The sequence below is a fragment of the Trichosurus vulpecula genome, chromosome 5, assembly GCF_011100635.1.
Source record: "Trichosurus vulpecula isolate mTriVul1 chromosome 5, mTriVul1.pri, whole genome shotgun sequence".
Lineage (NCBI taxonomy): Eukaryota > Metazoa > Chordata > Mammalia > Diprotodontia > Phalangeridae > Trichosurus > Trichosurus vulpecula.
This window is the reverse complement of record NC_050577.1, coordinates 197,122,825-197,194,913: the sequence shown is the minus strand read 5'-3', so window position 1 is coordinate 197,194,913 and position 72,089 is coordinate 197,122,825. Positions and strand designations below refer to the sequence as shown.

The 72,089-nt window shown below is 39.9% G+C and overlaps 2 protein-coding genes across 2 annotated transcripts; both read left to right on the top strand.

Moving 5' to 3' along the window:
• Positions 1–15,333: 15,333 nt before the first annotated feature.
• APOLD1 (apolipoprotein L domain containing 1) lies at positions 15,334–20,568 on the top strand. Its single transcript, XM_036761791.1, has 2 exons — positions 15,334–15,366; positions 17,095–20,568. The coding sequence occupies exon 2, from the start codon at positions 17,099–17,101 to the stop codon at positions 17,846–17,848; it is 750 nt and encodes a 249-aa protein (XP_036617686.1). The 5' UTR covers positions 15,334–15,366; positions 17,095–17,098; the 3' UTR covers positions 17,849–20,568.
• Positions 20,569–38,648: 18,080 nt separating this feature from the next.
• Positions 38,649–59,056, top strand: DDX47 (DEAD-box helicase 47). Its single transcript, XM_036761456.1, has 12 exons — positions 38,649–38,831; positions 40,402–40,495; positions 48,990–49,178; positions 49,416–49,487; positions 49,695–49,813; positions 53,559–53,630; positions 53,725–53,841; positions 54,586–54,732; positions 55,284–55,421; positions 57,325–57,395; positions 57,700–57,829; positions 58,272–59,056. Exons 1-12 carry the CDS (start codon positions 38,742–38,744, stop codon positions 58,410–58,412), a joined length of 1,380 nt encoding a protein of 459 aa, XP_036617351.1. The 5' UTR covers positions 38,649–38,741; the 3' UTR covers positions 58,413–59,056.
• The last annotated feature ends 13,033 nt before the right edge of the window (positions 59,057–72,089 follow it).

The following is a 72,089-nucleotide window of genomic DNA, read 5'->3' as shown; positions in this document are numbered from 1 at the left end:
ACATAACTAGGTAACTAGGACAAATTATACTCCTAAGGGGCATCCCAGAGGATCCCCTTTCTTTCTCTGAAGCTGTCTCCATTGGTGTTATCTGCTGGGATGGTTCTTCCACCAAGTTGCAACTTATACTGTCTGTGACCTAAGAGCTACTGCTCAGGAATGCGAAGTTGCCCCCTTGTGGTTGTGAAGGTAATAAGCATCCAAGAGGGTTTGAGTTCAGGTCCTCTGCCTCCAGAACTCATACTCTTTTCACATACCGGGTCAGGGCTGAAGGTCAAGATTTGGAAGAGTTGAGAGGTAGAAGAGTTAATGAGAAGGCAGAGAAACTGTGTTTTTTTTTCTCTTGTTGAGTGGAAGCAGCACAGGGAATGCAGAGAGATGGAACTCAGGAGGCCTAGGAGATGGAGGTCACATTTTTGCTGCTGCTTTGTAAAGGAGAGCCATAGTTGATGTGATCTGCTATTTGAGGAGTATTGATATCAGAATACTTTCTTTTTAAAGTAAATCATTCTTGTTTTCACTGCAATTTGAACCTGTGTGATAAATCCTGACTGATCTAAAAAGGGGGAAATTTAGTGGGTAAAGACCCATTATCATGAGTAGTTTTGAACACAAAGCTGGGTAGCTTCTCAGGGTAGCAATTTAGAACATTGTTACAGTACTAGAATAATTGTCTTAATAATGATAATGATAGCAGGCATTTATATAGTGCTTGAAGGTTTGCAAAGCATGGTACAAATATCTCATTAGATCCCCACAGCAACCCTGAAAGGTCCCATCATCATGTCTATTTTACAGTTGAAGAAACTGAGACAGACAGAGGTTAAGTGACTTGCCCAGCGTCACACAGCTAATAAGTGTCTGAGACTGGGTTTGAACTTAGGTCTTCCTGACTCAAGGTCCAGCATTCTGTCAATGGAACCACCAGCTGCCTAATGATGAGCATGCTCAAACCCTAAAAAGGATTGTTTTGTTGCACACACACACACACACACATACATACATACATATATGAAAGGCCAGAAATGGGGTGAAGTGGGAGATAGACAATGTACCTTGCCACTTATACTTAGTATTTGAGGGTTTTTTTAGAGTTATTTACATAACAGGCACAAAGCATTTTGGGTTCTCAAAAATACTATGTGTCAGACCCACATACCTCTGTGGGGAAAATTAAATAGGAATCTTCAGAGATTTCCTGTCTTTAAACTAGAGACTGGTATCTAGCAGAGACTCAACTCTCAGTGAATGAGAACCACAATTCGAAAATTGGTAGTAAGCATCAGGGTACTAGCTAGGTAGGAATGGCCTGTTCTGCAGTGGAAGTCCCTGCTCAGGACTCTGGGAGAGGTAGACTCCATCTAGCCAAATTTCTAAGAAATAGAGTGATCATTGCTTGAACAAGAAGGATTTTTTTTCTGGCCTGATGACAAAGTATATTGAGTTTTCTGTCTTTTCCTAAGCCATCCCTGGACTTTTCTCTAAAAGAGTGATGGCAGAAAGCATCCCAGTTAAAGATTCTAGTGGATACCAGAACAAGGAGGCAGAGAGAAGCTCTACAACTCTGCAGAGTAGAACTTCAGCTGGCAGTTCAGTACCAATAAGGATCATGGGACCAGTAGAGACACATTGAGCAGCTGCCAAGTAAGACCAGTAGGGAGCAGTGTCTGGCAGAGACTAACAGGCTGGGCTGGACCAACATAACAGTGCCAGAAGGCATCAGGAGCCCTGCAGCATTGTAGGAATGTATTGACTCCTTACATGTGTGTCTTGGCTTCATGTGTTCTTTGTATGAATGCCATTCCACAGATGATGCCCTTATCACATATATTTCCCATGTATGGGCATCTCTACCCATGTTCCATATGTGTTCTATTCTTACAAATGCTGTGTATATTTGTGGGAAATTGTGCTTCAGGGCTGGTGAGACAATGTTTTATTTACATGATGTAATTTCATGTTGCCTTTGCTTTATTTCTGGCTGACTAGTAAAGGTAAACATGTTGGTAGGGGCTCATGAGCTATGGTTTTACATGAAGATCCATAGAGAATCTTGAATCTGGGGTATCCTTGTCAGGTGAATCCACTTTATAAGAGATATGATGGGCTTTTGGGTCATATGTTTGTGAAATGAACATTCATATAATATTCTCTACCAAGGCTGGTCCCTTAGATCAAACAGATCCCTGCTAGCTGTGTATTGATTTAGAAAACCACAAATTAACATTATCTGTGTTTTATTATATTTTTATTTATTTTGTAAACATTACCTAGTTACATTGTAATTTTTTTCAGACTGAAACCTGGAGTTTTATGCCTCACTGCAAGTTTGACATCCTTGGTTAGATAACGGCACAAAACTTGTTCGGTGTCTTGATTTTCTTAATTAAAGCAGCTGCTTCCTGTTTCTGAAGTTTTCTCACTTTCTTTAGAACTACTATTCTCTTAGGTGACATGATAAATAAAAATAATGTGGGTAGTGGTGAGTCTTAAAGCAGAGTGAACGTGACATAATTAGAACCCAGGTTCTAGGTTAAGTGGAAGAAATGGAGCTAATTCTTTTAATCCAATCGGTATTTTTTGAACATCTTTTAAATGCTCAACCCTGTACTGAGTTATATAGAAGAAATATAATACTTGGCATTTATCCTCTTAAATCTAACAGTTGAGCTGAGAAGAGAAGATTCACACACATGAAACACTTGAATAACAATCCTGGCTACACCACATAGAATTGTGCTAAAATTGCATTTACTGAATTATATAGATAATCAATACTATAGGAGTTCAAAGTAAGTATCTGTGATGATAGAGGATCTTGTCGGTGTAACAATGGGTGAGCTGTGACTCTGCTCTCTAAGGGCCAGCTATATTACATTTTACCTCTCCCCCAGGGTTTTCCAGTACCCTTGGGAGGTCAAGAGGGTCTCTTATCTTTTCCATTGGCTCAGTCCCTCCTTGAATTATATTCCCCCAAATTTTAGGGGTCCAAGCATCCCAGTTTTATTTAACTACTTAACAGAATAGCTTTTGAAAAGGAATATTTCTTTCAAAGATAAAGCAAGAACAAACATACATTTTCTTTTATACCTTGGGGGGCATAATCCCCTGTACCATCTTGGTCTCTGGAGAGGGGAGGAGGATTGGGTTTGCAGTTTAGCTTAGATCTTAATTGCATTAATCCTGGCATGTTCCAAGTCTTACAACCCCAACCCCCTTCTCTTACATCCCAAGACCCTGGCTTCTCAGGACTTTGCTGCTGGGCTGGTTGCAACATCTGGCCTGGAACTGAGCTCCATTGAGACTCTATGGCTCAAGCTCCTGGGTCAGTGACTTCGTTCCCTAAAACTAGACCTGAAAAAGAAAAAAAACTAGACTTAAACCTCAAGCCCATTTCTCAGACATATGGCTTAGGAAATGGGGAAGATGTCCCTTGGACTCTTCCCCAGATTACCACATGGTCTGTTCCTGCAGTGAGTATCCTTTACCCCTGGATGAAGTTAGAAAAGAGAGAGAGACTCTCTCCTGTCAGGTAGTTTTAAAAATGAATCCAGTTCTGGCTACACAGCCAGTGGAAAGGGGGTGCTCCTAACTACATGGTAGGCCAATGCAGAATGTCCATGGATGTGTCAGGTCTCGTGTGTAACAGAGGCAGGTTTCTGGTGCCTCCCACACAAATACCTCCATTTCAGGTAGTCTGAGCATGCATCAAATCTTGTTACATAAGGGTAGGTTGAAGGAAGCTAGATGGCTCAGTGGATAGAGTAGGCTTGCAGTCAGGTGTACCTGAATTCAAATCTGGTCTCCAACATTTACTAGCAGTGTGACCTCGGGCAAGTAATTTTAACCTCTGTTTGCCTTAATCCACTGAAGATGGGCATGACTAACCACTCCAATATCTTTTGCCGAGAATATCTCATGAACCTGCGTGCTATGTTCTACAGGGTCATGAAGAGTTGGACAGACTGAACACACGTTGAAGGAACTAAGAATGTTTATGTAACACTAGGTATCACTGTGTGGTCTCAGGGTACGTGCTGGCCTCTGTTTCTTTAGCCTCCTGCCCTGAGCTCACTTCCTCAGTGGCATCATGCTTCAATGGCTCCTTCTTTCAGGGGAAATCCAATTGAACCTCACATTCAAATTTTAAGGTTCTGCTTTAGGAGAGTTTATAGTATCATTCATAAAATGAAACTTTGACCCCATGGTGGTCTTCACCTAGAATTCTAGCATCAAGGCATAAATAGTTTAATAAATAATATTAAATAGTTTTGTGAAATCCAAAACCTCTAAGGGACATCTCTTCTTGTCCGTTCTGATCTCATGACACTAGACAATGAGAATAACCTAATTTATAAAAAGAGTATTAGGTGTGCAAAAAACAACCAGCAGTAGTTTTAGCACTGCTGTGGTAGATAGCAAAATAGGACATACTTGTGTTTTTTTTAGCACGCTGTGAAGACACATAAGGAAGGAAAAGGCAAGGAGAAAATAACCACTGTGCTATGCTGTTGAGGCTGGGGGTGGGGGAGAAGAGGTGGGATTTATTACCAACCTGGCCTTTCCTCCAGTTGGGTTATTGCAGTCCCATGATGATGCTGGCCATTTGAGGGGGATTCCAAATGGTTTTCCACTCCATTAAACAGTCTCTGCTCTGTTTCTCAATCCTCCCAACTGCTCTCCTCTTCTGCTTTTCTTGTTTGTGTCCCAAACTTTGTGTGGCTGCCAGGTCTCATTCCCCCCTGGACCCAAACTCAGAACAGCTGGGACAAAATGACCTTCTCCCCAAGGGAGCCATTGAATTCTTCCCTGGAAGCTTGTGGGCAGGGCTACATTCACCAGAGTAGAGGGGACATGATAGCTGTCTTCATGTATTTCACATGGCTGCTTTCCAAATATATGAAAATAGCTTATTAGCATGTTCTGTTTGGCCTCAGCTGGGAGAAGATGCAGATGGAGATTTTGATTTGCTAAAAGGAAAAACTTCCTAATAATTAGAGCTTTCCAATAAGGGAGTGGGCTGCCTTGGAATGGGGTAGGTTCGCTATCCCTGGAAGTCTCTGAAAAAAGGATCTTGTCAGTGTAACAATGGGTGAGCTGTGACTCTGCTCTCTAAGGGCCAGGTATATTACATTTTACCTCTCCCCCAGGGTTTTCCAGTATGCTTAGGGGGTCAAGAGGGTCTCTCATCTCTTCCATTGGCTCAGTGACTTGGTGACATTGTCAGAGATGCTGAATTTGTAGTGTACAAAGATATAGAAAGAAGCAAAGGGTTAGGAGATCAGTACAGTGACTTTATTTTCCATGCTCAGTTGTTACTTTCAAATATTGTTCATCTTTATGCTGCTGGGAACAGCATATCCCTCAGAGAAAGTTTTCATTTGTAAGTGTAGTGTGGTATGCTAGAAAGGACATTGTTCTAGGAGCCAGGAGATTTGTCAATTGGCTGTGTAATGTTGGGGAAGTCACCTTACATATCTGAATCTCAGTTTCCCCATCTATAAAATGAATGGTTTGCTTAGATGAATCTTATGATTCTTTTTTTAAGTTTTACTGCCATATTTTATTTTTATATTATAAACATTTCCAGATTACTCCTTCTCTGTGAGAGATATTTTTAAATGAAGTAATACAATAAAACAAACCTGACCATACAGTGACTTCATGTCAAAGTGTATGAAACATTCCATGTATGTATTGTGCCCCTCCAGTCTCTGTTTAAAAAAAATTAGTTAATAGAAATCTCTTTTTTCCCTCCTACCCCACTTACCCCCATTGAAAAAAAAGAAGAGAAAAACAAATTTCTTGTAACAAATATGCATAATCTAGCAAAACAAATTCTCTCAATGGCTACATACAAAGCTATATCTCATTTTGTACCTTAAATCCACCACTTCTCTGTCAGGGGATATAATAGCATACTTCATCATCAGATCTCTGTAATTATGGATAATGATTGTATGATCATAGTTTTTACAACTTTCAAAGTTGTCTTAAGAGTGTTATGTAAATTGTTCTGGATTTTTGCTATTTTTGTTTTTTTTATCAGTTTATAAAAGTCTTCATTGTGGTTCATTTTTATAATATTGATGTGGTAGTCTAAATGATTCTTCTAGTTCTGCTTATTTCACTCTGTATCAGTCTGTAGAAGTCTTTCAGGGTTTCCAGGGAATCATCTATTTCCTCTTTTCTTACACTACAATAACATTTTATCACATTTTTGTGCCACAGTTTATGCAACCACTCCTCAGTTAATGAACCTCTTTTTATTTTGTTTTTTTTTTTCACTACGGAAAGAGCAGCCATACATATTTTTGTACATATAAGACCTTTCCAGTTTGTTTGACCTTTGACACAACAGACTAATCTATTTAGGGTTGTCTGCATTCAGGACATAAGAGAAGTATGAGACACTGGCCAGGCTGTGGAGGAATTTATAATCTTGCTGAGCAGATGAAACTAATGCATGTGAAACAATTAGACAACAGTATAAGCTAGTATATGAGTAAATGATAAATTATTTGGCAAAGTATATCAGTGCTTGTACAATCAGTACAAGAAGGTACAGAGCAATGAGGGATGAACTAGCCAGTGTAGATTTCATTTGGGATTTGGAAATTGAACTGATCCTTGAAGAAATGATAGGATTTGGATAGACAAAGAGATGGGGGGGAGGGGGGGACTGGGGAGGGGAAGATGGAAGGACCATAGTAGAGGACAGACTGAGGAAAGGCACTGAGGGAGATTGAATATGTGATGTGTGAAGGAAAGGATAAAATTAAGAGAAAGGAAAACTAGATTATGGTTGAATTTGGACTAGTTCTTTATATTGGTTTTAAAGACTATTTAGTATCTAAGTAAATATCTTTAAGTACTTAAATCCAAAATTTTTTCCTGTCCTGGTTCCTCAAGTCATCATAAATTTTTGAAAATTGGAGCCTCATGTGAAGTTTAATATTAGTTTGGAACAATAGAAGAACTTTCCAAAGAATTTAGTAGGAGGAAAATAAAAGACTTAAGGACCACCTAGAGATAAAATTGTGAAGACCACAAGTTATCTCAGATGCCTTCCCTCCTTTTTGTTCCTTCCTTTCTCCTTTGGTGATTTATTTCACTTTGGCCACTCAGTATTTCTGTGTTGTCTCCTGGATACCCCAAGGAGTACACTATGTAAATCCAAACACGAAATGTCCTGCGCCCTGCTTCCTTCCCCTCATGCCCTCAAAACTATCACTACTAACACACTATTACCTCTAACTTAGCAGACCTGTGTTCCATCTTGAGAGCCTGTCTCTTTCCTAAAAGACAGCTAGCTAATCTGAAAAGCTAGGATATATCTGTAGGTAGTAAATAGTAGTAATCTGAGTGTTTGTTCAGAAGCTTTTCAATTTCGTGTAACTAAAGTGACCACTTAATCTTTGTATTTGCCTCCGTCTCTGGTTTGGTTAAGAATCTATCTCCCACCTGTGTTTTTTTAATGTGATTTTAATAGTAAGGTGTTGGCCCAAGCCTGATTCCTGCCAGATTTCTTTTTGATTTTCTAAGTAATTAAAAAAAAAGGTTTTTTGTAAATAGTTTATGTTTTTTGCTTGATCAGGTTCCTTTATTCCTGATTCTCCTTTTCTAGTCTGTTCCATTGATCTACCTCTCAGGTTTTTTTTTAACCAGTATCAGATGGTTTTGATGACTGATTCATTCTAGCATAGTTTGAGGTCTAGAAATGATATTCACCCTTCATTCCTACCCTTTTTTCATTATTTCCCTGATATTTTAGATCTTTTTTCCCTCTTCCAAATGTAGCACTGACTGCCCTTACTCTCATTCCCTGGAAAGCCATGCAGGTTAAATTTTACCCCACCCCTAGGGTTTTCTGGTACCCTTAAGGGGATTTGAGACCCTGCAAATGGATCTATCCTCTACTGATAATGATTCATTTCAAGTGTACAGGGGTCCTCTGCACCCCAGTTCCATTTAGCCACTAACAGTTGATTTGGCATTTTACAAAGCTAATAACTTACTCCAAAAAGTATAATCACATATATAAACTTACTTCCCCAATATATAAGAGACACAGTTTCCCTTCCTTATTCTACCTCAACCTCTGGGGAGAGTGAGAGAGTTAGGTTCCATTGCTTAGCTCAGCCCTTGTTCCAAAACCAAAACCCACCTCGGGGACAAGTCCCAGGCACTCTGACTCCACTGGGCATCCCTGCCAGATTAGTTGGCTGTCCCATCCTGCTGGGAATCTTGGTTTCAGGGTCGCTGTAGCTCAAACTTAAGGGTCTAGTGGGGAACACTGCATATACTTGAAATAAGACAAACCAAACAAAACAGAATTAAACACCCCTAGACTTTTTTTTTTGGAGCCACATAAAAGAGAGGGGGAGCACAGGAATGAAGTCCTTCTCCTCTTACTGGATCAGTTATTGGCTCCAGCACTGTGTTGCCACCTTCTGGAAGCAGCAGGAAGATGCCTGCAAGAAAGAGCAAGAGGTAGAAAAAGCAGGAGCAGCAACCTTCTCAGTTTTAACGACGACCTTTCTGGCTATGTAGCCCATCAAAGAGGGTACATCTACCCATATGATAGGGGACAAAGAGTACCTCTTTCTTAGAAGATTTGGGCTTGCCCAGGCAAGCTCTCCTAGAGCTCTCCATGTTGGGTGATCTGGGCATGCTCCAGAGTTCCCACTAACACAAATGAGTTTTGTCACTATTTTACCAATTTCTGAAAAGTATCCCTTTGACAATTTGATTGGTATAGTATTGAGAATATGAATTAACTTTGGTAGTATTAACATTTTTATTATAATGACACAGCCCAGCCATGAGCATTAACTATTCTTCTAACTATTCAAGTTCTGTATTTCTTTAAGGAATACTTTGTAACTGAATCTGCACAAATATTTTGTGTGCTTTAGTAGATTGGTTGCCAGATATTTTATGCATTATTTAGTTATTTGGAATGGGATTTCCTTTTCTATTATTGCTTCTTGAAATTTGTTATCATCATATGCTGTTGCTTTTTGAGGGTTTATTTTGTAGTCTGTAACTCTGCCCTAGCTATTGTCTAAATTATTCCTAAGTAAATTGATTTCTTTACTTTTTCTAAGTAAACCATTGTGTCATAAACAGATAGGAACAGTTTTATCTCTTTACCTGTTTTTATGCTTTTAATTTCTTTTTCTATTCTTATTGCTATTGCTAGCATTTCCAGAAGTATATAAAATAATAATGGAAAGAATGGGTACCCTTGCTTTATCCCTTTGTTTACTGGGAAAGTTTCTAGTATATCACCCTTGTCTATATGATGATTGCTTTTGGTTTTAGATAGATACTTTTTTATATTAAAGTCTCTCAGTTTATACTTTGTGGAATTTTTTAAACCATTATTGTGTAATGTACTTTTCAAAAGACTTTTCCTACATTTATTCAGATATATATATAGTTTTGGATATTTTTGCTTTTAATATGATTAATTACGTTATTGTTTCCCTACTATTGAACTATTCTTTCATCATTGATATAAATCCAACTTGGTTATGATGAATGCTTTCTTGGATGAATCTTTTTCTATGCTTTATCCTTCCCAGGTTTAAGTATTAGGACTCTATTGGTCAACTCAAAAGAGTCTGGTAATGTACTCTTTTTCTTCAATTTTTGAGAATAATTTTTGTGGCATTGGTACTAATTTTCTTCAAAACTTGGATAAAATTTTCCTGTGGATCTATCAGGACCAAGAGTTTTTTCTTTTGGCGTTTCTTTTACATTTATTTCTTTTCCTCTTTCTGAGATTGGATTGTTTTAGATCTGTATTTGGTATTTTACTAGTTGAGATTTTTTATATTTTTGAAGACATTACTCTATTTCTTTTGTGTTCTCAGTTTTGGTACCATATAACTCTATATAGTAGGTACCAACAATTATTTTTAGTTCTGGCTTTATTGTGATTTCATCTTGTTTGTTATTTTATTTATTTGATTTTTCCTTTATTCACTTTAATCATATTAGTTAAAGGCATAAATTTTATTAGTATTTTCAAAGAACCAGCTTTTAGTACTATTTATCATTACTATTTTTGATTGTTATTTATATTTTCTTCTTTAATTTTTAATATATCCTTCTTGTGTTTATCTTAACTTTTTTTGTTTTCCAATTTAAAATTGCATATTTAACTCATTAGTCCCCTCCTTTTCTATTTTGTTAATGAATGATTATATGGGCCTACTTTTCCTCCTAAGAATTACATTAGCTGAATCACAGGAATTTTTTAATGTTGTTTCATCATTATAATTTTATTTCACATTAATTATTATTGTTTACATGGTTTAGTTTATTCTTTGAACCATTTACTATTTAGGATTTCATTATTAAGTTTCCATTTGGGTCTGTATTATTTATGCTCCCTGAACTAATTACTGTTTTATTGCATTATGGTTGGCAATGGATGTTTTTTTTAAAAAAATAATTAATTAATTTTTAGTTTTCAGCAATCACTTTTATAAGATTTTGAGTTCTAAATTTTTCTCCTCCCTCCTCTTTACCCTCCCCAAGATGGGCATGCAATCTGATATAGGCTATACATGTACAATCATATTAAACATATTTCCATATTAGTCACATTGTGAAAGAAGAATCGGAACAAAAGGGGAAAACCATGAGAAAGAAAAAAAGAGAGAAAAAATAGTATGCTTCAATCTGCATTCAGACTCCATAGTACTTTTCTGTATGTCGATAGCATTTTCCATTATGAGTCTTTTGGAATTGTTTTAGGTCCTTGCATTGCTGAGAATAGCTGACTCTATCAAAATCAGTCATTGCACAATGTGGCTGTAACTGTTTACAATGTTCTCTTGGTTCTGCTCCCCTCACTCAGCAGCAGTTCATATAAGTCTTTCCAGATTTTTCTGAAGTCTGCCTGCTCACTATTTCTTATGGAACAATGGTATTCCATTACGTTCATATACCACAAGTTGTTCAGCCATCCCCCAATTGATGGGCATCCCCTCAATTTCCAATTCTTGGCCACCACAAAAAGAGCTGCTATGAATATTTTTGTACATGTGAGTTCTTTTCTTTTTTTTTTTTAGGATCTCTTTGGGATACAGACCTCGTAGTAGTATTGCTGGATCAAAGGGTATGCACAGTGTAGAGCCCCTTGGGCAGAGTTCCAAATTGTTCTCTAGAATGGTTGAATCAATTCACAATTCCACCAACAATGAATTAGTGTTCCAGGTTTCCCACATCCTCTCTAACACTTATCATTTTCTTTTTTTTTTTTTGTCATGTTGGTGAATCTGATAGGTGTGTGGTGGAAGTTCAAAGTTGTTTTAATTTGCATTTTTCTAATCAGTAGTAATTTAGAGCATTTTTTCAAATGACTATAGATAGCTATAATTTCTTCCTCCAAAAATTGCTTATTCATATCCTTTGACAATTTCTCAATTGGGGAATGACTTGTATTCTTATAAATTTGACTCAGTTCTCTATATATTTTACAAAGGAGGCCTTTATCACAGACACTGGCTGTAAAAATTGTTTCCCAGCTTTTTGCTTCCCTTCTAATCTGGGTTGGATTGGCTTTGTTTGTGCAAAACCTTTTTAATTTAATGTAATCAAAATTACCCATTTCGAATTTCATAATGTTCTCTATCTCTCATTTGGTCATAAATCCTTCCCTTCTCCATAGATCTAACAAGGTCAACTCTTCCTTGATCTCCTAATTTGCTTATAGTTTCATCCTTTATGTCTGTGTCATGTACCCAATTTGACCTTACCTTGGTATGCAGTGATGATGTTGGTCTACACCTAGTTTCTGCCATACTGTTTTCTAGTTTTCCCAGCAGTTTTTGTCAAATAGTGAATTCTTATCACAGAACCTGGAGTCTTTGGGTTTATCAAACAGATTACTGTAGTCATTGCCTATTGTGTCTTGTGTACCTAACCTATTCCACTGATATACCACTCTATTTCTTAGCTAGTACCAAGTATTTTTGATGATTGCTGCTTTATAACACAGTTTAATATCTGGTATGGCTAGGCCAAGTTCCCTTGTGTTCCTTTTCATTAATTCCTTTGATATTCTGGACTTTTGTTCATCCAAATGAATTTTGTTATTCTAGCTCTATAAAATAATTTTTGGTGGTTTGATTGGTATGGTACTGAATAAGTAAATTAATTTAGGTAGAATTGTCATTTTTAATATATTATATTAGCTTGGCCTACCCATGAGCAACTAATATTTTTCCATTTATTTAGATCTGACTTTATTTGTGTGAAAAGTGTTTTGTAATTGTGTTCATATAGTTTCTGGGTTTGTCTTGGTGGGTAGACTTCCAAATAGTTTATATTATCTACGATTACTTTAAATGGAATTTCTCTCTCTCTCTTGTTGTGGGGCTTTGCTAGTAATGTATAGAAATGCCGATGATTTGTGTGGGTTATTCTATAACTTTGCTAAAGTTGTTAATTACTTCAAGTAGTTTTTCAGTCGATTCAAAGATTTAAAAAAACCTATTTCTTACTTTTTACATTTGTTTTAAATATTTCTGTGCCATAATATATGGACAATGTTTGCCAGAGTTTCCTGAAACACTGAGAAATATCAGTATTTTTATTTCATTAGACCTCATTGCTAAATTTTCAATGTGAGCATTTACATCTCATCATTTTTTACACCTAGACCTGGGTAGTAAGCAACAGAGCTGCCAATTGGCATCTCTTTCTGCATCCTGTTCGAGCTTGGGACACTCTGCTTTTTTTAGAAGGGGAGGGGATGGAACAAGTATTTATTAAGCACCTACCATGTACTGAGCACTGTAATAAGTGCTTTACAGATATTATCTCATATGATCCTCACAAAAACCATGTAAGGTAGTTGCTGTTATGATCTTCTTCTTGATGTGGAGTCTGTAGCCTCTCCCTGGGCTGGAATGCTCCATGCTACTGTTCCTGATTAGACCCTTTCCCCCTGTCTGCAGATCTCTCTGTCTGTCTTCTTATGCCAATATGGGTGGGAAAAATGACTCACTGTGATTTTTTTTTTGGGAGGGGGGGTGTAATTTCCCAATCAGAATGTGGTCTGATGAATTTTCTAGATATGTTTGGAGGTAGGAGGAGGAGCTTTATTGTACTTCTTTTGGTAATCTGCCATTTTGGCTCTGCCCTAATCCCAAGGTTTTATTATTTCCCTAATTCTGCACACCTTGACTCTCTTATTTTATCCTAAGACTTCATTGGCTTTATTGGCTGCCATCTGACACTAGTGACTCACACTGAGCTTGAATTCCACTAAACTCCCCCCAGATCTTTTTCAAATGAATCACATTATAAAAAATATTCCTTTTTGAATTGTATAGCTTTAGCTCTTTTGGTTTTGATATCTATACATATTGTCATAGTTTGTCATGAAGATGCCTATTCTCCAGCAATAGGAGATTAAACTCAATCATGAAATATTTATTGCTGAATCTACAACACATATCATTACTACTCAGATCTAATCTTGGATGTATTCTTTGTCCTTGTTGCCAAGACATTATACAATCCAGCCTTGAACCAAATAGATCTTTAGGAAACAAATGAATTCCATACCAACTTTCTTTTTAATACTTTTTTTTCACTTAATAAGATGTATTGGCAATCAAGATGGGCTCTTAGCACTTATTCAACCAAGTGCCCTTGAAGAGTTGGCCTTTGTTTCCTTGATTGCCTCAAGGAAAAACCTAGTTTACATGGGTTTGAGTGACATGTTTGTGACATCAGAGGCTTTTAGACCACGTGGGTTTAAGTTGCATTTTTGTGATGATTTTAGGTCATGTGGGTAAGTCGCATGTGTGACTCACCTTTGACCCTGAACAAGATATATAAACCCAGAGGTTGGCTTTCTCTTTTGGAGCTCTGAGCCACAGCAGGAGTGGTGTGTGACTCTGGGCCAGCCGTTGTTGAGCTCCCAGCTGAACTCAGATGTTGATGGTTCCTTGGTAACTCTGAATTGTATTTGGTTTGTTTATAAATGTATGTTTGTAATGTGTATTTGCTCTGAAGTTCAGGGTGCTGGCTTTTCCCCCTGAGCTGAGTGAATGATATTTGTGTGCTGGATTAAAGTAAGATTGTTAACCCCTTAACGTTGCTTTCCTTAGTAAAGCAGATCAAAAGAACCTGTGTTGGCAGCTTTCTGTGTGCTGGTTGTTGGTGGGTCTTATACCCCTTCAGCAGCTGCTAGCAGATTGTTGCAACACAAGAATTTACTTCCTCTTTTTTTTTCTTCCCCATCACACCAGCCTCTTACCCTCTCTAAAGAAACCACACATGACAATAACAAAGACAGGAGGGAAAAGCCTCGGACCACCACAGCTAAGAAGCTAAACTTATTGAAATCTTTCTTGCCAATTACTTCCCCACCTTAGGGCAGTCTGATCCAGATACCCCAGCACTGAAGATAATGCAAAGCTGGCTAATATAATTTGACATTACTCAAGTTAATAAAACCTCAATTGACTTAGCCTATGTCAAATTCCACTCCCAATATGCTTTCCACACAATTGTTTCAAGTGTCTTATGTAGTAGATTACCCCAGCACTTCCCCTTCACTTTGCGTGAGTAGATAAAACCCATTTGTTTGATTCTCCTTTGGGCTACAATTCTAAGTTATAGTTAAAATATGAAGCCAAACCCTTGCTGTTAAAGTCTATAATTAGCTCCTTATGTGACATGACCCAGTTGATTTTTCTGACGCATTTGCTCTGTTGTTTGCCCTTTCTGAGCCCAGCTGGTGGTACCCTCACCCCTTCCTGTGGACGTAGCTTTCACTTCTTATCCTGTCTTATGGGCTGCATGTATGTTTAAACACTCACAGTTTGATTTTTTAAAATATTGTCACTCTACATGGGAGATGAATATCTAATGCAAGAAATTTTTTTTCCTTTGTTAAGAGTGTTTAGGAGATGTTTCTTCAGAAGCTCTGTAATTGGTCAGCCAACACTTTTGATGTCCTCTTCGATGATGTCACCAGCTATTCTCAGGATAGGAAAGGCAGGGTCTCCCCCTGAAATGATGACAACACTTGTTTCAAGTTAGAGAAGAACCTGTGGTTCTTTTTCCTGCACTCTTGGGAAAGCAAATACACAATGTTCATTTCCTCAACACGGGATGTGCTGTGCTGGGCTGCACAGCTACCAGGTCATTTTCCCGTATGTCACATCCTTCGGGACTAAGGCAGCATGGGGCCAGAGGCAGGAAATGGCATATTCCTGGAATGAGGCAACGTTTTCCCAGGGTAGCTATTGGTCCTTCCTAACTATAAAATATACTCATCCAGAAACAGCCCAAGATTTTTCCTTTTTGGAGGCACCCAGAAGTGAAGAAAGGGTAAGTTGGAAGCCCAATGTGATATTTTTAGAGGAAAAAAATAGCCTTTGGGACTCTGTTAATATTGAGATTATGTCACTGAACGTTGTATATTTGAGTTTTTCTTTCTTTTGATGGTCTTATTAAGGCATTTCCCTGGGAATAGAAGACCAATTTGTGGTACAATGGATAGGGAATATGGCCAGCAACGAGAATCCCAGTCCCAGCTCTATTAATTATTAGCTGGGTGCCTTTGGGTTGGTCGCATAACTGCTCTATATAATTTGCTTATACTATCTGCCTTACAGGGTTATTGTAAGAATTAACAGAAGAAACTATAAGCAAAAAGGCTTTGGTAAGTTAAAAGTAGGGGTGCTATTTTAAAAGCTTTAATTATATTATAATTAAAATGTCCTGCCTCACCTACTTATTCTTCACCTTTAAGAAGTTCTTCTTAAGGCATTTAAAAATGCTTATTGACTCTTAACTGACTAAGAAATCAGGCCTACATATACTGAGGTGAGAATCATTGATTACAGGAGGAAGTAAGCTTTCCTTGCTGAAAGCATCTGCAATTTGCTCTGCCTTGTCCATGTTAATGATTATTTTATTTTGTTATTTTTGTTTCTATTTCGTATTATTTTATTTTTATCTTGTATTTCTGCTGTTGCCATCCTGTTGATTTTTATAGCTCTCCATGAAGCTTTGGTTTTTAATTAAAAGAAAAAAAGAGACGACTCAGTAAACATTTCAGATCTCTCATCACAGAGTTGAAATGACCAGGAAAGAGATGCTGTTGAGGGAGAACTGAGGAATCTTGACTCATTATAAGAGCAAGTGAAACAACAACACAAAAATACTATATTTTTAGGTTGGATTCTGAGATAAAAGTACCATTATGAAACCTCCCAAAAAACCTTTTAGTTATCCCAAAATGATACTGCAGATCTGGGAGTGGAAGGAGAGTCTAAAGGGAATAAAAAAGGAGAGGACTACTTTTCGTTCCTCCTATACTATCTCCCCCCAGTCAAGCTCTTTAAACTTATAATACAATTTATTTTCATTTTTTCCCCATAGGGTGAGTGGGAGATAGTGTTATTCCTGTTTACTTCTGAAGAAAATAAGATCCTGACTCCCTTTAAGTGACTTGCCCAAAGTTAAAGTATTTGCGTGGTTAGTAAATGAACTTAGAATAGAATCCATGTTTGAAAGTAATGCTGATGAGATCATAGCTACAGGCAGTGTGGTGCAGTGGGTAGAGAGCACCACTCTCAGAGGCAATAAAACCGGTTTCAAAGTCCTACTGCTGACTGTGAGAGCCACCTATGTTTAAATCCTCTAACTTTTTAGTGTTCCCCAGGCAACTTTCTAAGATCATAAATTATAGGGCACTTGTTGATCTGCCTTGGCTGAGGGTGTTTTCTCACCTGAAAGCTTTCTACAATTTTCAGGGGTCATGGCCTGTATTATTGACACTTTTATAGCATCTTAAAGTTCCCGAAGTGCTTTTTTACATACATTTTCCTCTCTTAAGCCTCATAACTATCCTGTGATAATACATTATTACTTCCATTTTACAAGGGGAAAACTCAGGCTCATAGAGGTTAAGATAGAGGAAGTCCTGGAGCTGGAACTGGAACTCAGGTCTTCCCACCACTAAGGGACCGTTTTTTGCTGATAGTGATCACAGACACAATTCCTATCATTGCATAAAGCCTTTTCATTGACCCTTTGTCTGTTTCTTAATAGTGTCATGGAAAGGCTCATCGTCCCCCAGCCCCAAGCTGTGGATTCTCTTCGCCGTTTCCAGGTGTTGTTGCTAGATAGAAGGGGCAGACTTCATGGCCAGATCCGGAGCCTCCGGGACATAATCCGCAAGATTGAAAAGCTTCGCCAACGGTCTCTGCTGGCTAACATCGCAGGAAGTTCTCTGAGTGCAGCTGGAGCCATCACGGCCATTGTGGGACTGTCCTTGAGTCCCGTCACTCTAGGGACCTCTCTCCTGGCGTCAGCAGTGGGACTGGGTGTGGCCACTGCGGGAGGGGCAGTTACCTTCAGTTCAGACTTGTCCCTGGTGTTTTGCAACTCCCGACAGCTGAGAAGAGTACAGGACATTGCAACCATTTGCCAGGACCAGATGAGGGAAATTCTAGGGTGCTTGGATTTCTTTTGCCGGGGGCAGGGCTGTCTGGACTTCCAACTTCTCCAGTCTGGGAAAAAGGCTTCCATTGCTCTATATAATTCAGTCTATTTTATCGTGTTCTTCGGCTCACGTGGCTTCCTCATCCCCAGGCATGCAGAGGGGGCCACGAAGGTTAGCCAGGCCGTACTGAAGGCCAAGATTCAGAAGCTGGCCGAAAGCCTGGAGTCCTGCACCACTGCCCTGGATGAACTTAGTCAGCAGCTGGAATCTAGAGTGCAGCTCTATGCAAAAACCAAACATGGAAACCCCTGTTTGGACTCAAAGGATTCTCTGGACAAATATGGAGGGATGATTTTTTGAGAGCAAAGATTTCCCCCAGAGATTAAGACCTTGGAGCTGAACTGGGATGGGTAGTTGTACACAAAGAATGGAAAGAAAAAACAAACCCAACTTCTTATTGTAAGAGGGTTGCATGGTGTGGGTATGAATTGGATTTCTGAGATTTTATAACTATGTGACTTGAAACAGGTGGGTCCTCATAGCCCTTATTTTCTCACCACTGTGATATCCAGTGACTGAAAGGACTGGGATTTAGTGCTGGAGACTTTTCCCATGTATAACAGTAGTACATGTCAAAGGCAATACTAATATGTTCTGTGCTAGCAAAGTGTTTTCCTGTCAACATCAAAAGTTTCCCAGTCACCAATGCCAGCCAAAAGCTAGTTAAATGTTCTTCTCTAAGTACCCAGTGGTTGAATGCATATCCAGCAGAATTACCTGATTTTCAAGATGGCTCCAGTTCTGCCTTGGGGGTGCAGATTGAGACCAAAGAGGGTTTAGGAGACTTCCTTGGAGTCAAGGCAGTTCAAGGGATTCACTTCAAGCCCACGGTAATTGAAAGGCCCCAAAGATGTCTTAGGGAGCAAGGCAGATCTAATACCTCCCCCCCTTTTGATTCTAAGGAACCTCAGAGGATCCAGAACAAAAACCCAATTGCAGAGGCCAAAGAGGACTTCTACCTTCTCTTTATGACCATTCTCTCTACACCCTAAATAAACAAAAATCTCTGGTTCAGAATTCAAGGAAGGAACTAACCTGATCCTTTGTTTTCCCCAGCTTTGTCTATTTAAGGATTCACCTTGGAGTGGCTGTAGACTGAATTTACACATCCTGACCTAATGATTTCAAGGATCCCTGAGGCTGTCACTCCAATATTCAGTGTGCAGTCCAAGGGGGCCCCTTTCCTGCTACCTGTCAGTGTTGGGTGGCAAGCTCAAAGGCAGTCAGCATCCCTTGGGATAGTGGAAAAGATGAGATAACTGGGAAAGTGGCAGGGTCAGTGTAAGGGGAAGGGATAAACTGAACTAAAATTCCCCATTTTAGTAACTAAAGAATATGACACATTCTACCCTTTAGAGGGCAGTATTGCCTATATGTTGTAGAAACTGGTACACCAATGAATGTAACTTTATTGAGAAACTAGCTTTTCTACCATTCATTTCAACACCACGTAAGGTATTTTATTTATTTATTTAAATTTTATCATTTTATTGCTTTTTATTATATAACTGAATTTTATACAATGATATATTTTAATAATCGCAGGAATAGCAAATTTGGAAAATGTTGGCCACCATCACTAGGTTCATTTCCAACGGGTAAAGTGTAGCCAAATGGTTTCTGTAAAGTGGATAGGAGACAGGTAAATAGTTGCCAAAGGTGGCATCACTCCCTTTTTGATCTGTGCGGAGGAGTTCCTTTTTCAATGTTCCTGTTACGTAGGTAAGGTAAATTAAAGAGGGACCAAATAAAGGGATAGTTTAAAAAAAACAGTCTTTAGGAAAAGTAAGGTAATATATTTCTGATTATTTAAATGATTAAAATACATGTTTACCTTTAAGGTACACATGATAACAGGAAAGATTTGACTTGGAAAGAGAATGTGTTCAGTGTAGAAAAGAGTAACTTGAAAGGAGTTGTATGAAACAAGCATCTACACTCAGAAAGCCTAGTGTCCTATGAAGTTGTGTCTCATGGTTGATGGACAGTGTGGTTGGCGAGGTTGTAGTGATTTGTCTTGGTTTCATTTGTTACAGGTACAGGAGATCCAGGGTTTTTTGTTTTTGTTTTTTGGTAGTTAGTTATCCTTGAGAAAACACTTAAAGTCCAATGAATTACCCTTCCAATAATGGTAACCAAGTAACAAAATATGGTTCCAAAATATGGGGTCCTACAAAAAAAAATCACTTGCCAATGATGGCAGTGAGCCTGAGGAAGTGAAATTTCAAAGCTTTGGGGTATGTTTCCAATTTTTCTGAAAACTTTGACTCATATCTTGTTGCTTTTTTTTCTCTTGCATCCTAGGCCAGTGAAAGGGCCTGTATTTCCTTAGCTTATTTATACAAGTGCTGGCAAAATCTGACCCTAACTTCATTCTTACCAGTACTTAATACTGAATTGGATTCTATCAGCGACAAAACTCTATATTGAGCACCGTTGGAAGCAGTATTACTAGGTACTTTAAGTGCATCAAAATTTTAACTTTGAGTTACACCTTGCATGGATCAATTTATAAAGGAACAATGTCTATTCTGCAATAACGTTATGTACACAGTAGGGATTCCATAAATATTATAGAATGAATAAGTAGCTTAATAGCTTAGGCAATAAGAACATCTAGCTTATATGCCAATGGGGACTTGGTAGGAAAAGAAGATCCCCAGCTTTTCCTAGGTAATTATTATTTTGAAATTTGGAAGCTCTTTAGGGCATTAGGTAATTTATCTTTGGTAAAATATGGCTAAATATTAATTTCTAAGGGACAATAATATTTTTGTGGGAAAATACAGAATGTTGTTTTGATAAGTCTTAATTCTATCAGAAATAAGGTATGAAATGAAATGTTGTGGAGGGAAGAATGGAAAGAAATATTTAGATAAAAGGTGCATATCAGGGAAAAAATATATCTTTCAAAAATAAACTTGTTAAAAACAAACATGCTGAATGTTTAGGTGATTTTCTGGTTATTTTTCTAGTATTCTATCCTGAAAGCATTTGAATTTGTTGTCTTTCATAATGCTGAGATTCAGGCTTTGATTCTATATCGTAGTGTTTCAACAAAATTGTATCTTGTTCTGTTTTCTAAAAATGCAAACTGTACTGTGTGTGAATCAAACTATGTAGGTGCATTAGAACAGGGATAGTAGTACATATAATAAATGTTCACTTGTGTGGGAGTCAGACTGGAGGAACTTCACCCCTTTAGAACACTGTGAAGAACTGGGGAATATGGGAAAAAGGCCTCTGAGGATGCAAAATTGATATCTAAAAGTTCACTAAAGTTGAGAATTTGGGGATATTGTCCAGGCTTCCCTCAAATAGAATTTATTATATTTTAAATAAACATTTGGCATTCTAGTCCAAAGTACATAGGAAGCAGCAAATTTAAAAGTGATAACAGCTAAAGGCAAGAAGAAGCAGGTGTCACTCCTCACTGACAGCAGGAATGGTGAGAGCTGACAGTCTGACCTCAAAGAAACAGACAGAAGCTAGAAAACTAGAGATAAAAATTAAGAGCACTGCAATTTGGATCCAGTTAGTAAAAGGGTAAATAGCTTGACACTTCAGAAGCCTCTGAGGTTATTCATAATTGGTGTTCGAAATAATGACCTTATGTTATAAAAAAGGTCAAGTTATGTAAAGTGCACTTTCATAAGGCAGAGAAAAGTATAATACATTTCAGAAAGATTTTCACTCAGTGTTTAAAAGAAAAGTAATTTTTATGCTTAAATAGACAAATGTCAATTATCTGCAAAACTCACTTCTATTAAGCATTACCTCCGTAGGGCTATAGATCTAGAGCCAAAAGGGATTTCAGAAATCATCTAGTCTAGGCCCCATATTTTAGAGATGAAGAAAGCAAGGCCCAGGGAGGTTGAGGGACTTGTCTAAATACAAACAGGAAGAAAGCAGCAAAGATGTGATTTGAGTACAAGTACTCTGAGTCAGCTAGTGCAGCTATAGGTGGCACTGTGGATAAAGTGCCAGACCTGGAGTCAAGAAGATTCATCTTCCTGAGTTCAAATCTGGCCTCAGACACTTACTAGCTGTGTGACTCTGGGCGAATCACTTGACCCTGTTTGCCTCAGTTTCCTTATCTGTAAAATGGGCTGGAGGAGGAAATAACAAACCATTTCAGTACCTTTGCCAAGAAAACCCCAAATGAATGGGGCCACAGAGAGTCGGACACTGCTAGAAAATGACTAAATGTCACTTTGAGTCCAGAGGCTATGCAGCCTTTTCATTCTTTTAGAGCATTCCTCCTATAGATAAGGTATTGCAGCATTCATACCAACATATTCAAACACCAATGAGTTAAATGAGCTTTAATGCAGTTTTTATATAGTATGGCATTAGACTTTTATCATTCTCACTGTATGAATCTGGTCTAATACCATACTATATAAAGATTTGTGTGATTCACCTTGAGCAAGTCACAACCTCTCTGAGACTCAGTCTCTTCATTTTTGAAGTGGGGAAGTTGGACCAGATTATCTCTATATTAGTCTTTTCTTGGTCCAAAGATCTATGATCCTGTGAGCATCTGAGATGTATTCTGCAAAACTTCAGTTTTTCAATTTTGAGGACTGTTCAGTGGAATCATTTAGGAAACTGAAGTAGAAAATACAGTAACGACTTATGCTGTAGAACGAAATTAACACCAGCAGAGATATTGATGCCCAATGGGGTACAAAAAATACTTGATAAATTTCATGCGCTGATTTGAATGATGAGTTTGGAAGGAAAGGAAAAAAAGCAGAGATATAGAAATATTAGGATCTGGCATTTGGCGTACTCAAATGTGTCAAATATATAACCTAGGTGAGGAACCTTAATAAAAGAATTTGTTCTGTGAAGTTTGGATTCAGTCAAAGCACTTGAGTATTTAGAGGGCCACATGTGGTTCCCTGCCCCCATCTAGGATATAATGTAAGAGAAAGTGCTCGGAAAAGTGCTGGCATTAGCTAATGGGATGTTCATCATGAATAAATTTTTCAGCTAACCAATACTCTCAAGGGTCTACTGAGTTCTGAAAGATGGTTTGCTTTGGATTCATAGACTCACAAAATGTTGGATCTTAACTCTATGAATTTAGAAGTCATCAAATCCAGTCGACTTCATTTGATGGATGAGGAACCTGGACCAGAGAGGTCAAGTTACTAGTATAAACTCACACAGCTGAGTTAGGATTAGAACTTAGCTTTCTGATTTCAAATTCAGTACTCTTTGCTGAACGACATTAAGCAACCTTTGTTTTTAACGATGTGGGGGAAGGTAGGTGGTGCAGTGAGTAGAGCACCGGCCCTGGATTTAGGAGGACCTGAATTCAAATCTGGCCTCAGACACTAGACACACTTATTAGCTGTGTGACCTTTGGCAAGTCACTTAACCCCCCCAAGCATAAAGATGTGAGAGGTAGCTTGGCATAGGGGATGAGAGAACTGGCCTTAGTGCCAGGAAGATCTATGTTTAAGTCCTCCCTCTGACAAAAACTGTATGACCCTGGGTAAGTCATTTAACTATTCAGTGCTTTAGGCAACTCTCTTAAGAGGCTAGGTTTCAGAGAAAGTCCATTGAACAAGGAAGTTTCCTTACCTGAGAGTCCCCCATTTCAATGAAACCAAAGATAAAATCTCTATCCTATGTTGTAAGATATTTCATATCAACTTTTTAAAGGTCTTTGGCAGAATTCCACTAGCCCTTTTTCATTTATTAACTCACCTTGAATCTTGGCTTTGGCAAAGCTCTTCCTGGGGATTTGTCCTCAAGCTTGGGCCTGAGGTAGTTTCAGAGCCTGCCAAGCTCTGCTCATCTCTCAGCAGTTAGCTGTCTTCTTTGTACCTCAGCTACAAGTGATCTATTCACTCTGCCTGGGCTGTTTGACCTAATGTAGGGGAAAGTCTTAGTTGATTTTTTGGACCTCTCTGCTCTTACAGCCTCAGTTCTCCTTATCTATTCAAAGCAGAAGAGTGAGAGGAACCGCCAGGGAGTACAAAAGAGCCTGTATTTGCTTTCTTTAAGCAGAAAGAATTATTTCCAAGTTCCCAGAAGAGAGATATGAAAAAACCTCCTTCCCCAGGCCCTGTCTCTCTCAGACCAGAATTGGTTATTTTGAACATAAGGGGAATTAGCTCTTAATAGATTTTCTCTCTTAACAACTTTTAATTCAATTCAACTCAAACATTTAATTATACATATTCCGGTAAGGCAGAAATGCAAAGGTGAAAAACTGCAGTTTCTGCCCTCAACAAGTTTATAATCTAATTGGAGGATGAGATGTACGTGAATAAGATAAAATTCATTAAAGGCACAAGGAAAATAGAATCTAAGGCAAAGGAAAGATTTAAGCAAAGTGCTGTAAGTAGTTCAAGAAAGAAGAAATCACTTTCATAAGGGGAAGCGGGAGGGAAGGTTCATGGAAGAGGTGGCACTTGAGCTTTGCCCTGAAAGAAAAGAATTTCAACAGGGAGAGATATAGAAGAAATGCATTCCAGGCATGGAGAAGAGTCTGAATTCATGCGTGGGACATTTGAGTTAGGTTCAAAGGAAGGCAAGAGCTAGTGGCTTCAATACAAACTGCCTCAGCCAGGTGTCTCTTACATAGAACAGAACAGTAATTTAATGGATTAGTGTTATGGGCCCCCTTTCCAACTTTCATGTTAAGATCTTAGGGATCATTGAATCTCTGAATTGAGACTTCAGAGGCTGTCTCTTCTCAAATCAGGATCCCCTCCACAACACACCTGACAAATGATTATCCAGCTTTGGCCTGAAGACCTCCAGTGAGGGAGAGTCCATTGCCTCCTTAGGCAGCACATTTTATGTTTGGATAGATGTCTGCTAAAAAGTTCTTTCTTTATTAAACCTAAATTTAAATCTTTGCCTTTTCCATCTATTGATATCCTCTGGAGTGAAATAGAAGTCTAATCTCTCTTCCACATGATGACCTTTCAAATGAAATTATAATTGCATTAAAAACAGGAAGGCATCTAGGTGGCCCAGTGAATAGAGCACTAAGCCTGGAGTCAGGAAGACCTGAGTGCAAATCCAGTCCCAGACACTTACTAGCTGTATGACCCTGCGTAACTCACTTAACCTGTGTTTCCCTTAATCCATTGGAGAAGGAAATAGCAAAACACTCCAGTACCTTTGTTAATTCTCTCCCTCATTAAAAAACCACAAAAATCTCCTGTTTCTTTTGAATAATGGTATACCCTTCTAGAACCATTGATTCCACACAAGGATTTCAACCCACCAAGTCTCAGTTATACTTTTGAAGTCAAATTTCCCTTTTTTCATTGATTCTGTGAATAAATATGTCAGGCATCATTCCATATATGCTTGGGTCTCGACTAGAAAACTTGCCGTGGTCACCTAAACTTCAACAAGTTTTCCTAGAAGGCACTTTTGGGGTAAAGGAGTGAAGCCGAGACCTCTAGCAAACAGAGGAGAGTTCTGGAACTACGGCTGTAGGGTTCAGTTTTCCTCATTCGACTGTAGGACCTGTCTTCTCAAGCAAAATGTCTTCTACAGCACCCAAATGTTAGCCTTAAGCTATCCTCAACTGTGATTTGGCATAAAGTGCTTGATGTGGGCTATTTTTGCTCAAGCTTACCTGGTTGAGTCTTGGCAGTTACCTGCCAACATGAGGTAGACCAACAATTGGTGGAGAGGTTATATGAGAGTATAGAGTAGGTCAAAGGTCCTGAGCACAGGTATACATGAAGGCTAGTGTGTGGCTTGAACAGACACTTGGTTGGATAAACTGCAGGTTGATCATGAGAGACCTGAGCTAGCAAGGTCAGGGGAAGACCAGGTTGGGTCTGTGATGGAGTGAGGTGGTTTGAACTCCTCATTAAGGCAGGTAAGCTGGGTTCATACAGAAGGGGTAGACAGAAGCATATTTCAATAAATTGAGTTGGGATCAGGGTAATTTATCTTTTTTTTTTTTGGAGGGGGGAAGGCAGGGCAATTGGGGTTAAGTGACTTGCCCAAAGTCATACAGCTATGGGATCAGGGGAATTTAGAAGAGTTTTTAGATAAGGACAAGAAGCAATGGAATCTCAGCCAAGCAAACTTCGGTTTCCTTCAAAGTGGTGTCTTTTAAGTGGTCTCATTAGGTCTTCCAGGGAGCGCTGTCTCTATAGGGGGTCTGTCCTGACAATCTAGTTTAAAGGGGCTTGGTCCCTATTTAAGCATTCTTTAAACTTATCCTAGGAGTTCCCTGAGTTGGAGATAATGCTATATCTTTGGAGCAGATAGAGAGCCCAGTTGGGTCCAAGCGTATACTACTCATGGTGAGGTCTTGGGATCCTGCCCTCTCAGTTCCTAGGAAAGAGACTGAATCACAGCATGCTGGAGCCAACTCATACTGGCTTGCTAGAGCTGATTATTAAAGGTTCAGTGTGATCATTTACACTTAGGAACTTGTCAAATGATACAAATCAGGGCTTGATTTATTGTTTTGTTGATTGTCTAGACTTCAGAAAGGGATGGTAAAAATGTTAACAGATTAAATTTAGAAGCATGTTCTCATACAATCCCCGCCCCATACAATCCCCTGGGCTAAATGGCTTTTAACAATAAATTCTAAGGAATCCTGGGGTTGCTTGCTGTTGGAAGGCCCTATATGTCTTAGGTGTATGTGTATATTGGGAAGGGAAGGGAATAAGCATTGATAAATTGCCAGGCACTGTGCTGAGTGCTTTACAAATATTATTTTATCTGATCCTCACAACAACCCAGGGAAGTAGATGTTATAATCATTATTATTTTCATTTTACATTTGAAGAAACTGAGACAGAGGTTAAATGACTTGCCCAAGGTCACTTAGCTAAAAAGTATCTGAGGCGTGTGTGTGTGTATCTATGTGTGTATCTCTGTGTGTGTGTGTGAGAGAGATAGAGAGACAGAGGGACAGAGACAGAAAGACAGAGAGAAAGTGTGTGTTTTTTGTATAAAGTCAGATATCTGAGCCCAATGAGCATCAACTATAAATTTTAGGGCAGGAGTCACAGACCTAATTCCATTTTTTGAAGTTCAGGGATTTGAGAACCTGGCCCCCAAATCCTGTCGCTCCTACTCCCAACCCCCAAACTGAGAACTCCTAGTAAAAGAGAACAAATATTTCTTTGAAATGTAGATGTGTATATGTAAGTGGCGGATTTAGCTTAAATCCACTAAAGGCAGGAAATGTAAAACACAGCGCTCCAGTTCTGGCCTTGTTGGTACCAGGCTCTATATTCCTTCCATAGAAAACCAAGGTGTCTGGTTTCAGTGACCAGCCCACTAGCTGTATCTGCAGCAAAGGGATAAGCAGCTTTGACTCATTTCCTGGCTTCCTAGTTATGACATATTTCCTTCATTTGTGCGTACATTTAAATGTGAATAGAACTTAAAGAGACACATATTAGAACTGGAGAATTTTATGAGGTTTTTAGCATCCAGATATTGATTTCATGACGAAGTAATAAATGAAATAAAACTAAGTTTCCAGGCCAATGGTTTAAGATAAGAGCACATGCAACTACGGATTTTAAGTCCGAATGTTTTAAATAGAGAAATAAACCATTACTTCAACAATTTAATTCAAGAAACATTTATTAAGTGTCTTCTGTGTGTAAGGCAGCAGACTAGGGGTTGGGGACACAAAAACAAGAATAAGTCAAGACAAGAAGCACATATTAGGGCCCTACTATGTTCAAGGCACTGTGTTGAATGCTGGGGATACAAAGAAAGACAGAAAAAGTGACCGACTTCAAGGAGCTGTCACTGTTCTGGGTGGATACAACATGCAAAAAAGATAAAAACAAGATGGTTTGAGAAGAGAAAGAGAGAGAGAAAAAAAATGAATGAGCACCTTAACAACAGGAGGAAGGGGAGAATCAAGGAATTCCATGCTTGTGTAGTGGCCATGTCAAGAGCAGTCTTCAGCTCTTAGTGGGTATTGTGAAATTGGAAAGTATAAATACCCAGGAGAGAAAGAGACTTCAGTAGTGAAGACTGATGAGGTGACATGGTGTCTGGGTAGAAGGAGAGGAAAACCATGTGGAGACAGACAGTTTAGGGGTGGAAGGGAGGAGAAGTGCTTTGGTGTCAGAGGTCAGAGCCCCCAGGTGGTGGATACAGAGTAAGAGAATATTCCAGTGCTGGTGGGGCCATGAGGACTACAGATGGCATGGAGTTGCTGTAGGCCTGGGAATCTACACAGCCTCTCTAGGGAGGAGTTAACACAGATGGAAACTCCAGGAATGAGGCTTTCCCTTCTACCTGTGGCCCACCGCCCTGAGTTGCAGCCTCCCCTGGACTGGGTCTAATCCAAATAGTGGTCATAAAACATCACTCTATCTTTGGTTTATTATGCCTTGATTCAGAATTTAGTCTGAAGAATATCTGAATATTGCTTTTGTAAGTCATTCCCAAATGTGGCTAACAGGGTTCCTAACTTCCATACAAGAGTTCAAGGTAGCATATGCATACTAAGTATAAAGTAGTCTTCACATAAAATTCCAAAAATCCCAAGTACTTACAGAAGTCCATAAAAAAGAAGAAAATACAAAGTGACTCAAAATAGTCCATGATCAATCAAGAAAAAATTTCCTTTCTAATGGATTTCATTTTTCTACAGGATCCTAGAGTCTTCCAAACTCAGTGATACCCTGTAGTTTGAACACATTTTTGACCTGCTAGACAGGCAGCCCCCTTCCTAGCGAATCTGTACTGACTAAATAACTCACTGAATAGTGGGGAGCAAAACCAAAGCCCTTTTCTCACCCACAGGGTGACTTTAGATCCTTAGTGGTGCTTCAACAGTGTAGATTACAGAGGTTATTCTCCTCTTTCTCTGGGAATTCTGCCATTCAGGAAATTCCCCTTCTCTAGATAGAAAATTGGATGGCCAAATTCTCAAACTTGGAATTATTATTGAGTCAGTCCCCAAGGCTGGTGCCACCCATTACATCTCCTTTCTCTGGCTAGAAGGCTAGATTCTAGGATTATGGTGTCCAGTGAAGATTTGTTGTCCGTGAGCTCCTCTCTCTGACCACATAGGCAAGCACATGGATTTTTTTTTTTTTGTGCTTCTCTAGGACAGTCCACCAGTACCCTGGCTGCTGCCACCTATTGGATTGGAAAAGTCCACTCTCTTGGACTAGGTGGGCTTGGGCAAGCACATCCAGCTCTCTGAAGGCAGCCATTAACAATTCCTGAGAACCAGCAGGGAGGAGGACAAATCTTCCCCCCTAACCCCTCACCCGCACCTGATGTGCCTACTCCAGAAGGTGGAACGGAAAAGGTGAACCACAGCCAAAAGTTGCTAAGCAGATGTTTGCTTCTTTGTGAGCTAGTACCAAGAGTGCCTCACTTTTTGGAGGAGAAATTCTAGTCGCTCCAAAGCAAGGTATCAAGAGAAGGCCCCACACCAGCCAGTTCACCCTGGGGTAGCTTCCATGGCTGAGATTTAATCACGAATTATCTTTCTCTTCTTAAGTTGCCAATGGACGTATCAACATCTTCTGTGAAGAGAGGTATGTGAAGAGAGTCATAAGTTCCATACTTCCTTCCTGGGAGGCACTTAGTAAATGCTTATTGACTGACTGACTGAACCCTTTACACTAAGGGTGGTGCTGGTGCTGTGAATTGCAGGGACTGTGCTGGGTCTCTGAGAGAACGGAGGAGGCCTACTGGCTGGGACCTTTTATTATTTTTCATATGCGTGTGTGTGTGTGTGTGTGTGTGTGTGTGTGTGTGTGTGTGCTGTGTTAGTTTATTTTTATTTGGAAGTGAAAATAGAACTTTTAACCATTAATACAAATGCAAACCATCCACAGATACATTTTTGAAATCACTTTTTGAACTGTTCACAAACATTTCCTACATAATCCAAAATAAAACAGAGAAATAGTACATCTTTCTTTCAAATCTGCCTACAATGGAAAAACAAATATATATATGTGTGTGTATGTGTATATATATATATATGTGTGTGTGTATATATATATACATATATATACATATACATATACACACACACATATATAAACAAAGTTTAACTAGTAGGCACCAGGCAAGTTGACCATAATTTTTCTAAGAGCTTCAAAACTTTCTCTATTCAGGACTGTGTTAAAATGAATTTTGTTCTACCAGTGCTTGTGGGGGAGCTGAGATCCCTTTGGGGGAAAGCACCTGCAAGAGTTTGAGCTCTAGGCCCCATTGTCCCAAGGCCAGGTGTGTTACATTTGAGCCAGCTCCCCAGAGTTCTTTAGGACTCTTAAGGGTTTTAAGAGGGTCATTTATCTGTATCAGTGACCCAATCCCCCACTAACTGTATTCTCCTCAGTTTTAGGGGTTTAAGCACCTTTGTTCCATTTAACTACTTATTGGTCAGATTAGGGTTTTTTTGGGAGGGGCGATTGGGGTTAAGTGACTTGCCCAGGGTCATACTGCTAGTAAGCATCTGAGACTGGGATTTGAACTCAGGTCCTCTTGACTCCAGGGCCAGTACTCTATACAGTGTGCCACCTAGCTGCTCCCAGATTAGCTTTCACAAAGGAATATTTACTTCAAATATTGCAAAAGCAAACATATAAACATTTCCCCACACCACTTCAGAGGCATTATCCCTCCTATACCACCTCAGTCTTTGGGGAAGGGAGGGGAATTAGGTTCATAATTTAGCTTAGTTCTTACATAGCATTAGTCTCAACAAGTTTCAAGACCAAAGATCTCCCGGGCTTGCATCCTGGGGCACAGGCTTCTCAGGACTTCCTTATTATCTGGACTGGAAACCTAAGCTCCAAGGTTCTCAACAGTTCAAGATCCCAGGTCAATGACTCTACTTACTACACTTAGGACTGAAAAGCATGAACAAAGTAAGACCAGAGCTCCAAACCTGTTTCTTGGAGTCACAGGGCCCAAGGTGAAAGGAATCCCTGGGCCCTTTACCTTAACTGAATGATGTCCATGCAGTATGTGGAGTGAGTCTCTTGTATTCCTGGACAGCCATGAAAAAAGTGTCTGTTTCGATCAGGCAGATATTGAGTTTTGTTATTCTTGCTATGCAGTAGTGAATAATTTTGTGAAGCACTATGGCGTCAGGTTCGATTCAACATAGAACTACTTTTCTTCTCTTTAATGTTCTATCTTTTATTTTCATAGTATATGGTAACCTAATTCTTCTCCTCTGATGAATCAGTGGCTTCAGTGGATCTTCCAGTTCCATTAGGTCCTCTTTTGTAATGATAGAATGCTCTCCTTCTTAGCTTGTAAAGTCTATGTATCTATGTGTCTATTTATGTTTCTATCTATCTCTATATCTATCTATCTTTAGTAAGGTTGGCTGTCTCTTTCTTGAGCTCTCTGAAGCATTTAATGCTATTGATCACCACCTCCTTCTGATGTCCACTCACCCCTGGGTTTTCATGACACTGCTTTCTTCTAGTGGTTACTCCTTGTCAGTTAACCTTGTGCTGGATTATCTACTCTGTCTCTCTCTGTCTCACTCTGTGTGCATAGGTGTCCTTCCAGGGCTCTATCCTAAGATCTCTACACTCTGCATTTTCTTACTTAGTCTTTTCATCCACTTCCATTCATTCAAATATCATCACTTTGTAGACAATGCTTAGATCTATTTATGAAGATCCAATCTTCTGCTGACCTACGATCTCATACCACATCTACCACTCAACGCATTCAAAGTAAAAGTATATCTGTTATCATTCCCCCCAAGCCCTCCACTATTCCTAACTTTTAAAAATTTCTGTTGAGGGCTCTGCTATCCTTCCATCTTTTACCTTTCTTGCTCCTTCACTTCTTAAATCCTATCAGTTATCATATTTTGCTAACTCTGTCTCCACAATCTATCTTACATCTGTCTCCTCGTTTTCACTCACATAGCCATCACCCCAGTTCAAGCCCTCACCTCTTGTTTAGATCATTACAGTAATAGCTTCCTAATTGGTCTTTGGGCAGCTAGACTGCAAGTGTTTCACTGTTACGGAGCGTAACAACAAAACTTGGGTGGATCACCACCTGTGTTACTAGAAAGGGAACCCCCATAGATGAGATCAAAGATCCACCGGCAAATTGAGGTATTAAATGTCCCAGCAAGCTACAGCAAACTGAAGAACTTCATTCTAGTGATATCTCTGTCTAAAGAATCCATGGAAAGTGTTTGAAAAACAAAAACAAAACTGACAAATATTTAAACGTCTTTCTTTCTCTTGTTTCCATGCAGACCTTTTACCCGTCTTTTCTCATTTGTCATCAACACATTCAATTTCCTTTATCTTATTATATATTCATAACAGGTAACAATTCCCAGGTTTTCAGATTATTTTCACTTGATTACAATTTATGTTGACTTTGTCCGGAAAAGCACTATGTACATGTTTCCAAATTACGCTCTAGGTTGGTTTACTTTTCTTTCTTTAACCACCAGGGGGAGGTGGTGAGCCAGGGCAGGCAGTGGTAGCATCTCCGAATTCCTGTGGGCTGCTTCCTCCACCCCAATGAGTACATGCTCTGTTGGAGCGCCCTCTGCTGGACCAGCACACTTAGGCGGTTCTGCGATCTTCCCACTCAGCCTCACAAAAGCAGCATGTTTCCATTCCACTTGCTGCTTGTGCTTCACTGTCTGCCTTCCACCACCGCCCTCCCCCACAAAAAGGAAGGACCCTAGGAATAGCTCGCGTTTGCAGGCCTTGTGAACGTCTACCTCTGGTCTTTGCACTTTTCTTTCCTTTGGTTTAGTTCTAACTTAATCAAATGTTTCACCTTGGAAAGAACTCCCTTTCTTTCTTATCGATTCATCTCAGCATAAATCAAAATGCAGCAGACAGTTGGTTTTTTGTTGGCAAAAGGTTTTTCTCTCTTCTGATGACTTTGGAGTGAAAATACTAATTTCTAACATTTATATACCACTTTGCAAAATCATTTACATGTGTTATCTTATTTGGTTCTCAAAACAACCCAGGGAGGTGGGGGCAATTATTATACCATTTTATAGATGAGGAAACTGAGGTTGGGAGAAGTTAAGTGACAGAGTGATAAAGGCCTTTTTGACTTCAAGTCAAACATCCTATTTTCTCTACCACCTAGCTACTCAAAGACTGAATCTCCTCAAGCTCACGGGGAAGCAGTGAGGTTAAAGTGAGGAGATAACCCACAATACAGTTAGTTCCTCCTTGAAGGGAAAAGAGAAGGGACAAAGAATGCCACAGGCTCGTAAAGCTTTCACCCAGTTCACAGTTCATTCCAATTATCCTAATCCACTCGTTGGCAGCTTGAGCCAGTCCCAGCTCCCTGTGGCTCCTCTCTCACTTCTTGCATTGACATAGGTTCCTTCTTTTTCCTATAAATCCTTCTTTTAAACCCAAGGATCAGGGTCAGGGACAGAACCTGGGAATCTGGGCAGCAATCACTGTCTATCCATCAGATCATTCCCTCCCTCATGTTATTAGGTTTCTATGGGCTTGAGCAAAGACTGGCAACATTTGAAAGTGGTGTTATCTGAACTTGGTTAGGGGTTCATCTTATTTGGGGGTGGGCTGTTACTTTCTAGCCACTGGCTGTCCATAGAGGCCCAAGATTGAAAGCCTCCTGTCCTACATTTCTTTAGCCAGGGTAAGAGTAATATACTTTAGAGTCATTCTTTACATAATATGGATATTGTTCCTGGCTTCTCTTTCTTCTTTCATCACTCTCAGAATTTATTTATATTTCCTCTTCATTCCTCATTGTTTGGGGAAGACAAGATATGACAGCAGTTGCCAGAAAACTATGTGGGCCTTCCACCATTTCTACCATTAGAAAGCATAATATGTTAGCATAATATGTAATGCGTAAGCATAATATGAGTCAATGGTGTTTACATGAAATCCTCACCATTAGAACATAATGTCCAAAAAAGAAGAAAGAAAATCTTTGGTCAACTTTGGCAAATCTACTAGTGGACAGCCTCTTTTCTTAATATACATCCTTTTCTACCACAGCGGCCTTTGTTCTAAGTTGTGCATCAGTAAGCTAGATTGCCTCCAGAAGCTTGACCAGAAGAAAGTATGTTTTTATCCCTGTGCCACATTCTCTTAAATTGGTCTCTGTATACATGTATGCTTCAAGAACAATAGTATCTTTGAAAACTAATATATTGGATGGTATAGTCATACTAGACCAGAGGTTAGAACACTGTAAGATAAAATTTAACAGAGAAAAATGTAAACTTTTATGCTTAGGTCCAAAAAAATCAACTTCAAAAGAATAAGCTAGGGGAGGTATAGTTGAATGATAGTTTCTATGTAAAATATCTAGGGATTTTGGTGAATTGTAAACACAGTATGAATCAACAGTGTTAACATGAAAGCCCCCAAAGTTAATGTAATCTTATGCTGCATTAAGAGTGGCACAATGTTTGGAACAGGGGAGGTGATGATCTTGTTGCATCCTGTCTTTGGTGAGGCCACATCTGGAGTGTTCAGCCCAGGTCTTAGCATCACATTTCAGGAAGCATAGTGATAAACTGGACTGCACCTGAAGAGGGGTGACAAAGATGGTCAGGGGAGTGGAGACCACGCCACACAAAGATCAGTTGAAGGAACCAAGAATATTTAACCTGGAGAAGACTTGAGAAGTCTGGGGGAGACACGTTAACTGCCTTAGTATCTGTGAGTACCATCATGTGGATGAGGAATTTCACTTGTTTAGCTTGGGCCTAGAAGGTAGAACTAGGAACAATGAATAGAAGTTGCAGAGCTGCATATTTCACCTTGATATAAGGAAAAACCTCCTAATAATTATAGCTACGCAAAAAATGAAATTATCTGTTTTAGGAGGTAGGAGGCTTAGATGACTAAGTGTTTGGGATTTTGTAGTAGAAATTCCTATTCAGATATGGGCTGGACTAAATGAATTGCGAAATACCTTCCAATTCTGAGATTATATGATTGAGAAAAAAATTTTAATGGTGAATGTGTAAGTTATCCCAGAAAAAATGGAATTGTTTCTTAAACTGCATATGTTGGCTTAAAAGAAAATGTGTTTGATAATTATAGTTGAATGGTTCAAATAAATTTCCCCAAATAGGCTTCTTTTTGACGTATCGGAAATTTCATCTCACTGAAATAATCTTTCCCTAAGAAACTAATATGTGATATTCCTTAAGCTGTTATACATTTTGTCAATATCATGGATACCTTAAGATCTACATCATGCAAATTTTTTTAGTCCTTTAATCATTTGCATCTCAATTTTCTTCTTCTCATCACTTTTTTCATTCTGCCCATGTTGTTTCTATTTTATGTTCCCATTCCTATTATCCTAAAGGAAATGAGGTAATAAATTTACAATAATTTGAACAAAACTTTCTACTTGCCTTTTTTCTTTAGTGGTCATCAGAAGCATTGTTCTTTAGGGAAATGCTGGATGTATTACTCTAAAAGACAGATGCATGTATTCTCTCACCTCTTGCTCTAGACTGGGCTGCCACAACCTACATGAGACATCTGGGAGGTGGGAGGAACCAGAAGACTTCGGTGTGCCTCTCCTCCTCCCCTGCTTTCCTCTTTATCCCCTACCCACAGTCTAGGCTACTCAGAACCCATCTGGGCTGCTTGTCTGCTTATATGGCTTGGATGAGATCGGATTCACCAACTCTATTCCTTTTGGTGAGATGGATGACCACCAAACTTTACTGTGTTCCCTTACTAGCACCCTCAGGTCCTCCAGGCCTTGTCATCTAGCTGTCTCTACATCCTCCGGACCCATCCTTTAATCCTTCCAGACAAAGAGGTTATTTTATCATGAAATACAAGAATCCTTTTGTGCTCAATCACATGAGGCTGAAAAGAGTGGGCTTAACCATCCATCCAAGGACCCTTGCACATCCCCAAAAGTGCTAACATGTAGTCAGCTGCAATTAGGAAGTGTGGCTTTGCTCATTTCCTGTTCAGTTCATGGTTGCATTCATATGCATATACCTGTACACAGATCTGTGTTTTTTAGATTCAGCAACATCACAAGGCAGCTTGGTGGTACAGAGGATAGTGCTGGACCTGGATTTAGCAAGATCTGAGTTTAAATCCTGCCTCAGACACTGACTAGCTGTATGACTCTAGGCAAGACACTGAACCTCCGTTTGACCATTTCCTTAACGAGTTGTTGTGGGAATCAATGATATAATATTTGTAAAGCACTTTGCAAGGTGCTACATAAATGCTAGCTATTGCCATTATTATTCCAATTCAAGGATGTTTCAGGTGATCCTTTTGTAAACAAAGAGCTCTTTTAAATTTATTTTCTATTTATTTATTTATTTAACATATTTGGTTTTCAGCATTGATTTTCACAACAGTTTGAATTACAAATAAATTTATAAACCTCCAACTCAACCCTGTAAAGTAGTTTAAAGGAGTTTTTATAGTTTTGTATATTCTTAACATTCTTATATAGTTGAACCAGTTCTCTATATGTTTTTGATATCGGAACCCTATAAATTCTGTGCAAAATTTTTTCACAGTTAACTGTTTCCCCTATATCTATTTACATTTTGTTTGTGCAAAACCTTTAAAATTTTTTTTTTTGGTTTTTTGGGGGGCGGGCAGGGCAATTGGGATTAAGTGACTTGCCCAAGGTCACATAGCTAGTACATGTGACAAGTGTCTGAGGCCGGATTTGAACTCAGGTCCTCCTGACTCCAGGGCCGGTGCTCTACTGACTGCTCCACCTAGCTGCCCCTAAAACCTTTAAAATTTTATGTTATCAAAATTATCTATTTTATCTCCTGTGGTTCTCTCTATCTCTTATTTGGTCAAGGACTCTTCCCTTATACTTTCCTACTCCTCTAATTTGTTTATTATACATGACCCTTTGGAGCTTATTGTGGTATATGTGTGAATACTTATCTAAACCTAATTTCTGTTAAATTGCTTTCCAATTTGTTTCTTTAGTTTATTATTAATTTTTAAAAAATTAACAATTTATAAAAAATTCTTTTTTGAGTTCCAAATTCTCTCCTTTCCTCCAGTCACTCTCCCACCCACTGAGAAGGCAAGCAATATGATACCCATTATATATGTGAAATCATGCAAAATATGTTTCTGCATTAGTCATATCACCAAAAAAAGTGACAGAATTATACTTCAGTCTGCACTCAGACTTCATTAGTTCTCTGGAGGTGAATAGCGATTTTCATCATGACTCTTCCCAAATTGTCCTGGATCATTGTATTGATCAGAGTAGATAAGTCTTTCACAGTCAATCATCATTGTATTGCTGTTACTATGTACAATAATCTTCTGGTTCTGCTCACTTCACTTTGCATCAGTTTATACAAGTCTTCCCAGGTTTTTCTGAAACCATCTTGCTCATCATTTTTTATAGCACAGTAAGTGTAATGCAACTTGTTCCCCAGCTGATGGGCATACTCTTCATGTCCAATTCTTTGTCACCACAAAAAGCTGTTAGAAATATTTTTGTACTTACAGGTTCTTTTCCTTTTTCCTTTGATCCCTTTGGCATACAGAGCTAGTAGTATGGTATTGTTGGGTCAAAGGGTATTCGCAGTATTATAGCCCTTTGGGCATAGTGCCAAATTGTTTTCCAGACGAGTTCACAACTCTACCAATAATTCATTAGTATACCTATTTTTCCACATCCCCTTAAGCATTTATTATTTTCCTTTTCTATCATGTTAGCCAATCTGATAGGTATGAGGAAGTACCTCAGAGTTGTTTTAATTTGCATGTCTCTAATCAATAGTGATTTAGTGCATTTTAAACTCCTCATTCATGTCCTTTGACTATCAATTGCAGAGTAGCTTGTATTTTTATAAATTTGGCTCAGCGCCCTATATATTTGAGAAATGGGCCTTTATCAGAGAAAACTTGCTGTAAATGTCTTTCTCTTCCCCTACCCCACCCCCAGTTTCCTGCTTTCTTTCTGATTTTGGCTGCATTGGTTTAATTTGTGCAAAACCTTTTCACTTTCATACAATCAAAATTGTCCATTTTACTTCCCATGATCCTTCTCTCTCGTTTGGTCATCAGTTTTCCCCGTAGCCATAGATGGGACTGGCTCATCTTCCCATCCTCCCCTAATTTACTTATATCACCCTCTCTACCTAAGCCACGTACCCGTTTTGACCTCATTTTGGTGTATGATGCGAGATGCTAGTTTATGCCTAGTTTCAGCCAAGCTGCTTCTCAGTTTTCTCAGCAATTTTTGTCCGAGGGTGAGTTTTTGCCTCCAAAGCTCGGATCTTTGGGTTTATCAGACGCTGGATTACTGTGGTCATTTGACTCTTTTACTATGGCTATTTTTGTGGAAAGGCAGAGAAACCTGATAGGGTGAGGGTGGAGGAAGATATTTGACCTTGACAGCCTCACCCGAGGCTGCACAACCTGACTGCTGAGGCTGAGAATGAGGGTGGGGAGGATTTGCGGTTACTATGGTAACGCCGGCAGCCAGGTGGAGCAGCGGGTAGAGCCCCCCCACCCCACCCCCCGCCCCCCGCCCCGAATCAGGAAGGCCTGAATAGTCTGCCACATTTTCCTTGTTGTGCAGCCGTGTCCGACTCTTCATCGGTTTTCGGTTTGCCATTTCCTCCTGCAGCTCATTTTACAAGGTAAGGAAACTGAGGCAAACAGGGCCAAGTGACTTGCCCAGGGTCACACCGCTAGCACGCGTTTGAGGCCCCGTTTGAACTCCAGGCCCGGCGCTCTGTTCACTGCCCCACCTAGCGGCCCCAGGATTGTTGCAGAGGATTTAATGAGATGTGAACAGCTTTGCAAACCTTGCGCTATATAGGTGCTGACTTTATTATTAAGGAAACTAGGCTGGGTTAGGCCTTCGACTGAGGCCCCTAGCCCCTTTTCCTGCCTTCTCGGACCCTTTCAGGACCCTTCAAACAGGCCAATCTGTTGGGGTCCTTCAATTCGTTGGAAAAAAAAAAAAGCTTTAGACACAAGAACTGCCCACACCAAAACTCCCAGCCATGTGGGCGGTGCCCTTAGAACAAACCAATCATCAGGCGGCACCGGAGAAGACGGTGGCCGAGAAGGAACAGAGAACTACACTTCCCAGGATTCCGCGCGGCGGCAGGGTTGGGGGTAGGGAGGGGAGGAAAGACAGCGGCAAGAAGGAAGAGGAACTACATTTCCCAGGATCCCGTGCAGCGGCTGCAGCCTTCGAGCGCAAGCTCAATATGGCGGCGGCCACGGAGCACGATTCTGCCGCCGGCTCGTCAGATCCCAAGGAGGCCGAAGTTCCGGAGACTAAAACATTTAAAGACCTGGTAAGGGCGAGGGTGGGCCGCTTTTATTTACTCATTTTTCCTTTTTTATTTTTACATAGCCAGCTCCTGGATCAGTCTGGGAACCTACGCGTTCCAGGCTGGAAGGATCAGGCAGTCAGACGGTAAACATTGAGCGCCTACCGTGTGCCAGGTGCTGGGCAGTCAGCCCGTTAACATTTATTAAGCGCCTCCTGTGTGCTACACTACTGGACTGTGTAGTCAGTTCGTAAACATTTATTAAGCACTTACGGCGTACGAGGCACAGTGCCTGAGGGTACAGGCCCCTCGTCTCAGGCCTCTGTCCATCCAGGTCAGCACCAGCTTCCTCGGTCTTTGAGCCTGGGGGAGACAAGGCTCTGCCAGTTCGACCCTGTCTTCGGGAGGCTACCATCCGCTTGGGCATCGCCAGCCGTTCTGATGGGGAAGGACAGGCCCCTGTCTACGTTTGGGAATGGGTTGCATGCACACCTCCCCCTCTTTAGGATGGATATATGTATGTATGTATGTACGTGTGTGTGTGTGTGTATTGTGGACGTACATATGAGATAAACTGCAGACTTATCCTAGGTGCCTGAGACGGATTGCAGAATTATATATATGTGAGAATTACCCTAGATGTACGAGATAGATTATAGAACTATGCTAGATGAATTCTCATATACACATATCTGTATCTCTGCGCACACACACCGTGTGTATATATCTGGCACACATATGAGAATGCTATCGTGGTTCTTCAGTCTTTTTTCAGTTGTGTCTGACTCTTCCTGTGACCCCATTTGGGGTTTTCTTGGCAGAGATACTGGAGTGGTTTGCCATTTCCTTCTCCAACTCATTTTACAGATGAGGAAACTGAGGCAAACACCAGTAAGTGACTTGGCCAAGGGTCACACAGATGAGTGAGGATTGATTTGAACTCAGGAAGGAGTCTTCCTGATTCCAGATTCTATTCACTGTGCCTGAGGAAAAATTACAATGTATCCTATATATGTCTATGGCATGTATACGGATACATATAGGAAAACCCTACAAATTAGCCTGTGTGTGTGTGTGTGTGTGTGTGTAGGGTATAATATAAGAATACATAGAATAAATCCGAACTATCCTATATGTGTATATAGGGTATGAATGTAAGAACATTTATCCGATTAATCCTTAGTTTTTCCTATATGTGTACATAGGGTATTTGTGTAAGCATACATATTGGATAAATTCACAATTTGTCCCGTGTTTGTGTGTGTGTATGTGTGTGTGTAAGACATACATGTACAGGATAAATTGTGGATTTATTTTATGTATATGCATGTGTGTGTATATACACATATGTATATAAAATGTACATACGCAGATGTTTGTATGTAATTCTTTACATTTCTCCCCTATCAGATTGTGAGGCCCTTGAGAGCAGGGACTGTTTTTTGCCTTTTCTAGTATCCTCAGCACCTAGCACATTGTAGGTGCTTAATAAATGCTTGTTGAGTGACTAAAGTGATGCCTGCTAAGCTAAACGTACAGAAAAGAAAAGAGTTTTGGGGGCAATAGCTAAGGTTTATTTTCTCTGAACCCAAAGGGTGTGACAGAGGTCTTGTGCGATGCCTGTGACCAATTGGGATGGAAGACGCCAACGAAAATCCAGATTGAAGCCATTCCCATGGCACTGGAAGGTAAGTTAAAATGAAATAATATGCAGTAGTTGACAGAAAACAGCACAGAAAGGAAGGAGCCTTGGTTAGATTGTTTCCTCTTTTAATATCAGGGATTCTTAATGGACTTGTTATTAAAAATATTTGGGTAACTATTTTAAGATAATTTATTTCTTTAATAATCTTATATATTTTATTTTATGCATGTAAAAACATTATCCCGAGAAAGGGTCCTTAGGCTTCATTAGATGGCCAGAGGATTCCGTGACACAAAAACCAGTTATGAACCCTTTCTCTAGGTCCATTCGTGTTATATCCAAGAGAAGGGAGAAGCAAGGTAGGGAGTTCTTTAGGTTCCAGAAAGCAGATAATGGGCATATACTTTGTATTTAATACACAGAATAGTCAATCAAGGGTAGGGTGATACAAAAATTCAACAAATTAAGAATCACTTCTGTGCCAGGGGTTGGAAATGACAATCCCAGCTTTCAAGAAGCTTACTGCTTTCTGTTTGGTGGATGATAGGATAACATTTGTAGAGGCAAGATCTGAACAAAGTAGGAAAATTTGAGGGGAAAACATTTTTTCTTGGCAGTAACCCTTGGGAGAGGAGAGGTTGAAAGACTCCTACCCTGACCTGTGACTTCTGTGCCTGGCCTCCTGATGCTGGTAGGCTGCAGCTCCTGTGGTGGGAACAGTATGCAGACCTCACTGGACCCTAGCATGCTTTGCTGATCCCAGGGAAATTCCACTTCTTTATCTATGATCATAAATGACATGCATATTTCGTGTAAAATGTTGGTATTATGGTCACAAATAAAAGAAGTTGTAGTAATTAAATATAAGGGCTCATTAGCTATGCTGGAAAAAAAATACACTTTCCTAATATTTGAGATTAACAAAATTTGTTTCTATCTAGCTGAATAAAATTGGACTATTAGTCCAAGTGCCCTGTCTGGTAGCTTTAGTTGGAAAGACCAAGACACATTAAGTAGCATGAAATGATATATTCTTTCAAGGAATATTTATCAGTTGCTTATCTCTAGGCAGTGCACTGTCCCAGGTGCTGAGGAAGATATGAATAAAAATGAGACATAGTTCTTGTTCTCAGTTAGCTTTCAATCTAGCAGGAAGGATAAACACACATAATTATACACATACACACATACACATATACATATACATACATTCACTCATTCAGAAATTTTTAAGCTCCTGCCTTATACAGAGCATGCTAGGTGGCTGGTAGTATATACAATTTAGAAGAGATACTATCCTTCTTACAGTCAGTTGGAGGAAGAGGTGCAAACCCAAATAACTGCAATGGATGTTACATGACGACTGCATTAGATAATTGCAAAAGAAAGTGCTAAGTGAGATCTGGGAGAGATGGTCATTACTAATAAGGAGGATCAAGGAAAGTTTGATGAAAGGATGGGTGGGAATTCCTAGTCATAGAGGAGGAGGAATGACATTCCTAGCATAGGGAATGGCATGAGCAAAAGCAAAGTGAGACTCCTTCAGTTATGGTCATGGAAAGTTCCCTGATTGTGCTGTAGTTTACATTCCACAAGGAGTGAGAAAAGACTGGAGATAGAAGGTGGCACCAGATTGTGGAGGGCCTGGACTATCAGGCAAAGGAATTTGGATTCTGCTTATTAGTAAGTAGGGAATTGCTGAATATTTTTGTGCAGAGGAGCAACATTTTCAATTCAATTCAATAAAAATTTATTAAGCACCTACTGTGTGCCAGGCACTGTGCTAAGTACTGGGAATACAAATAAAAAAGACAGCCTTAGCCCTCAGGGAGCTTACAGTCTAGTGTGGGAAGACAATACAGGAAAGTGGGCAGGAAAGGTGGGGGGCACCAGATTGTACCTGGTATTGGGGTATCTTTTCCATGAAGTGGCAGCCGGGCAGAGCGGCAGATGGAAAGTGGAGTGAGCTGCAAGTCTAATTTCTGCCTCTTTAAAGGAAGGCTTTGGCAAGAGTTTGGTTCTTGGGCCTTCCTCTCACTGGGGAGAGGAAGCTGAGAGAAGTGGTGTCAAGGCCTGAGTTAGCGGCGCAGTAATGAAATTAGAAGTGAAGAGCTTATCCTAGGAGCGACATCTTGTTCAGTGGAATCGAAACCTTGAGACTGGGCAGAGTAGCAGATGCATAGTGGAGTGAGATAATGAGATTGATGCATGAGAAAAATTGGTTCTGACAGCAGCACGATGGGAGGGTGAAGATGGGAGAGGCTGTTAGGCTATTGCATTAAGGGGAAATGAGATCTTGTACAAGATTGGTGGAATTCAGAGGATGCGATGTGAGAATAAAGACTTGAAAGCATGAGTTGTGATTGGGGAATGGCAGGTAATTCAAAGATTTGGTACGAAATAGTGTATGTAAAGGAATGTAATGAGATAATCACTAAGCATTTATTAAGTATTTACCATGTGCTAGGTGCAGAGCATACAAAGAAAAAAGAAACCAGCTCCTATCCTTAGGGAGATTTCTTTCAAGTGGGGAAGACTATCTTTATAAATCAGTACAAAGATAAATTCTGGGTGTCCCAGAAGTCTTAATGCAGGTTTAAACTGTAATGGCTTAACATTGCACTGGGACTTTTGGCATCTACTGTCCAGAGTAGATGGAAAATAACCTTAGAGGAGAAAGAAATCACAACCATAAAGCCCTCCTACAGGAGATGGTGCTTGAGCTCAACTTTAAAGGAAGGCAAGGATTCTAAATGTTGGAGCTGAGGAGGGAGAGGATGGAGGACAGCCAGTACAACTGCCCAAAGATGGAAGATGCAGTGCTCTGTGTAAGGAAAAAGATTTGTTAAAAGACTATAAAGATAGGAAAGGCTCACATTGTAAAGGGCTTTATATACAGCCAAAATGCCAAATCAAATGTAAATTTGATTTTAGAGGCAAAAGGGAGCCATTGAGGTTTATTGAGTGTAGTGGGGGAGGGCAACATGGTTAGACTTTGCATTTAGGAAAATCACTATGACAAGTGTGGAGGATGATTTGGGGTGGAGAGAGAATTGGGGAGAGGGTGAGGATTTGGTGAGTATGATTAGGAGGCTATTGCAGTAGTCCAGGCAGGAGGTAATGAGGTCTTCCGCTAGGGTAGTGGCTATGTGAGTGGGGAGAAGGGAATATATGCAACAGATGTAGAGAAAAAAAATGACAAGATTTGGTAATTGATGTGGGGTAAGGGAGAGAGAGGAGTTGATGACACTCAGATTATGAGATTGGTTGGCTGGTGGTGCCCTTAACAGTAATAGTCAATAGTCTCTATTCTGGCCAGAAACCCTGAGGGTCTTCACCTCCCAGTTGGTTTTTTTTTTCTTTTGGTAAGCAAACTAGGCCATGTTTTGCCTCATTTCTTACCTAGCCTTGAATCACTGAATGGGTGTTGCCTCAGACAAACTGAGACCTGGGGAAGATTTTAGCTTAAAAAGGCCAAAGTCTTCCACTGCATCTTCAGTTGTCCTGATCTATGTCTTGTTACTGGACTCAGTTGATCCTGGAGAAGAGAGTGAGGCTGATGACTTTACACAGTTCTGCCTCACTTAAATCCATTTCACTTGTAAGTCAAGATATCACCCTCCTAATGTCATTAGTCCTCTTCCAAGAAGGAATGACAGACAACAAACAATAGTCACTAAACGTTTATTAAGCACCTATGTGCCAGTCATTGTGCTAAGCACTGGGGATACAGATAAGAAGAAAGACAATACTTGCCCTTCTGGAGCTTACTGTCTAAGGGCAAAGACAGTACCCAAAAGGAAGCTGAAAAGGTGCCAAAGGGCTGGGGTAGGATGTTGGCAGATTTGAAACCAAGGAGAAGAGCTAGGGAGGTTTGGAAGAGGAGGGGTTTGGAGGGAAAGATAATGGATAGGAAAGTTTGAAATGTCCAATAAGAGGTTGGTGATGTGAGAATGAAGAGTAAGGGAGGGACCAGGTGGTAGTCAGCATAGATGTGATGATTAAACTTAGGAGAGCTGAAGAGGCCACCAAGAATGGAGAGAAGAAAAGAGGGCCTCAGTTACGGTCTTGAGGTACAGACACAGGGAGCATGGGATGCGTGAGGGTCCAGCAAAGGATACTGAGTAAAGAGTATCGGGATGGAGAGGGTGGGGGTGTTCAACAGTGTTAAGTGCAGCAGAGAGGTCCAGAAAGATGATAAGCATTGAGAAAAGACCATCCGTTCTTTGAGAGATCATTGGGACTTCAGCCAAGCTAGCTCCCCAGAAGTTGGCACATGCCTACTCCAGAAAAACCTTGAAGTCCACACCATAAATCTAGTGAGAAATGACAGTGATTTCTCCCCAGAACTGCCTGAGGAGCTTGCCAGGAGCAAGAGTGGACAGAGGGCCTGCCAGCAAAGCCAGGAACAGAACTTGGCCAGAGAGGCAGTGAATTAAGCAGCAGAATGAGACACACAGTTTTTGGATGTGGCTAGTGTGGGGATTTTTTTTTCCCCTGACAATGTGAATTCTTTATAAGTGTTTTGTGTGGCATTTCTTTTCATTGGGAAGGAGAAGGAAGGGGAGGGAGGGGGAGAAGTGTGGAAGGGAGACCAAAGAAATGTTTAAACAAACTATTCCCTGTTGTCTCTTCCTTTTCTCCAGTTTCTGAGGAGAATGTGGCCTTTCTCCTTGTCCAGGCCCAAACTTCTACTTGTGTTCTTATCCCATCCCTCTGTTCTCTGTGGCCTTCTTGCCCCAGCCAGTGCCAGTCATTACCTTCTCAGCAACTTAGTCTTAGAAAGTTGCTTAAAAGTAATTTGCCCAGGGTCACACAATCATTTTGTGTCATCAGAGGTGGTTTTCCTAGCTCCAATACTGGCTGTGTCCTGCTGTACCCTGCTTCTTCTCCTACACAGATAATGCCCACATCTTTGTAGCCAGCCCTGATTTCTCGCCTGAGCTGCAGTTCTGTATTGTCAACTGCTTAGATGTTCCCTTGGCATCTCGAACTTCACCTGTACAAAATAGAATAACTTACCTCCTACCTTTTGCACCCAGTCCTATCCTCTTCCAAATTTCTCTACTAATTTGGATGGCACCATCCCAGCCACCCAAGTTTGCAACCTTGGAATCATCTTTGACACTTTCTCTGTCTCTGTCTCTGTCTCTCTGTCTGTCTGTCTCTCTCTGTCTCTCTCCAATCATTTGCCAGATTTTATTGATTCTACTTTTACGGGAAGGCAGCTAGCTGGCACAGTTGATAGAGTGCTTTGGAGTCAGAAAGACCTGAGTTCAAATTTTGCCTCAGATACTTAGTAGTTGTATGACCCCTAGCCAGGTCACTTCACTTAAAGTCACTGTCTTCCTCAGTTTCCTCATCATTAAAATAGGGATAATGATGGCATCTACTTCCCAGGTTTGTTGTGAGGATAAAGTGATATAACATTTGTAAAGTGCCTTGCAAGCCTTAAAGTGCTGTATAAGTACTGTGTAAGTACTATTACTAACTACTGCTGCTCCTACAGCATCTCCAGTGTTTATTCCCTTCTCTCTACTGACACAGCAGCCCTTAGCCTATTCCAGGCCTTCATGACCTCTTTCCTGGATTAGCATAATAGTCTCCTGATTAGAGACTCTTTTCTGCCTCTAGTCTTTCCCTTCTCCAATCATCTCTACCTGCCAAATTAATGTTCATAAGGCAGATGTGATTTCGTCACTCTCCCTTGCTCCAAAATTCTTCTGTGTTTCCTTATCACCTCTGTTAAAGCTCAGACTCTTCAGTCTGTCATGCACAGAGCCGTATGGTCTGACTTCCTCCTATCTTCCCTGCCCTGTACCCCACATTCTAGCCAAGTTGGCTTTCCTAGCTGGTCCCTGAATCTGAAATCTCCTGTTTGAGGGTCTTTGCACAGGTGGCTCTTCTTGCCTGTAATGTTCAGCTTTATGTCTGTTGCTTAGATTCCCTTACTTCTTTAAAGGCTAAAGCTCATCTCTCATCACCTCCATGAAACCTTCCCTATTCTGCGCCCCTCCCCGCCCCAAGCAGCTTTCTTTTTCCTCAGATTTAATTTACTTGTCCGTATACATGGTGCGTCCATCAGTTGGATTTCTTTAGGGTAAGAACCATTTCATTTTGTCTTGGTATCTCTAGTAGATACTTTCTAAATGAATTAAATTTCTTGTTCTCACTCCCCCCTTTACTAAATTAATATTTCATACCCTTTCAATCTGTCTTGTCACTCTTACTATTATGGCTCTTCTTTGTTCACTCACCACATTCAACTCCAATGGAAGATCCCAAGGCTTCAAATTGTTCTGAGATCTGAAAGGCCAGTTCCCGAGTTGGGGAGGGGACCAGAGCAAAAAGCCGCTGTGGTGTCTCTAGCAAAGCATTCAGAATGGGCAGAGCAAAGGCCCCTGTTTTTCCAGAGCTTGTTTCTGTCAGATCAATAATACCACGACCTATAAGAAAAAAAGACAGTAGTTTAAATTTTAGCTAAAAAACAGTGCGTTCCTATTGTGTAATGATTATAGACTCCTTATCTGGTCCTTCAAGGCTGTCTGCAGTCTGGTTTACTATTTTTTGCTACTCATGTCCAGGGGTATTAGACCGCTGGACTATTCATTGTTTTTCATTCTTATCTTAATTTTTCTATGTACTCCAGACTTAAATAGGTTCTCCTTTACGCTTTCCTACTTGTTGAAATACTTCTCTTCAGAGTCCAGCCCAGGTGCTACCTCCAGGAATCCTTCTGTCATTTTCTTCTTCACAATATTTCTTCCTTGTCTGTTGAACTCTCCTTTGCCCTCATCACATTCTGTTATAGTTGCATGTGTGTTCTATTAGTTTGTAAGCTCCTAGATAGCAACAGTTATATCTTATTTCAAGTTTGTATCCACAGTGTTTTGCACATGTATTTAATTGAATTGACTAGAGTATATCTGGAATACTGTGTTCAGTTCTAAGTACCCTCTATGAAGAGGGTTATCATCCAACTAGAAGGCTTCTAGAGCACTGTATTTGGAATGTGAAGGTATATTGGTAATTAAGGTGGGACTTTTTTTTTTTAACTGTTTTCTCTTTTAGCACTTATTTAACCAAGTGCCCTTGAAAAGTCTGGCCTTTGTTTCTTTGATTAAATCAGGAGTCATCGATGACCTCCTTGCCCCAAGAGAAAGCCTAGGCCATGTGGGTTTAAGTCACATGTTTGTGACCCTTTTAGGTCATGTGGGTGAGCCTCATGTTGAGATACTCTTTGACTCTGGACAGAATATATAAACTCAAGAGGTTGGCGTCTTCCCTTGGGGGCTCTCACTCATGGAGGAGTGTTGATATGGAGACTCTGGGCAGCCATGATTAAGAGCCCCCAGCTTGTAAACCCAGATGTTGATGCTTTCCTGATAACTGTGAATTGTGATTTGAATCAGACAAGGTCTGTCTGTTGATGTTTGTAATTTGTTTGTATTTGCTCTGAATGAAGTTCAGGTTGCTGGCTTTTCCTCCTGAACTAAATGAGTTATATTTATATGTGTGATTAAAGTGAGATTGTTAACGCTTTACAGTTACTTTCCTTAGTAAAGCAGATCAAAAAACCTGTGTTGGCAGCCCTCTGTGTGCTGGTTGTTGTTGGTTTTACACAGCCATAGTAGCTGCTAGCAAAATTGTTGCTAACAAAGGGTGTGGAAATCAAGTGACATGCAGAACAGTTGAAGAACTAGGAGTATTCATCCTTGAAAAGAGAAAAGTTAGCTGGGACATTATGATTTTTAAAAGATATTCTTCACATGTAGAGGGGAAATTGGATTTCCTTTTTATAGGTCTAGAGAAACTGGCTACTTTTTTTTTTTATGAGGTTGTGCTAAAAACCAGATGGCACTTGGATTTGGCTCTTTGGCAATACTTTGCTGACCCACTGCTCTAGAGCATTAGTAGATCTAGTGAGTGGAAGTTTTAGGAGGGCAGATTTGGGTTTTATGGGTAAGAACTTCTAACAGTTAAAGTTGTCTAAAATGTATTGGAATGAGTTCCTGGTCAACACATGTATCCAAGCAGAAGCTGGATGATCATCTGCCAAAGTTATAGAGGGGAGTCTCCCATTCACTGGGAAATTGTACTAGATTAGTACAATTAGATTAATTTGACAAATTCAAATAGAAATAGGGCCTTTAAACTATACATCCCTGTGGGCCACATATTGACTTAGAAGATCACATACTAATGTTATCTATGTTCTATTACATTTTTATTTATTTTGTTAAATATTTTCCATTTACATTTTAATCTGGTTTGGGCTGTTCTTGGGAGTGTTTTGCATGTGTTAGATGATATTCAAGCTAAGTTCTATGATGTAACAATCAGGGAATGTTTGTGAGAACTACTTGTAGGAAAAAAAAGATACATAAGAGACCTGGGTAATCCACAGTCTGAATATTGCCTTATGTGGACAGAGGTAAATCATTTATTAGCATGTAAACTGACAAACTTTCTAAAGCAGAGCTAAAATTCTTCTGTCTACCAACTAAAATTTAAACTATTGTCCTCTTTTCTTGTAGGTCGTGATATCATTGGTCTGGCAGAAACAGGCTCCGGAAAAACAGCAGCCTTTGCTCTTCCCATTCTGAGTGCTTTGCTAGAGACACCACAGCGGCTTTTTGCTCTGGTTCTCACCCCAACTCGGGAACTGGCCTTTCAGATCTCAGAACAATTTGAAGCCTTGGGATCTTCCATTGGAGTTGAATGTGGTGAGTGAACAAAGAAGAGCCGTAATAGTAAGAGTGACAGGAGATTGAAAGGGTATGAAAAAGGATAGTGGGAAGAAATATTAATGTAGTATTAGGTTATAGCCTTAAGTAGCTGATTGGTAATTTAGAATTATAGTTTTGTTTACAAGAGAAAATATTAAGGAATCAATTGTAATAGATTTTAAATTAACCATGGAGCTTCTTCTTGTACTTACTTCATATTCTTTTCTTCTTTAGCTGTAATTGTGGGTGGAATTGATAGCATGTCCCAGTCATTGGCCTTGGCAAAAAAACCACATGTGATAATAGGTAAGTTGCTCTTTCTGTTTGTAAGATACTACTGGTGGTGGAATGAGGTGGTGATGATGGTGGAGGGGGGAGTCTATTATTTTCTTGGGACCTTGAGGAATATCAAGATTATTGTAGTCTTTGTCCCTCTGAATTCTTTTGTGTGGTACAGTTAACTCTCTTTTGATTTTCTCGAATTTACTCTTTTCTTTAAACCTTTCTTGGTAGCAACACCTGGCCGCCTGATTGACCACTTGGAAAACACAAAAGGTTTCAACTTGCGAGCCCTCAAGTACTTGGTCATGGATGAAGCAGACCGAATATTGAATATGGACTTTGAGACAGAGGTGGGTTTACTTTTTTTTTTAATTTTTTTTTCAGATGTGGGTTTACTTGTAGTTTATCATCCCTTCTGAAGAGTCAGGCAGTTAGGACAAAGGCCCTGAATTTTTAAAAAATATATTATTAAACACCTGTTGTGTCTAGAGTAGTACACAAGGTTCTGTGTTCCCAGTCTGCCCAGTTTTGGATCTTTGTTATCTATCTTACCTTTTCTCTTCCAAATTGGAAATATTTTAGCTTTCTTATTTCTCTTAGAATTTAGCCTCATGACAGTACTTTGGCCATGAGCTAACATATGTGTATGTTTATGTCAAAAAATATATTGATCATATTTTCTTTTTTGAAACGCCAGTCACGGCAGCATACCTGAGGACTGCTGCTGTGATCAATTTCAGGGGTCCAATCACACAGTATAATGAACTGTCTATTTATTTAGCAATAAACCAAAGCGTTGTTCATTAAAGCATAGCATAACATGCATAGCAACATCCTTAAGCCAAGTATATCATTTAACATTCATATATCTCATAACATTCTTAAGCAAAGCATATCCTTTATCTCATATCACTCAGTGTGTCATGGCACATAGTGTATATCATTGCATTCAGTAGCATTCCCCAAAATACTTGTTTGTACAGCAGGGGGGTCCCGGGCCAAGGTCTTCTGTAGCACAACATACCCTTAAAGGGGTAGCAGAAAATACTACACCATCCACCCTTAGGTCACAGTAAGAACACTTGATCATTACCAAGCATCCAAGTAAAGTCCTCTTTCATCTTGACCTGAGGTTGACCTCCAAGTCCCATGGCTTCTTCTCTGTAGGCCGACAGCTCCTGACTCTTGCCTGGATTCACATGCAGGCGGCTCTCCACTCCTGCGCCAGGCCTCAGATCACAGGGACTGCTTCACTCCAAGTTCCTGTCTGACAGCAGGCTCCAGGGGTTCCTGCCCACAGCTTCTGTTTCTGGGAAAACGAAGCTTAACAGGGCAGCAGCACACACCACCAACACCAACATCTCAATTCACCTCCAAAGTCCGTAGGCTCTGTGTTAACAACTCAGTTCACTTTAACAGCTCTCAAAAGGGGCTTAAGCTAAGCCTCCTTCCCATGGGCAGATCTCTGCCTTACAGCTCCACTTGCATCTACTCACCTTCCAAGTTCAGAGGCTCCTTCAGCAAGTCTCTGCCATCAAAGGTCTCCTTGCTCTCAGAGGTCTCCCCTCTGCTCTAGAGGTCTCCTCCCAGCTTTTTTAGGTTTCCTCTCAGCTCAGTGCTTCACAGTTCATTCTTTGTCTCTTTTCTTCTCAATGCTGGCAGCTCTCTCTCAATGTCTTCTCTTCAACACCTTCTAGATGTCTGCTTCTCTCACACTCTGGTCTCTCCTTATATACAGTTCTAGCCAGCATCTAATTTGCTAGAACTCAATGCACATACAAGTCTCTGATTGGCTAAAACTCAACATATATTCAATCCAACAAAAATCCCACTTTGCTTGCCATTGCAACATTCTGTTTAAGTAAAACTTTTTAGACACATTCTGGAAAATCTCTTCTTTTACCTAATTATTACATCTTTAAGGGCATGGTAATCATTATGTCTCCCTCTTGATGATGATGATTGATAAACACTTATTAAGTACCTGCTATGTGTCAGACACTCTGCTAGGCAGTGGAAATACAAAAAAAAAATAATCCCTACTCTCAGTTTACGTTCTAATATATAGAATAAATGTAAAGGGAATAAATACAGGGTGTCCCAAAAGTCTTAGTGCAGTTTAAAACCTTTAATGTCTTAAATAGACTTCTAGGCCACCTTGTATAAGGCAGTTAGGCAGGGAAGAATATGAACATAGGTCTAGAGACTATGCCTCCTCAACTGTTCAGGTGATCAAATATGTGCTGGCTGAGGCTTTTTCTGAGTTCTTTGCTTGCAGTGACTGTTTTGCAATCAATCAGTCTACAAGCATTTATTAAGCACCTACTCTGTGCCAGGTACTGTAGTAGGCACCAAGGAGACAATACCAAAATATTCTCTATTCTCAAAGGGCTTGTGTTATATTAGGGGAGACAACAAATACATACATAATTATATAGGGAATTAATACAAAATAATTGCACGGCAGTCAAATTCAAAGTAATTGGAGATGGATGGAGGGCACTAGCAGTGGGCAGGATCAGGAAAGACTTTCATGTAGAAGACAGTACTTGAGTTGCTTTTTGAAGGAAATGAAAGTTATTCTTTGAGGTAGAGGTGAGGAAGGGCTGCATTCCAGACACTGGGGTTGGATAATGGGAAGCCCGGCAGTCATGAGATGAGGTGTATAGGTAAGGATCATGGTTTGACTGGATTATAAAATGTAGGGTTGGGGAGAGAGTAGTGTATAGAGACTAGAAGATACGTTGGGGCCAGGTTGTGAAGGGCTTTCAGAGGTAACCAAAAGAATTTACATTTGATCCTAGAGGCAATAGAAAGCCATTGGGATTTCTTGAGTAGGGGAGTGATGTGTTCAGATCTGTGCTTAAGGAAAGTCCCTTTCAGCATCGTGTAGGGTGGACTGGAGTGGAGAGACATGAAGCAGGAGACAAGTTAGGAGGCCATTGCAGTCATCTAGGGGAGGGTGAGGAGGTTCTGAGGGTTGTTGTTGCTCTGTGACTAGTGAGAAGGGATCAGGTGTGAGAGATGTGAAGTTAGAAATGGTGAGATCTGGCAACTGATTGAGGGAGAAGAAGGAGTTGAGGATAAAGCTGGAGTTAGGAGTCTGGGAGCTTGCAAGGGTGGTGGTATCTTGCCTAGAAATAAGGTATTTCATAGAGGAGTGGATTTTAGAGAAAAGATGAGTACATGTTGAGCTTGAATCGTCTCTGGAACAATTTGAAATACTACAAGACAGTGGTTTAGACTGAAGCTCAGAGGAGACACTGGTTCTGAATATATGTATATGTCTAGGAGTTATGTATACATAGAGATCAAAATTAAACCCTCGGAAGTTGATGAAATCACAAAGAGGACATAAAGAGGAGAGAAAAAGGGTCAACAGTTTTTTTTTTAATGTACTTTAATGTTTGTAAAGTGCTTAAAATACATCATCACATTTGGGCTTCACAACTCTACAAGGTTTGTACTATTATTATGAGGTATATTATAGTTCTCATTTTATGAATGAGGAAACCCAGACTAATGGTAACTATGGCGAAGAGCTTTGAGCCTGGAGTCAGGAAGACCTGAGGTTCAAATCCAGCTTCAGATGCTAGCTGTGTAACTCTGGGCAAGTCACTTAACTTCTGATTGCCTTCCATCCACTGGATCCGCTGGAGAAGGAAAGGGCAAACTGTTCTTTGCCAAGAGAACCCCATGGATCGTTGGTCCTGAAGAGTCAGACATGACTGATAGACTGAACAACAAAATGGTCAAAGAGCTAGCAAATGTCAGAGGCAGGTTTTGATTCCAGATATTCCTAATAGGAACTTCTTTCTTTGAGTCATAACCTCTCTAATTGTCATCGAGCAGATATGTGCATATTGTTTTTGTCTTTTTGCATAGATAAACTCTAGTAGCCATTTGTTTATCATTTTCTTTTCTCTAATGACCAGTACACAGATATGGTGTTGGTCAGGTGTTCCAGCTCCTTTCATTCCCCAACCGCTTGGTTCCAGCACTTGTGAGAAGACAATTGTGAACTGCTGTGCTGAGGAGAGTAGCCAAGGAGGAGGCCAATGTCTAAATTCATGTTCTTCTTCGATTGTACTATAGGTTGACAAGATTCTGAAACTAATTCCCCGAGATCGGAAAACATTTCTCTTCTCTGCTACCATGACCAAGAAGGTGAGTCTTGTTTCTTATATTTACCCATGAGTTGACTCATAAAGTAGCCTTGAGGCAGGAATCAACGTTACTAATTTTGGTTTTATTTGTTCAGGTACAAAAACTTCAGCGAGCAGCTCTGAAGAATCCTGTGAAATGTGCTGTGTCTTCCAAGTACCAGACTGTTGAGAAATTACAGCAATATTACCTCTTTATTCCCTCCAAATTTAAGGTCCCTATTTCTTTTCTTCTGTCCCCCAGTGTTTTAGCTCTGATAAATTGTTAATTTGTGATGATCAGTGCTCAGTGGGTAGATATTGTAGTTAGGCAATTCTGAATTGGAGAGTAATTTGTATTTGGCTTTGGAATGTATTTTGTACTTACATTTTCATCATGGAATTTGTAAATGTTTTGGGAAATGGCAGCATTTAAGACAAAATAAGAAAATCCCAGTTTGAGAAGGAATGTCGAAAACTGGCCAGCCACCCATCCTGATGCTGACTTTACTTCTCCTGACTCATGCTGGTTACAGATTACATCGCCTCTCACAAATTCAGTATACTAGTCTTAGTAAGTCTTAGTCTTTTTAAGCTTGTGTGGCTTGAAACTCCTGTAGGAAGAAAAGAGTAATTGCATATTTTGATTTCAAAGGCCTTTCCTGGTACCTAAATATGACTACTGGGAAGGACATCTCAAACTATGTCCTCTCTACCGATAGATTATAAAAAAGAAATAAGTTGTTCATGATGTCATTAAAGAAATTGAAAGAAAAACAGGATGCCAAACTGTCCACCCCACTTATTTATTTATAGCTGAGCTCTCACTCATAAGAACCAACTAGGTGTCTGTCTGAGTCTTAGGAATATGATTTACAGATGGAAGGGACCTTAGAGGTTTTCTCGTCCAACAGTTCAAATACACGTCATCAACTTTGTTTCTTAATTCTTACCACTTGTCTCATTTGTGTGATCTCTAGGATAGCTACTTGGTTTATATTCTGAATGAATTAGCTGGAAATTCCTTCATGGTATTCTGTAGCACTTGTAACAACACTCAGAGAACAGCCTTGCTACTCCGAAATCTTGGATTCACCGCCATCCCTCTCCATGGACAGATGAGTCAGGTCTGTTTCCAGTCTCTCCCCTTTAATATTAATATTCCTAAGACACAGGCCTGACCATTTCATTCCTCTGCTTAAAAAAATCTTCATTGGCTCCCTTCTATGGTTTCTTGGTTCCTCAGCTGGATTTTTAAAATGTTCTTAGTCATCTACAGAAACCTTCTAATATACTAAGAACCAAAAGGAGATTGGATGTGAAAGTGGACTTCTGTTATGTACAGTTTCTTTCTGTTGAGTGTATGTTAAATTTTAACAAGAGAGCAGAAAAAATTCCCTTGGTTGTATTCTCTTCTGAATTTTATTTTAAAATTGTTATGCTTTCTTCCATTGTAAATGCCTTTTTCTTCCTCGTGTTTAATCCTTGTCACTTTCCACTAACTCTCCCCCTTCCCTTTCCTCTGCCCTCCCTATACAAACCATCTGTTGTATCATGTTGATATACTAAGTTGATTTCTACTTGCTTCTTGTGTTCTGTGCTTCTGTTTACACATCCCAATGTCACTTTCTCTTCTTGTCATTTGCATAATTTCATGTCTTTCTTTTCATTCTTCTAGAATAAACGCCTGGGATCTCTTAATAAATTCAAGGCAAAAGCAAGATCCATTCTGCTTGCCACTGATGTAGCAAGTCGAGGTCTGGACATTCCACATGTAGATGTCGTAGTCAACTTTGACATCCCTACCCATTCCAAGGTAAGTTCTGTTGAATTGCTGCTTCATCTTAAATAACATGTTTCTCAATGGAAATATATTCTGATTATCCTACTAGCGAATGTTAAAAAATAGGAAAGGAACAGTTGTAGAGCAAGAAAAAGCCAAGCCAAGTCAAGTCAACAGGCATTTATCAAATGCTTACTATGTGCTAAAAAAACAGGTAATCAAGGTTGTAATTGGAGAATGCTTACTGTGAGGGTACAAAAGTGAGTTAGCAAAGGGTTTATACATGCTAGCTTCAGTCAACTACCATTTCTTTTTTTTTTTCAGAATAAAAAATAAATTTTATTTTTAAGACATTTTGTTCAATTATATGCCAACAAAACTGATAAATGAAATGGATAAATATTTATAGAAATATGAAATGCTCAGATTCACAGAATAAGAAATAGAGAATTTACACAGTCTAATATCAGAAAAAGTAACTGAAACAGCCATAAAAGACTGAAGCCATTGAAAAAGCCTAAAGTAAAAGATCTCAAGACCAGATGGATTTATAAGCAAATTCTATCAGACATTGAAAAAAAACATTATTTCTAATATATCATAAATTATTTGCAGAAGTAGGGAAAGACAAGATCCTACCAAACTTTTCTATGGTGCAAATATGGTACTAATATTGAAATGAGGAAGAGAGAAAGCAGAGAAAGCCATATATAAACAAATATCCATAAAGAACTCTGATGAAAAATAATTGATAAAATATTAGTGAAGTTAAAACAACACAGCAAAAAGACTGAATGGGCTGGGTATATACAAGGAATGTGTGGTTGATTCAACATTAGAAAAACTATAAACATAATAAATCATGTTAATGACAATGAAGTTGTATAATCATAGAAATGAAGAGAACGCTTTTTGACAAGATATGACATCCATTTGTATTTTTTAAAAATCGTAGGAATGGACTATTTCTTACTGTAGTAAATAGTATCTAAAAACCAAGACTAGCATCATCTATAATGGAGAAATCTTAGAGGAAAAACAAAAGATCAGGTTTAAAGTCAGCATGTCCATCATCATCAATATTATTTTATATAGTTTCAGAAAAGCTAGCTATAGCAACAAGAGAAGAAAAAGGAATTAAGGGACTAGGCATAGTCAAAGAGGGGACAAAACGATCAATTTTTATAGGAGATCCATTGGATGACTCAGAGAATGTTATTAATTGAAATAATGACAAAGCAGCAGGGTTAAGGATAAACCCACATGTCATCAACATTTCTGTCTATTATCAACAAAGCTCAAAGGAATAAAAGGAAAGAAAATTCCATTCAAAATATCTATAGACTATATAAATCTACCTGTCAAAGCACATAGGAATAGTATGAATATAATTACAAAATATGCTTTACAGAAATAAAGATAGACCTAGTTGGGCTATGCCCTTATAATAAAAATGACAATATTGCCTGTTAATTTACTTATTCAGTGCAATATCGGTCAAACTATAAAAGGGTTGCTTTATGGAATTAGGAAAAATAATAACAAAATTCACGTGAAGGAGCAAAAGGTCAAGAATCAACCACCATTTCTTTAGAGGAGCAAGCAGAATGTTAGGCTGTAGGTTGGGATTTTCAGTTTCTCATAGCCTTGGATGTAATTCATAGATTGTCATAATGCAAAAAAGAAGGGAAAATGGGGCTCTAGGTCAGCACCCTCATAATGACTTTATGAGGAACCAAAAATGACTAAGTAGATGCTGGTCTGGAAACACAGTCCCAAGCCAGTTTGCTCTTTTGTAATAGGGACTCTCCTTTCTGTCCTAGTTTGGGATTAGACGATTGTGGCAGTGTTTTTCTTAGACCCGGCTTCACTTATTCCCCCAGGGCTGGTGGAGTTTTTGCTTTTGATGGAAATTCTTTTTTTTTTTTTTTTTTAGGATTACATCCATCGAGTGGGTCGGACAGCTCGAGCTGGACGTTCTGGCAAGTCAATCACCTTTGTCACACAGTAAGCGATCCTACTTTCCCTTGGCCCTTAGGACCAAAGAACTTGTACTTTTCCTTCTGCTTTGGGAATAGTTGAAGCATCCACTTTATTTCTTAATCTCCTTTGAGAAGCAGAGAATCTTACATGCACATGTGCCTTTGTAGGTGGGTGGTATGTTTGTTATTGCAAAGAAAGAAGGTAAACATTCTCATGGGCATTGCAAAGGATTTTTATTTGGCTTGTACTCAGAATTGAGGAAAAGATTCCAGACTTTGGGGTAAATTTTGAATCTCAGGTGATTCAAAGTCAACTTCCCTTTTTGCAGGTATGATGTAGAACTCTACCAACGTATAGAACACCTGATCGGGAAGAAACTTCCTGCCTTCCCAACTCAGGAAGAAGAGGTCATGCTGCTGACAGAGCGTGTAGCAGAAGCCCAGAGATTTGCCCGCATGGTATGGGACTTTTGTCTCTTTTTCTCTTCTGACTTTAGTATGTGAAGAAATTCTAGGCTGGGGTGGGAAACTTGCGGTCCTGAGGCCACATGTGGCCCTCAAGGTCCTCAAGTGTGGCCCTTTGCCCGAATCCAAACTTCACAGAACAAATCTAGGTCCTCAAGTGCGGCCCTTTGACTAAATTCAAACTTCCTAGAACAAATGGGAAGTTTGGATTCAGTCAAAGGACTGCACTTGAGGACCTGAGGTGCACGTGGCCTCCAGGTTACAGGTTCCCTGTCCCTGGTCTAGACAAAGATTCATCCTTGGAAGTGTTACCCACCTGGGATTTTTTCCTTGGAGGGATGGAAAATGGAGGGTTTAAAAAAAAATAATTAGTCTGGAACGTTGTGAGGTAATTAGAATGCAAATGTAACATCTTTTCTGCTTTTTTTTTTTGTAGGAGATGAGGGAGCAAGGAGAGAAAAGGAAACGTTCGAGAGAGGACAAAGATGACGATGACACAGAAAATGCTATGGGTGTAAGGAACAAGGTCGCTGGAGGGAAAATGAAGAAAAGGAAGGGCCAGCGGCCACATTCATAAAGACTTGCTTTTGATACGTTTTTTTTGGTAAAAGAGGACTTAATCAAGAAAGGAACCCCACGAACAATACTCTTTGGACTGAAACTTTTCAGGCCTGAACCAAGACTCTGGTTAACTGCACAAGTGCTAATTCTCTGTTTGCTGATATTTTATTACAGAATATTTTTTTCTCAAAATGGCCCATTCCTGTTTACTGCTGTGCCGCACATAACCTTAAGCTCCTGCTCTTGTGACATGAGTACTTTCTTCCCCCTTCTCCCTGCCTTCCTTGATGATTCCCAGATCTGCACAATCAGGTCTAGAACTACAGTCACACATCATCAGTGGGAATTCTAGAAATCCCTACCCAGATCTCCCATTGTCCTTTCACACTGAGTATGTCAAAATTGAAACTCTTTTCTCCCATACTCATTCTTCCCCCGAACTTACTGATTTCTGTTGAGGAGACCATGAACTTTACTTTCAGCTAGATTCATAACCTTGTCGTTTACCTTTCCTATCAATAATCTAGTCAGTTGTCTATCCTATTATACTATACTACCTATACGTGTCCTATATCCCGTATAGCCAATTAATAGCCATTTTCCCCTTATAATTTTGAGATAAAGGCTAAGCTGATGAAATACAAGTTTTTCTCATTGTCAGACATGATCTTTAAGTGTGTGTGGACTGCTTCTCTGCCTGTAATGGAAAGAATTAGGAAGTTCCCTCATCTTTAAAAGGATGAAAGTAAAACATACCTCTAATTTGTCTTAAACAGTGGTAATGAAAGAATAAATCTAAATATTTTTAAACAGTATTTCAAACTAAGTGCCTCAGAGATGGGGGCTTTGTAGAGTTAACCAGGGAACTCTCATTGATACTCTGTTGAGGAAATTACAGGCATGTGGAAAATCACTTAGTTGTATTTACAACTAATTTAAAATTAAATATTACTCATGGCCTATTGAAAATCAGTAAAGAGTCAATCAGGAAGATGAATTTGAGAGATAGTTCAGCCTGTATTTAATAGGAGTTAGTCAAGTCAGCATAAGGCAGAGAGGGCAATGTTTCATGCTGGAACATCTGGAGAACGTGTGTCTATTTGTATATCTGGAAATGAAAGAAGATGAGTCTAAGAATGAATGTTTCCTAGGCCAGAAAGTAAGACAAGTGGAAACAAAAGGTCATATGTAAATAGCTATCTGTCCCATGAAAAGGCAGGGTTGCTTTGGGAATTATATCCAAGACCTGCTTGATCATTTGTTTTCATCTTCAGTATTTATTTTTACTCTCTTTTCTCTGCTGCCTGCAATCATGCTAAAATCTTCCCCATCCTTTAAAATAAAACCCTTCAGTTGGCCCTGCCATCCTATCAAACACTATCCCATGTCACGCTTCCCCTTTATAGCCACACTCCTAGAAATAAGCACCCCCCCCCCTTTGTTGGATCAATATTCACTACTGTTGCAATAATCCGGCTAGAATGCTGCAAGCCCAGATTCTTTTGATCTGCTTTACTAAGGAAAGCAACATTGAGGGGTTAACAATCTCAATTTAATCCAGCATACAAATATCATTCACTTAGTTCGGGGAGAGAGCCAGCACCCTGAACTTCAGAGCAAATACAATCAAATTACAAACATCAACAGATGAAATACAGTTCATAGTTAACAAGAAAACCAAGTCCAAACATCTGGTGAAACCGGAAGGCCCTTAACTATAGCTGCCCAGAGTCTTCACAGCAGCTTACCACCAAGAGTGAGAGCCCTAAGCAGATATCTCTGCCTTCCCTTTTTATGCACTCTTTAGCCATCATCAAACGTCATCTGAGTGACCAGAACTTAGAAACCAGAAATTGGCTCTGGAGTTAGCACCTCCCCCTAGGACCTTGAGGACTTCATGCCTGCATCAGCTTAGCACCTAATAGCTAGGGGTTTTGAGCCTACTTGGCAGCGAAGATATAATCAGACCTCCCTTCATTGGCCCCACCTGGAGCCCCGCCTTAGTTACCAATTCACACCCACATAGGCTTAGCACCTAATAGATAGGGGTTTGGGCCTGGGGCTCAGCACCTAGTAAGACTCAATCAAAGATAATCATTTTAAAACAGTAAGAAAGTCCCAACTTAATTGATATTACAACTACTCACGGGGTTTCAGTCCCACTACTCAGCTGAAAACCAGACTGAGATTACCTCACCAATGATCATCACTTCACTGCTAAGGCCAGTGGCTTTCTTTCAGTCCTCATTCTACTGACCCTTGTGTAGCTTTTGACCCTGTTGATTCACTCCTTTCTCTTTTATGTTCTTTCTCTTGACTTCATTGTTTTTGTTCTCCTGCCTGTCTGACCACTGCTTCTCACTCCTTTGCTGTGTCATCATTCATACCTGGCTCACTGTTTGGTCTTCTTAGGCTCTGTCCTGAGCTGCCTTCTCTAAATTATAGTCTTGGTAATATATAATCTATATAGTTTGAAAGCTGTAGCTCTCATGGGCTCAAGAGGTGGCAGCTAGGAAATTCAGTGGATAGATCACTGGACTCGGAGTCAGGAAAATAGTTCAAATCTAGCCTTAAGGCATTTATTAGCTGTGTGACCCTGGGCAAATCACTTATTATTTACCTCAGTGTCTTAACGGTAAAATGAGAGTATTAACAGCGTCTGTCTCACAGAATTATTGTGAGGATCAAATGAGATATTTGTAAAGTGCTTACTTAATGCAATTCCTGGCACACAATAGGTGCTATATAAATGCTTATTCTCTCCCTTTCCTCTCTGCTCTTCCTCCCTTCCTTGATGATTCCCAGATCTATATAATCAGGCCTATTCTCTCTAGAACTCCAGTCACACATCATCAGTGGGAATTCTGGAAATCTCTACCTAAATGTCCCATTGTCATTTCACATTGAATATGTCAAAATTGGAACTCATTTTCTCCCAAACCCATCCTTCTTCCAAACATATCAGTTTCTGTTGAGGGGACCATGATCTTTTCTTTCAACTAGATTCATAACCTTGTTTACCTTCCCTCTCAATGATCTAATCGGTTATCAAGTCTTGTTTGTACGCAGGGATTCTTAACTTGGGGTCCACAGATTAGATGGGGAAAAAATCACATCCTTATTTTTACTAATCGCTAAATGAAATTTAGCATTCCTTTGATTATGAATGTAGGCAACAAACATTATTCCTAAAAGGGCTCCATAGGTTTTGCCAGACCGCCAAAGGGGTCTGTGACACATAAAAGCTGAACAGCTCCTGCTCCACAATATTCTTCCTCTCCAGGCCCTCATCTCCTCTTACCTGACCTGTTAGGATAACCTCCCTGTTTCTAGTCTCTCCTCTTTACAATCTGTCCTCCACAGAGCTGCCACATTAATATTACCAAGACATAGGTATGACTATTTCATTTCTCTGCTTAAAAAAAAAATCTTCATTGGCTCCCTCCCATGGTCTCTAGGTTCCTCAGCTGGATTTTTAAAAGTATTCTTAGTCATCTATAGAAACCTTATAATATACAGGAGATTGGATGTGAAATTGGACTTCGGTTATATAGTCTGTTTCTATTAAGTGTATATTAAATTTTAACAAGAGTGTAGAAAAAATTCCCCTTGGTTGTGTTCCCTTCTGAATTTTATTTTATTTTAAAATTTTTGTGCTTTCTTCTATTGTAAATGCCTTTTTCTTCTACTTGTTTGATCCTTGTCACGTTCCACTAACTCTCCCCCTTCCCCTCCCCCTACCCTATACCAATTCTCCCTTGTATCAAGTTAGTATAATCAAGAAATTGGCTGTAACTGAAAATATGCCCTGTTCTGCACTTTTAATCTTTCAGGCTATTTAAAGCCCTCCACAGTCCAGTCCTACCTCTTCCCTTCATAATAACCAATACTTGTCCTGCACTTTAAATTTTGCAAAGTCCTATACATTCATTATCTCATTTGAGCCCCACCACAACCCTGTCAGGTACTAAAGATATTTTTTTCCCTCTCATTTTACCAATGACTCTGAGGCTTAGAAAAATTGTCACTTGCTTATAATCACATTGTTAGTAAGACAAAGGCAGAATTTGAACTCGAATCATTCTGACTTCGGTATTGAATGAATAAACAAAGCATTTATTAGGTGCTTACTATATGCAAAGCACTGTGATAAATGCTGGGAATACAAATGGAAAAGTAAGACCAGTCCCTGCTCTCAAAGAGCTCACATTCTAATGAAGGTAAACACATGTATGGAAGGTTTCGTCTGCAAGTCGAACACCAGGGCCCAGCAAAGCAAATTTTAATGCTTCTAATGTTATTTCCACTGATAAGATCATATCAGTTGTTGATATTGAATAGCTGTGCAAAGGTCTTGGGTCACAGGAACTTTCTTTTCTCAAACTTCAATACCTGTGATTGTGTAACCTGTGCAGGAGCAGGTACCAGGCTGCATCTCCCCAGGGTTTGCTTCCCAGGATGATGCCTGGGGACACTGGGCTGGAAACATTGTGTTGGGTTCCAGGTCCTGGGCTGTGTCCATGCATCAAGGTGGTGATGGTTGTGGTCTAATGGTGGCAAGTGCTGTCTCTGTCTCCTCCCTCAGGTTCACTTGCCTGTCCAGTGAGGGGTAGTCTGTTGGCATTTGGTGAGAATGGTTGGCTTCTTCTCAGAAATTGCTAGCCACTGTTCCTCACTGCCTCTGGATTCCAGCCAAACTGGCCTACTTTGTTGCCTCAAGTCAACATCTCTTCTCCTCTCTTTTTGCATAGGCTGCTCCCCTCCCATGCCAAGAATGTACTTCCTCTTCACCACCTTGTCTTAAAAATCTGTACATGAGGAGAAAGGAAGACATGCAAGAGGGTGGGTCCAGAGGTGGTGGTGAGAGTAGCTTTAGACCTGGAAAAGTAATATTAAGAGGGAAGAAAAGATTCAAAGTCAGGGGTTTATCCTGGGAGTTTCTGGGTATTCTGAGCAAGAAGCATCATGGAGTGGCTCTAGAAAACGGGGCTGTCAGAGATGAAGATGGAAGTATTGCAAGTGGGGTGGAAGACCAGGGAGAAGTAATGCAGAGTCCTCTGGCAGAATTTTCTGGTGGGTTAGGGTTCTCAGGATTTCTGGGTTAACAAGTTCGAGATGTGTCTCCTAGGAAAGGCACTTGTTTCAGTAAGGAGACAATGTAAGAATTTGGTTTCTGACTTGGATGCTGAGATACAATGTGAATAATCATTTTGTGGAAACATCTGGGGTATATATGTCTTCCAGTGGTTGGAATCATCTTAGAATCTAAGATTAACTTTGGGAATTAAGAAATTAGCTTCTGTAATTAAGATACCTTAATTAAGAAGCATTTATTAAGTGGCTACTGTGTGCCAGGCCCTGTTCTAGGTGCTGGGCATATAGAGACAAAAATAAAAATCCCTGTCCTCTAGGAGCTTACAGGGGAGACATGTACATAAATAATTACATGTGTTTTGTATAAGGCATTTTCTATTTACTATGTATATACAACCACAATTTTGTATACATAGTACATACAATTATATATAATTTGTATTATAAATAATAATATAGTAATAATAATTATATATTATATGATATGTAATTTATATCTATATATAAATAATGCAAAATGAATGCAAGATATTTTAGGGAGGGGGAGTACTAGCAGTTGGGATCAGGGAAGTGTCTGTTTACATAGTATGACTTGATCTTGAATTGTGTACATAGTAGGACTCAATCTTGAAATAAATAAATAATTTTATCAGGTTTTAAGATGAAGCGAGTACAAAGGGCCTTGCTTAGCTTGGATAATCTTGCCCTGGAGGATTCAGGGAAAGTCCCTACTTCTAGGCAAATCGATGAAGGGCTTATGTTAATTTTTGATAATTCATTAATGTTTTTCCTTGCAAGTCTGGAGACTCCAACAGAACTTGTTAAGTTTCAGAAGTTTGTCTTTGAATATGAAGTAAAATGAAATAATATTTATAAAGCTCTTTCCAAACCTTGAAGTTTCACATAAATGTGAGCATTGTCATTAGGAGTGTGTGGGTCTGAGACCACTACTCACATTAAAAATAGACAGAGACCATTCTTGAGAGAAGGCAAAAAGGAATTTTATTGCTTTCTCATGAGAAAGGATGCCACCCAAGTGGTAGAGGTTGGGGGCGCTTTAATTATGTTTTACATTTATTCGGTCTGAATAAATGGGCACGTCCTTTGAACAGAGTACACGAAAGTACAAAGGACCCTTTTATTGACTCCCCCTTCGAATCTCCTGCCAGGCTCTTCATTGGCCAGATACAACCCCCTGTCATGCCCTCCTCAAATGGCTCATTTAAGCATGCATATGAGCCTCTAACCTTTCACCCCAGAGCTTTGATTAGAACTAGTTCTAACCAGTCACCTGACTTACATTCTGCTAAAGCTGGGGGGTGGGGGGAGGAAGAGGAATGCTTTAAACTCTGTGGAAACAAAACTGCTTTCCCCCTCTTACCCCCTTTCTTACAGGAGGTAGTAGGTAGTAGGATAGAATGCTGGACCTGGAGTCAGAAAGACCTGAGTTCCAATGCAGCCTCAGACACTTACAAGCTGTGACAGTGGGCAAGTCACAACCTGTGTCTGCTTTAATTTCGTCATCTGTAAAGTGGGGATAATAATAGTATCTACCTCCCAGCCTTGCTGTAAGCATCAAATGAAATAATATTTATAAAATGCTTTGCAAACCTTAAAGTGATGTATTATTTTTTCCCAATAATTTCATGAAGATATCTATAGATTTGTTAATCTATGCTCTGTCTACCTGTATATTCTCCTCCATTTGATTCTCAATCTCCCTTCCTTTGGTTCTGTTTCCCCCAAGATTTGCTTTGCCACTGGAGGCAGATTGATTTTCACAGCACAGTTCAAGGTGACTAGATTAGAACCAGAAGACACTGAAGATATGGGGCAATAACTTTGCGAGAGCTCTCAACTCCAGCTGCTCCATATCTTCAAATCTCACCCATTAAAGGCTTTGCTGGATGAATTAGTTGGGGCTGTGGACATACATTCCAAGGATCTCTCACTTGGGATACGTGCAAATATGCCTGCCAGACAGGGTGTGTCTCGTGCTAAGTGAATTCTCAGAGTGAGAGTGTTACAGGCTGAGGAATATGAAGGTGAAGCATAGTCAGGGTCTAGGGTTAATAGGAGTGGGAGTCTTCCTTGGAAGATGGGAGAAGTAGCCTTGCCTGTAAATCCTATTGTAAAAGTTGGGAGTGTTTTATGGGGGTAGAATATCTCAGATGGGTCCTAGGGGAGGATTGAATGGAGACAGGAGTATCTGCAGTAAAGTATAAATTTATAGGCAAATAAAAAAAATGAGCATCTCTGCTAGCTGGTGTTTGTCCTAGAGAGATGAGTGAATGAATAAAGCATTTATTAAGCACTTAATATATGTAAAGCTCTGTGATAAGTGCTGGGAATACAAATAGAAAAGTAAGACCAGTCTCTGCTCTCAAGGAGCTCATATCCTAATTGGGGGAGAAAACACCTGTGGAAGGTTACATCTGCAAGTCAGATGGAAAGGTCCCATGGTCTTTAGGGTACATTAGCAAAGAAGGTGAGCATCAAATGTCATTTCCACTGATAAAATGGTATTGGTTGCTGATAATGAACCCTTTGACAATGTTGAGGACTTGGGTCACAAGAATTTGCCAGGCTTTGTCCCCTCAGGGCTTGCTTCTCAGGTGGTGGCTGAAGGATCTGGGCTGGAAGCACTGCTATTCCCCAGGCTCTTGGTTTAGGATCCTAGGCTGTGTCCATCAGGGACATGGGAGAAGGTGGTCAAGTTGGTGGTGATGGTTTGATTTGTCTGACAACATGTTGCTTCCTCTCTCTCCCATAGAGTGCCCCATTGCTTCAGCTAGGCTGGCTGACTCACCCTGTGATTTGGTTGGCAGTGGGGATGGCTGGTCCCCTCCCCACAAGAGCTACTTCCTGGAATGATGGCTGTGAGGGCTGACCTGGCAGCAGCACTGGTAATCTAGGGGTTGTCATCACTCCCAGGGTTCCTGTGATTATCTGTAAATGGTGGTGGCATTCATCTTTAGCATAGTTACATCTTGAGAAAGCTGCTGATGAATAAGGCATTTTATCAAATGACATACAATATTTTTATGTGTTTTGTTGCTATTCATTATGTTGGGGTTGAAGGAAAGTTAGAAGAGGGGTAGGCAAATGAAAGGTGAAAGTGGAAAATGCAGAATGAGAGTGAGAGGCAGAGGAAACCACTCTTTCACCACTTCCATTTGCCAACATACAATTTATTTTATTTTATTTTTTTTGGAAGGGGGAAGGCAGGGCAATTGGGGTTAAGTGACTTGCCCAAGGTCACACAGCTAGTAAGTGTGTCAAGTGTCTCAGGTCAGACTTGAATTCAGGTCCTCCTGACTCCAGGGCTGCTGCTCTACTCACTGTGCCACCTAGCTGCCCCATACAATTTATTTTAAAATATTTTTACTGGCATCTTTCATTTTGATGTCACCTTCATACCCCAATATATCTTTCCTTTCTCTGTTCCCCAGCAACATATTTGTCAGTAGTGCAATATTTTATACCTGTAAGTTCTCCACTTTTCCAACTGTAATGACCTCAAGAGTAACCTTTTTTCCTGTTTCTGTTCTCCTCTCTCTATTTTGATATGCCTAGGGCATGGAAGGGATCCAACGTTCATAAAATTTCCCTAAGATCTGTCTGTTTTCCTCTGTAGTCCAACTCCGTCCACTATGTTTAATCCAGAAAAGGCCAATTTCTAAATCCCCCAAAATGAAGAACAAAGAAGCCCCAAAGGCGTTCAAAACCCTTGAGTCACCCTGTTAGACTAAGACCAACAATAAAAACCCAAAGCTGCTTTTCTGCTTGTTGGGAGTTTGAACATCAAATAGCCTCCAAATCCCCAGGAATCTTTCTCTTCCCTCTCTCCACCTGCCCCATCCTCCACCCCAATAGCATGAATCAACTATTGAACCAGTGTCTAGGTCTAGGTTCCTTGCTCCCTTCCCTCAGTGTCTGGTCCCGCTAGATCTAGATAAGGACCGGAGCCACCAAATTTTACTCGTTGGGGTGCCTCATTCTCTCTGGGGCCTCAGAGATTGGAACCTCGGGTCCAGCTGACTGACCATTCTCCACTATCTTCCCTGACTGCTCTTCATAGTAAAAGTATACTCCCTCAATAAAACTGCTTGATTTACTATCTTGTGTGTTCCATGTTTCCTTGGACTAAACTTTGGTATCCTGAACCTTCCTAAGTATGCACGAAGATAATGAGGGGAGGGAGGTTCATTTTCTCAATTCTTCTCTGAGGCCAAGTTTGGTCATTATAATCATACCATGTTGAGTTTCAGGTTTTTTTCTTTTGGGATAACGTACAATTTAAAGAATTCATTAGAGAGAAATGTGGGTCACAACCATAGCATGTACTCTAGCCATAGGAGGGTGGATCAATGTTTTCCCATAAATGTACGCTCTGATAGGTGTGTCTGAGGTTGGACATTCCAGCATTTACTTGGGGGCCTGCCAGTTCTAGGGCAATTGATTCCTGAAACTGAGGGGTTAGAGGTAGTAGCAATAGTTTTTTACTGATTGAGATAAAATACAGCCAACATTTGTGTGAGCGGGTATGAAGTGAGCTCTAAGTAGGAGCAAATGATTGGAACTGAAGTATATAAGGGAAGATACTTATTAAGGAAAGTGGTTACTTCAGATGTTTTTAGGGGTTATATTCCATTGTGGTGGTGGCTTTTCTGGCCTGTTAAATGCCTTAGGGGGTTTAGAAATGGGTATTTTCTAGATGGAAATAGTGGACAAATATGGACTAAAGACAAAAATAGATACAGGGTGATCATTGGAAAATTTTATGAACAGTGATCCCCCTCCATACCCTAAGCATGTCAAGATAGAAGAAAGAGAACAGAGCTAGAAAAAGAATTAAAAAATGATGCTTAGAAAAAGATATAGAGCAACCTTAACTTAAAAATATAAAGTCTCAATAACAGGTTAGAAAGAAAATGATCTAAGTCTTTGTATGCTTGTCTTAAGTAGCAAAAAAGCCCAAAGGATCATCAAGGGTTAAACCAGCTGAGGGCAGATACTGAATCAGGGTGTGAGTCACTTGTCTTTCATTGGAATGAAGAGAGACCCCTGGCACTAGAGATTCAAGGGTTACCCACACCCACATTCTTCCCTAAGCCTCACCTGCCCCAGGTATGTGCTAAAACTGCTGCTAAGAATAACTGAAGGAACCCAAACTCTGGGAGTCACACCTAAAAAGGAAGAGCTAAGCAATCATGAAATCTACTCCGGGACTGTGGAGCCTTGATATCTGCTTTCATTCTAGCAGCACCTGATGCATACTATAATAGGCAGAAGTAGGGCCAATGTGGTCAGTGACTTGCAGGTAATAGATGTGTGATTGTTGTTTACTGAATCTGAACTGAAATGTAATGAAATTGGGTATCCCTGGGGTAGTTCCCAAACAGAAAGGTCCTCTGCAGCCTTCTGCCACCAACCTAAATACACAACCCCACATTATATTGTTAGCTCGGTGCATTAACGTTTCTTCTAGGTACTTTTTGTGTACTTTTAAAAAAAATTTATTTTTTATTTTTAGTTTACAACATTCAGTTCCATAAGTTTCGGGGTTCCAAATTTTCTCTCCTTCCTTCTCCTCTCCCTTACCTTCCTCCAAGATGGTGTGTAATCCAATGCAGGTTATACATTTACCTTCACATTGAACTTATTTACATAATAGCCCAGTTGTAAAGAAGAATTATAACCAATGGAATGAATCATGAGAAAGGAGAAACAAAACCAAAAAAGAAGGAAAAAAAAAGAGAGCAAAGAGTTTGCCTTACCCTGCATTCAGACTCCATGATTCTTTCTCTGGGTGTGCATAGCTTTTTCCATCATGAGTCTTTTGGAGCTGTCTTTGAACCTTGCATTGATGAGAGGGGTCAAGTCTATCAAAGTGAATCCTTACAGATACCGTGTGTCTGTAATTGTGCATAATGATCTCCTGATTCAGCTCCTCTCACTCAGCATCAGTTCATATAAGTCTTTCCAGGTTGTAGTGAAGTCTGTCTGCTCCTCATTTCTTATAGCACAATAGTATTCCATTACATTCATATACCACAATTTGTTTAGCCATTCCCCAATTGATGGGCCTCCCTTTGATTTCCAATTCTTTGCCATCTTCTAATTTTTGTTGTTGTGGTGGTTGTTCAATCATTTCAGTTATGACCCAGTTTGGGGTTTTCTTGGCAAAAACAACTGGAGTGATTTGCTATTTCCTTTTCTAGCTCATTTTACAGATGAGGAAACTGAGGCAAGTGGGGTTAAGTGACTTGCCCAGAGTGACACAGCTACTAAGTGTCTGAGGCCGGATTTGAACTCAGGTCTTCTTGATTCCAGGCCCAGCACTCTATCCTCTGTTGCACCTAGCTGCCCTCTCTTTCTCATGAGCAGTTGTCTTTTTTAGTCCCAATCTTTAAAGTTACTGCATTTCCTTATTTTTTTTTGAGGGGGGAAGGCAGGGCAATTGGGGTTAAGTGACTTGTCCAAGGATACACAGCTAGTGAGTGTGTCAAGTGTCTGAGATCAGATTTGCACTCAGGTCCTTCTGACTCCAGGGTCGGTGCTCTGCTCACTGCCCTATCTGCTTTACTTCTACATCCAGCTGAAGTTCAGAACAAGTTTTCCCATTGAAATAATGAGAAACTGGCAAATTATGATAGCATTAGAATTATAATTCAATTATGGTATAGACTAAATAAGTGTCTTCTGGGAACCTACTACTTTCTGTTTCTATTGGAAAATGCATTAGACTTTTCGTACAAGTGCACATGCAAATCTTTGGAACAAATTCACTGGTGAATTGAGTGTCTCTACTCTCCTTTATATCACAGTGAATCTGTGATCTCCCTGATGTGAGCATCTCCATAATGAAGATTGCTGCCAACCTATGCTCCCTCATAAATCGAACGCAGATGGGGAGAGGAAGGTCTAGCTGATATGGTAGGGAAGACTTCCTTGTGTTCTGACATTGCAGGATTATCAGTGGAGCATGTGGACTCCCTGTTCTCTCTACAAGAATAAGAGAAGAGGAGATCAGTCTCATATGAGAAAAGCAAGGGAGAATACTAGCCTGTGCTACCATTAGATGGCAGTCTGAAGAAGGGGCGATGGAGTAAGGCTGAAAGAATTTTTAAGGATGTATCAAAGCAGCGACAGGAATGATTAAGAGCCTTCGGTCATTGATAGGTGGGAAGGGATGAAAAGGGCTCCTTGTGTAGAGCTTGGCCAAACAATGACTAAGGTAGGCTGGGCCAGAGTAAGAGAACTGTCTACAGATATTGGGAAGAAGTTAACTTCTATTAGTTCCTTAGCAGAGCTGACCAGGGAATATTACCAGCAGAGAGTAGGAGCAAAGCAGAGTGTAGGTGTCAAGAAAAAAAGGGTCACTTTTTGTTCCTGCTTTAGACTATTCAATTTGACAAACATTTATTAAGCACCTGCTTAGGCACAATGTACCATGCAGGGTTCAAGAGAAGGTACGAAGAGTCAGTTCCTGCCCTCATGAAGTTTACAATCTAACAGAAAGCATGCGCAAGTAACTTTTATTTTGGCGGCGGGTGGAAGGGGCGCGGATTTCACTGATATAGGGAACTATATGCGAAAATACTCCCTTTACCAATCAGAGCAATAACTGTTCTGCTACTTAATGGGAGTGGTTTGGGAGCACTGAGGGGTTGAGTCACTTTCTCAGGATATACTATATCAATGAAGATACTTGAACTCAAGTCTTTCTGACTCTGATATCAGCTATTATTACCTATGCTCACTGCCTCTCATTCACATGTACCTTTGGGCGTAAAAGGCCCCCAGAGGAGTCTGTGGATTCACATAGAACTCTTTTCAATCCTGAAGGGCCTGCCCCTTAAAGAGAGAAGTTAGATTTCTCTTGGCTCTGACTCCACCCTGGTGCAAAATGCCAGGGACATCTTTAAAACAAAGCATAGATGAGGCTCATACCTGGGGTCTCCTCCAAAATGTGAGCAGTGGGGTCTTGTCTGGAAAATGTATAATATGGGCACTTGGTATAGGACAGCTGTTTATTTTTGCCACCAGAATTTGTATAATATCCCCAAGAGTTTAAGAATGAATACAGGAGAAATAACATAGCTAATTAATTGTCATTGTTCAGTTGTGTCTGACTTTTCATGACCCTGTTTGTGGTTTTCTTGGCAAAGATACTGGAGTGGTTTGCCATTTTTTTTCTCTAGCTCATTTTATAGATAAGGACACTGAGGCAAACAGGGTTAAGTGACTCATCTAGGGTCACAAGCTGGTCAATGTTTTCCTGACTCCAGTCCTAGTGCTCTATCCACTGTGCCACCTAGCTACCCTTTAATAATTCTCCTAAAAGGCAAAGGTCCTTTGGTGTTTACTCAATAGATATTTTAGATTCTCTTCAGGACTTTACTTCCTGAGCAACTCACAAAGTCCAGCTGTCCTGACCAGATGGAGATGATTTCCTTTAGTCTTACAACCACAGGATTCTTCTGGCCATGGTGCTCTCTGAGAAAAGTGATGATGGTATAGGATTTTATGCCCTGCTGAGCAGCTGAAGGAGCTCTTAAACACAAAAGGTAACCACCACGGCTGAAACCGTCCA

Bases quoted from the DNA above. Each gene is read 5' to 3' on its own strand.
- APOLD1 (XM_036761791.1), top strand. From the start codon at position 17,099: ATGGAAAGGCTCATCGTCCCCCAGCCCCAAGCTGTGGATTCTCTTCGC.
- DDX47 (XM_036761456.1), top strand. From the start codon at position 38,742: ATGGCGGCGGCCACGGAGCACGATTCTGCCGCCGGCTCGTCAGATCCC. The intron at 49,179-49,415 runs GTGAGTGAACAA...TTTCTTCTTTAG, and splicing joins TTCCATTGGAGTTGAATGTG to CTGTAATTGTGGGTGGAATT. The intron at 49,814-53,558 runs GTGGGTTTACTT...ATTGTACTATAG, and splicing joins ATATGGACTTTGAGACAGAG to GTTGACAAGATTCTGAAACT.